Source organism: Sabethes cyaneus, chromosome 3 (assembly GCF_943734655.1).
Source record: "Sabethes cyaneus chromosome 3, idSabCyanKW18_F2, whole genome shotgun sequence".
NCBI lineage: Eukaryota > Metazoa > Arthropoda > Insecta > Diptera > Culicidae > Sabethes > Sabethes cyaneus.
In genome coordinates, this window is record NC_071355.1 from 226,192,142 (window position 1) to 226,263,422 (window position 71,281).

The 71,281-nt window shown below is 40.3% G+C and overlaps 6 protein-coding genes across 6 annotated transcripts; 2 read left to right on the forward strand and 4 right to left on the reverse strand.

Moving 5' to 3' along the window:
* Positions 1–2,265: 2,265 nt before the first annotated feature.
* On the reverse strand, positions 2,266–13,462 carry LOC128740812 (plasmanylethanolamine desaturase). The gene is made up of 6 exons (XM_053836377.1): positions 13,319–13,462; positions 12,987–13,206; positions 3,177–3,388; positions 2,853–3,071; positions 2,612–2,781; positions 2,266–2,356 (listed from the first exon to the last, which is right to left on the reverse strand). The coding sequence occupies exons 1-6, from the start codon at positions 13,460–13,462 to the stop codon at positions 2,266–2,268; spliced, it is 1,056 nt and encodes a 351-aa protein (XP_053692352.1).
* Positions 13,463–33,079: 19,617 nt separating this feature from the next.
* On the reverse strand, positions 33,080–34,427 carry LOC128742563 (mitochondrial ribosome-associated GTPase 2). The gene is made up of 2 exons (XM_053838962.1): positions 34,160–34,427; positions 33,080–34,092 (listed from the first exon to the last, which is right to left on the reverse strand). The coding sequence occupies exons 1-2, from the start codon at positions 34,301–34,303 to the stop codon at positions 33,082–33,084; spliced, it is 1,155 nt and encodes a 384-aa protein (XP_053694937.1). The 5' UTR covers positions 34,304–34,427; the 3' UTR covers positions 33,080–33,081.
* A 2,708-nt stretch (positions 34,428–37,135) lies between these two features.
* Positions 37,136–38,377, forward strand: LOC128742564 (WD repeat-containing protein 82). The gene is made up of 2 exons (XM_053838964.1): positions 37,136–37,949; positions 38,017–38,377. The coding sequence occupies exons 1-2, from the start codon at positions 37,250–37,252 to the stop codon at positions 38,259–38,261; spliced, it is 945 nt and encodes a 314-aa protein (XP_053694939.1). The 5' UTR covers positions 37,136–37,249; the 3' UTR covers positions 38,262–38,377.
* An 84-nt stretch (positions 38,378–38,461) lies between these two features.
* Positions 38,462–41,944, reverse strand: LOC128742562 (alanine--tRNA ligase, cytoplasmic). The gene is made up of 3 exons (XM_053838961.1): positions 41,794–41,944; positions 39,941–41,624; positions 38,462–39,881 (listed from the first exon to the last, which is right to left on the reverse strand). Exons 2-3 carry the CDS (start codon positions 41,597–41,599, stop codon positions 38,637–38,639), a joined length of 2,904 nt encoding a protein of 967 aa, XP_053694936.1. The 5' UTR covers positions 41,600–41,624; positions 41,794–41,944; the 3' UTR covers positions 38,462–38,636.
* Positions 41,945–47,649: 5,705 nt separating this feature from the next.
* LOC128741924 (aspartate--tRNA ligase, mitochondrial) lies at positions 47,650–51,148 on the forward strand. The gene is made up of 6 exons (XM_053838049.1): positions 47,650–47,807; positions 47,867–48,331; positions 48,491–49,585; positions 49,649–50,197; positions 50,254–50,376; positions 50,451–51,148. The coding sequence occupies exons 1-6, from the start codon at positions 47,667–47,669 to the stop codon at positions 51,030–51,032; spliced, it is 2,955 nt and encodes a 984-aa protein (XP_053694024.1). The 5' UTR covers positions 47,650–47,666; the 3' UTR covers positions 51,033–51,148.
* Positions 51,149–55,741: 4,593 nt separating this feature from the next.
* LOC128741799 (diacylglycerol O-acyltransferase 1) lies at positions 55,742–66,935 on the reverse strand. The gene is made up of 9 exons (XM_053837852.1): positions 66,387–66,935; positions 64,423–64,615; positions 57,758–57,886; positions 57,600–57,691; positions 57,370–57,531; positions 57,037–57,183; positions 56,597–56,943; positions 56,370–56,536; positions 55,742–56,303 (listed from the first exon to the last, which is right to left on the reverse strand). The coding sequence occupies exons 2-9, from the start codon at positions 64,536–64,538 to the stop codon at positions 55,982–55,984; spliced, it is 1,482 nt and encodes a 493-aa protein (XP_053693827.1). The 5' UTR covers positions 64,539–64,615; positions 66,387–66,935; the 3' UTR covers positions 55,742–55,981.
* Between the last annotated feature and the right edge of the window lie 4,346 nt (positions 66,936–71,281).

Here is a 71,281-nt window from a genome sequence, read left to right on the forward strand (position 1 = left end):
TCGTTTTTGTCGGTTATTCCTGCGTATGAATAATGATATTTTGATTCCCTGGTCCTTAGAGTGTTTCGATTGAAAGAATGGTTGAAAAATTCGTTTTCGAAAGTACCCCTCTTCTTAATGGCTTAAGGTTTATAATCGGAGCAACTCTTTAATACATTTACCAGGTTTACCAAATTATCAGATGCAGAGTAAAATTTAGAATTACGCATATATCAGAAATGAAAATCTTTTGGGTTTTCCAGGAAGCATCTTTCTATATTCTACATCGATTAAGGGATTTAAATGAAACACACAAAAATCGCTCTGAATCGGTAAATTTATTTCGTTTGCTCCTGTGCCTATTTATGACAAAAATCACAACTTTCCTCGTCTGTCTATCGTTTAATATGCGTATAATCAGTTTTCTGCACGCGTATGCAAAAAGTGTGGAAATTGATGCTCTTCCTAACTTCCTAGCAATGTTGTGATTGCTAGGTGATAGGTGAATTGCTAGTGACGAAAAAAATATTCTTATCTGCTAGCTTACAAGTACAGTATGCAGCTGTGCCCTTTTTAGTTCGTCTTTATCCTACATATATATGTATATCGCTTCAGCAAGCTTTTCGCAAGTCGAAAGTAAAGCTGAAACTAACCACTGCACTGGTGATTGTACAATTTACAGCTTCATATGTTGTGTATTGTGTTGTTTGTTCGGTTGAAAATAAATCCTATTCGTTTGGTGTGTTCAGCTAGTTCGACTAGTACAATAATGCAAAATATGAACACTTTTTTGTGTGAAAAGGTTTATATAAAAGCTTGAACATAAAATAAATGCAACTTTTAACAATTTACAATGGCTCTCTAGGCTTCTACTTTTTTCGAACAAAATGCCCTAAAGCCAGCTGTGTTAAATAATTTATTCATCTCTCATTTAACTTATTTGACTAGAAAAAAGTATATGCTTCTTATTTCTGATTTTTTTTGTTTTGTTTTGTCTGCATTAGTTAGCTCGTGTGTACAAAGTTGCTTCATTTGCACAGTGAGATTATGCTCTAACAATATGGTACAAAATAGCTATAAAAATATGAAAACTTCATTTACAGTTTTTTTTTGTTTTTGTTACAGGATGTTCAACTACCCAGATTTCCGAATGAGATAATATATTTAAATGCATGATCGTTCGAGCAAACGTCTGTTACAAAATTAGGCTCACTTATTCATTACGCATATTTCAGTTTAATCACAACAACTTTCCGTTCATGCAATGAAATTCAAATTTAAGATTGTACTTGCGTTCCGAAGCAAAACTATCGCTAAAGCTTTCAGATGATAAATGCACTTGTGAGTTTACTACTAGAGGTAGGTGGTGCAATTTTACGTCTGTCATGTCTGTTAGCTGTCTCAGTCCCTCTTCAGAGAATAGCAATGGATAAATGACTCGTTAGGCGGTTCGAAAACCTCGTCTCATTGACCGCAATGCTACCACCTACCTTAGATAGTGCTTACTTTGCTATTTTGCTATGACTTACTTTGCTAGCATCTGCCTAAGCACTACAGATAAAATTTATCAAAATCGTTTATCCTTATTTCGTTTGTTCTGCTTTATTGAACATTTGTGTGAATTTTCAAGGTGTAGTTCCTTCAGTGATTCTCTGATACTTTTTGATTCTTTTTTTTTTTTGGTCCGTTTTTCAAGACGTCTCAAATATTCTTACTAATGTGAATGTTTTACTGATGGGTTGCGAGCGTATCATAATACTTTATATTCCAAATCAAGTTTATTTTTAACTTAACTCTTATAGTGTCATCACCAATCTATCTCAAATGCTTCAAAAAAAGTTTGAGAAATTCTACTGTTTTATTCATTTTTCTGAAGGATACATATTTTTAAACGTTATCGGTGTTTGTTTGGACCTAAAACTGTATCGAAGTTTGAAAAAAAAACAAGAGGAACCCTTCTAGTCGGAGCACAAACAAGTGTCTACCAGTATTATTAATAAAATAGGTAGCAAATTGAATGGAAAAGTGTCCTCTACTCAGTTGATAAATTCCACAAAGATGTTCAACAAATGCTCCGATTTCGTTCAAAACTTTTGTGCTTGTTATTTTGCGGATCATTATTTCTATAGATCTTTATTTCATCGAATCGCTGCTATTCTGTGTCCACTTGAGATTCTAAAAAATGAAATACACCCTAAAATTCATCACATCGCACGGATTTCTCGTACTAGTCTAGACAATGGAATGAAGAACGCATACAGCTAGTATCCTGGTCCAGCTCTCCGATCATGTCCGCTTCTGTGCCCACTTCAAGTCATCATCTCGTGGTTTATGACCGGTGCAGGTTTCGATGATAGCCTCCAGAGCAGACCAGAACCTACAAAAAGTTTAAGTAAGGTGAAGCTGGTCATTCGTGATTCTATCGAATTCATTCTAGAATTTTTCAAAATGCTATTATGAACAGAATGCAAACATATCATAATCAAAATAAATAGTTTCAATCGTCCTCAGCTGATGCAGTTATTGCATGGTAAAAACAGAACTTAAACCAATTGAACAAAATGCGTTTGAAACTAATAAAACAGTGTGCACGACAAAATTAAACTAATGAATTTCAATTTCCGAATCATACCTAATCTTTTCCAGCGGCCAATTGAGCCAACCCGTGGTGATACAGAAGTACGTTTCATGCGGGGCAACATGATGAATCCGATGATGTCGCCTAGGCAGGATGATGTGATGGTTTTGCAGAAACAACACCCACCCGGGCAGACCCCAGTAGGTGTGGGACCATTTATGTATCTGCAACAATTCCGAACATTAGTCATTAGTTTCTACCACCACATATATGTACTACGGAAAGTTGTTAGTACCTGATTTGTCATCGCAATGAAGATGGAGCAAAGAAACAGATACGCACTCAGTGCGTACTCCTGCTGGATCTCCGAATTGGAACGGGTGAAAAAGTTCCACGCCAGCTTGCCGAGAATGGGCAGCGCCACCATGAAGTTATCACCGTTGGTTTCGATGAAATCATGCCTCGTTATGGACGTCGGGTCGATGTGATGTTCTCGGAATGGTCGCAGAAAGTTCTGAATAGGAAAATGAACCAAATTAACCACATCAATTGCTTTTATGGAGACGCATACACAGTGAATCACCGTGCGTCTCCATTAATTCGCTACATGCTAACTTACCTTTCCCACGATCGGAAGATCTACCGATCCCCAGGTGTCGGCTCCCCAGTGCACCAGACCAGAACCAAAGTCAGCGGTAAGAATCCCGAACGCAGCCGCCACCACTACTTTGCTCACCCTTTCCAGGCGAAAATGTTTAACGATGAGAAACAAATTAATCAGCATCAGCGTTATGCAGATGTAGACACAGATGATTTCCTGAGTACGTTTGCCTGAGAGAAATAAAAATAAAACTTTTGAATTTGTAATTATTTTCTATGGTGCATTTAAGTTCAAATCGTCGTGGGATTGCAATTTTGAATATTGTCGTAAATCGTTCAAACATTTTTTCAATAGCTCCGTAGTTCGTACTCGTTAAACCATTATTGTATTCAATTTCACACAATGAATAAATGGATACAAAAAAGCGTTTATTATTCCATTTTAATAGGACATCGAACCATTTTAATTATGAACACTCACGCAATCAGATTGGTGAAACCACTCGTGTGACATGTCACATTATAATAAATTGCCATTGATAGCGCGGTCACCTTTCCGACAAAAATAAAAATTCACAACGTCCATCAAATCAAATTTGATTGAGTCTGATTGAGTTCTACATTTATTGTATTGGTATAATTGCTGCTCCAACCGGAACCAAATAACTCCATAATTCCACCGTACAGGTCAATAAACATGGTCGAGGGCAAAGTGCTCGCGGTAAACAAGTCACCCTACCACAACATCGCCTGCAAGCATGCCGAGGATTGCGGCTGACCCCGCGCAACGAACAAGTCAAGCTGATGTTGATGAATGGTGACGATAATGATTCGACCATTTGTGGTTCCATTTTCCTCCGTCATGCCGTCAACCCCCCCAAAGGGTGGCTAATGTAATTGGTAACTAAATCACCTAATTGCTAGCTACGGTTCGTGTTCTTTGTTTCCACCACTTTGGGGACGATCCGCTAGAGCACGAGGCTCGTCGATCAAACTCTATCATTTGACGGTGAAAGTTTGCACTGTACGTCTAAATAAAGCACTGAAATCAGGCCGTAGCGTGGTTCGCTCCGTCCGCCACAATGGCGTCATACAAAGACGCCAACTTAATCCCACCGGTCTACGCCGTGATAGGTATGCAAATTGATTTCAAGCGACTGTTGATATTTAACTACAGCGGTCAGCTAGAGTGGTTGTGATCGGTGGCGATGGCTACCTGCTACAATATTTGTATTCACCAGTAGAATGACTTTGTTTTGGTAGGCAAAATGGTGAAACGAGCGCCAAGCGCTGGCTGTCGTGATGGGATTATATATCAATTTTCGTGCAACACGGGAGAGGAAGTGACCAGAGATAAAAAAGCGACCTACATTTTTTTCAAACCTGCCCTGGCCGTGAATGAGCACACCTCTCCAAACGGAACTGCTATTTTTGGGGCGATTTCATCACATTCAAAAAAAATATTTTTCATACTGCAATTTATGTACTATAAATTTCGCTGCACGCAAACAAACACAAAGGTGTGAACAAATACGCCAATCTGAACAAACAATAAGGAACCACCTTTCACAAATCAATTTGTAATTTTAGCCTGTTTTTATATTCTGTTTTTTAAACGTACAAAGGGGTAACCAAAACACACACAACATGTGTTATCAGTATTGGACTCCGATATTAATTTCATTGGCTTTAATATGTCTAACATTTATCTCGATGCTACATTTTCATTGAAATCATTCATATCCAAATTGGTAAAAACACGTTTTGTATTTTTATGTAACTGAAATTGTATATATGGATCGATGTTTTTAGAAGACTTGTTACTATGTATACGATGTGCTGTATGTGCCAAAGCTACAGCTGTTGTTTGTAAGTCAATCACTGTGACGCGTCGAACTAAAATAAACAACTTTCACGGTCCACGTTAAGGGTTGTTCAACTGATGGCGATCGATAACAAATAAAAAAACAGCGAGCGCAGAGCCAAAAGTGATAAAAACGTTTACTTTGTTTTGTACAATACTGGGATAGAAGATTAGGCATTCGAACAAGATACCGGTCGTGCACTGCTTCTCCAGAGACGATAAAAATTTCAATATAATCTTTGGCAATAACATGTTCGGGTGTTGAATTAATATCGGAAAACTGCACGAACTCATACATCACGCATAGCATACTAGATCACCGCGTGCGACGAACACGGTCTCACGCATATGGAAAACAATAACGAAACAGACTTCTCGGGTTTCTCTGGGGCATTTCTGAAAACGATTGCAGTATTTAAATGTATTCTCCGGTAGAACTCGCGGATATTAACTTTTGTTATGGCTTCGCTAATTATGTAGCACCGACAGCCCTGCAGGAGTATGGTTGTAGATTTTCTGATTGCCGGTTACCTAATGCCGGCTTTGTTACACAATGATTTAACCCTCTAACGGGTAAGGCCATCTGTAGACGGCCTTCGCTTTTGGAGCTCCAGAGCCGCATACGAAATTTGTTTTAAATTGACAATATGCTAAATGTGTTCAGAACAGATTTCTTGACATTTTGATATTAATATCACAACATTCTGACTATACATTCAAAAGTTATCATTTTTCAAAAACAAAAATTCCGAAAAATTTCGAAAATAATTAATGCACGAATATTTCCTTTTTTACTTTTGATGAAAAAGCACATCTAGAACGAAATGGTTGACCTTAAAATTTTTCTATGAGTAAATTTCATGCTTTATATCAATTTTGCAATGTATTTGAATTGAAAAAATATCTGGGTAGAGCGTTAGACATGAAAAACGAAAAAGAGAAATTGGACTTTTTATAATCTGGCGCTCCTCCAGATAATTATTTTTGCGTGAAAATCAGAACTTAAGGTTCTTTTGAGTGTACTTTCATGATAAAACAGTCTTTAGCTTGATCGCATCGTTTTTACGATGTTGCCCGTTAGAGGGTTAATTCAGGGACGTCTACGACAACGGACCGTCGCTTCCAAGAAGGGAAGTTGTCTTCAACAAGTCTTCGAGGGAAGCATCATCAGCAAGTGGCGTCATTGATTGACTAGAAAATTTTGTGGATCATGAGAAATGATCTCAATACAAGCACAAGGCAAATTGCGGCACAGCTTCATGTCACCCTGGACGTGTGAACCGTACTGAACAGGATAATGCATCCTTTCCACATTACAGGTTCAAGAACTGCTGTCGGCGAATAAACCTAAGCGGATTAAAATTTGCAGGATTATGCAAGCAAAATTGAAGGCGAATCCTAAATTTATGAAAAACATTGTTGTTGTGGTTGTTGTTTTTCATACGTGTCAGATTGTGTTCGTCGCATGCGGTAATCTAGTGTGCTATGCGTGACGTATGAGTTCGAGCAATTTTCAGATACTAGTTCAACACCCAACACGATACGTTTAAAATGAAATTGCAATGAAACTAAAAGAGAAAGGTGCTTCACGTCAATGAACGAATTGTAGTACTGTACCACAGCTTCAAATAGGTAATAAAAGCAATCAGGTTTATCACACCTTTTTAGGAGAAATTTGATGGAAACACTTTGAGAAACACTTATTTTAAAATTTTTTGCTTCTTAAAAGATACTAAACTTCATGAAGTGGAGGTTTAAGAGCAATTTTCAGTACAACTCTTTTCAGCTTTCGAATACAGACATTGATGAAGCCTGCAAGTCGTAGGCGAAATACGTAAAAGCAAAGCAAAGCCTAGGTGCTACATTCCATTATCGAAACTTGACCTTCTGTTTTTTATGCGACAGACTTCGCAGCCAGCTGTTAGAGTGCAGGACAATTGCAGGGCCAGTAGCTACGATCCTATTGACTCAAACAGCCTCTCCAAGGCGAAATACGTCTGTCTGTTACGAATAAATATAAATATGCAGTAGAATTGAATTGTAAAGTTTTCTTTTTTTTTAATTTCAGGTTTCGTATTCTACTAAGACGCTTCAAAAATTTCAGTCAGCTTTCGAATGAAAGTAACAGAATCAAGCTAGCTAGCATAGTTTTTGTACCAGAGCTAATCTAAGTCAAACAGAACCGAAAACTAAGAATGTTCAATAACTCTGTAACGATTGAGATTTTACCACATGCACAAAAGGATTTTTTGGGCAAATGTGATCCTCTATCACCGGCTGAAATATCCGCACTAAGCTACCTAATACCCCGTATATGTATGTGCAGACTATTTGTATCTGAATAACTGAATACCAATGCCAAACAACTATGTGCTAATCAGGAAAAAAAATATCTTCTGAATCTCAGTACATATCTCCAAATGCCGCTGGGCTAGATATAATCTTTTGATCATATCTCGAATAATCTTTTGATCATATCTCGAATAATCTTTTGATGTTGAAAAAATATTTCCATTGCAGTTACAATGCTATGGTTTTTGTTTACGGCACGCATCTGTTTCTAGCAACAAGGGATACTGAGGTATTTGTTTAAGGTACGTAATTATTTCTTAATTCTTAGATCAAATGAGTGGCATTTTAGCGAAAACCCCGTTATTAACAAGACTGGCAACTCTGTTATTTTTCCATATAAACATCATGCGTCACCATTAGCGGTGCCTTTTTTGGCGGAGGTGGTAAATTTTGCACGAGTATTAGTATCGGATAAAATCGATCAGCGGATTTTAGAGATATTGTTTCGGGAAAACTAGATGCCCTTCATTTGGCCAAAACTAGCGGCGAGTCAAACGGTGTCAAATAACAAAACTAACAAGCGTACTAGAAAATTTAGATAGCTGGTTAGACAATTTTCGCATATGGTTGAAATTCGAACCAGTTAAAAGTTGTATATAGGGCATTTTTAGAGCTAATTATTATAAAGCACAAATAAAGTGCACAAAGAACGCTCTTCGCCATGCGACGATATTATTTGTATGACTGTTCATTGTTTCTTCCACCGAGCAGATAGACTGTTATCTACTCGGTCAATGTGATAGAAGCAAAACAGTACGTTGCCGACGTCCACACGGCAAGTCTCGGATTAAATCCACCACCGGGTCTGTTTTTTTTCTTTCTTACACACTTGTATATGACTATACACGGTCATGACGTCTGATCCGAAGAATATCGATGGTCGGTACTCGACTACTCGCTAACTCCTACCACACTGCACTTGATAACCATCTATCTTCTCGGTGGTAGAAGCAAACGGCAATCATACAACAACAATAATTACCATCGGCCAGGGAGCATATGCGGGAGGGAGCGTGTATGGAATGGTTAAGATTGGAGGGACCAAATTAGCTATGAGACTATCTAATAGAAGGGTGCGGCGGTAGTTTAATTGCCTAAAACACTTGGGTACCAACCAAGAGAGTATGGGTGGGAGTCCCACCTACCTCTGAACGACCCAATATGTTTTTAGCCATAAATTCACATGAATTACGTCGTTAGTCAAAAGTACTTTGGACGCGAGTGTTGTCGGCGACCTACTGTCGGACCACTACAGAAGCAGTCCCCGCCGTAGATATCAGATCTGTCTAGATTCCCAGGCCTATCAATTCTTGTTAGGTTTCCCCTCGCAGCTCCCCAAAGAAATCATCTCAATAACTTATTCACACAAGATTTTTTTTTACAGAATCGTCTCCGCGGCGATATTTCACAGTTGGCCTGGCCTGTTTAACATTTATAATATATCTCAAACAGAGATGGAAAATCAATGATTTTTATCAAATTTGTGAGTAATTGACATACGCACAAATCGTGAATTTTTTTTGATCTGTTTTGATCAACGTGCACTTTTCTTATCAAATTTAAATTGACTCTTTTCGGTGAATTATTAAATTAACTTTTTGCTATTGTTAACGTTTTTGCTTACTTTATTCAGCCATCCTCAGAACTAATATATTAAAGAAGAAAGTACCTACATTAAATAATTTTTTTTTGAAACGATGGTTCTGCGATTGATTAAGGGACGGTAAGGGAAAGTAATGAAGAAGGATTTTTTGGGAATGGAGGATGGGTCGAATCAAGCAATAATTGAGATTATAACCGGATTCGAACCCACAACACCCGCCAGGGCATGTGGCTCGCTGGTACCCGCAGTGCGTACAATGGACTGGTAAATCAAATTAGATCACTACAGACAAGGAAATAGTATAACGATAGCGGCGACAAGTTTAAATTTAAATTATAAGTTGTTTGTCATAAATGTGAGTGAATATTTATGTTTAAAATTTGTAAAAAATTATTTCTATAATATATTAGTTCTGAGGATGGCTGAATAAAGTAAGCAGAAACGTTAGCAATACTAAGTTAATTTAATAATTCACCGAAAAGAGTCAATTTAAATCTGATGAGGAGATCGTGATATGTACAGTTCATGACACATAGCGAATCTTTAGCTTTAGTGACAAGATTTTGTTTTCTTACCAATTCACAGTATTCAATCACAATGTTTGATTTTACCTTACTGCTAGAAAAAAGTTTACACATGTTGTTTGTATTCAAATTCACGCACTGACACAACCGATCTGTTCGAACTGTTATATTTCTCATCGCAGTCAAGCAATGAACATGGTTTAATATGAGATTTGACATAACATGTACAGATCGCGACAAAATATTCGTTACTTACAAGTAGTGATGTCAGTAGTGATATGTTCTTGATCGCTAAAGGGTGTCCCACATCAAATTGCACCACGGAAGAAATGCTGTAGAAAATTATCTAATTGGCCGATCCTTTTCAAACTTTCAGACAACAAAATATAACCCATTAGTAAGCTTTTGGCATATTTGTTACATTCAACTTCAATACCATAACCGTACGCTCACACCTTTCGTTTAACTCCACTCAAAAAGTTTTGTACAACCTAGCTGCAGCTTCATCTGTACGGAAATTCACTTTTTCTTCATATTTTCCTCAGACTTGACCTCCTTGGGATGCTTCCACAGTGCCTGCTTCTTAATAGCCTAGTATTTCTCGATGGGCCAAAGCTCCGGTGCGTTGGAGGCGTTCATGTCCTTGGGTACGAAAGTGACTGCGTTGGCTTCGTACCACTCCAATACATCCTTTGAATATTGGCTCGAACGTAGATCCGGCCAGAAGATCGCAGGACCCTCGTGTTGCAGAGAACAGAGAAGACAGATGCTTCTGTAAACACTCCTCCAAATTTGGTATAATGGGGTTTTAGGATGCAAGATTTTTTTCTTTGGTGGATTATGACCCCTCTCCTTTTTAAGAGGGGGGGGGGGCTCCCATATAAATGAAATATCAATTTCCTCATAACTCGAGAACTAATCAAGAAAATGGAAGCAAATTTGGCATGTGGGTGTTTCAGGAGACAGTAATTTGTTCTATGGCGAATTATGACCCCTCCCGCCTTTAAAACGGGGGGCTCCCTTATAAATAAAATACAAATTTCATCATACCTCAAGAACTAATCAAACAAAGCGAACAAAATTTGGCATGTGAAGGTGTTTGGAGGCAAGATTTTTTTTCTATGGTGAATTATGACCCCTTCCCCTTTAAGAGACAGGGCTCCCATATAAATGAAATACAAATTTCCTCATAACTCGAGAACTAATCAAGCAAATGAAACCATATTTGTCATTTGGAGGACTTTGGAGGCATGAATTTATTTTATGATGGTTTGAGACTCCTCACCCTCGTGAGATAAGGGCACTCATACAAATAAAACAAAAATTTTTGCGTAACTCAAAAACTAACGAGAAATTTTGGACTTTTCCATAAAACATAACAGTCAATAAGAAGACCACCAAAAACTATCTGCAGAAATAACCTCTGTCTAGCATATTTGTTTTTCTAGGTCTACTGATCTCTATTACTTTCCTTCAGTTGGGTCCGAACGAGCGACAGCGCGTAAGGTGAGGATCACCCCTGCGAAATGGTACTTTCTACTAAAAGATTTTCCGTGAAATGGTACATTCCGCATAAGGTTTTCGCGAAATGGTATTCGACGAAATGTTTTACAATCACGGCGAATATTTAAGTGCTATCCGCCTTATTCTATCTGGCTAAGCAACGGAGGGATTGTTTTCTACTTTACTGTGAGAAAGAATTGCAAATTTGTATATTAAACTAGCCATGTTTTCATAGTTACGTAACTGCCCAAATGAATCATCTAAGGCTGAACTACTCACAAACCTGCAAAACTCGAAATTGTGACAAAGATCATCCGAGATTCATGATTTATGTACAACACAGTTTAATTTGTGGCAATACGAAGTTTGTCGGGTCAGCTAGTAAAAAGTAAAAATGGGTGTTTCCTTGGACCTCAACCCCCGATAACTAATATTTATAATAGTTATATATTTTTGCTATTATATAAAAAAGTTTCAAACTAATAAACTTTTTACGTAAAATAACGAGTTTCTCAACAATGAATCTACTTTGGACGTATAGAGATATAAACATATAAAGCTATTTGCTTAATTTGAGAAATTGAATTAGTCACTATATGAGATTACATTCTAATGCTAATTTCTAACCTCACAATGTTCATTAGCCTATATTGGAGCTAGTTGTTGTTAGACAAATTATTACTTTCCTTCAAAGTTTATAGCAATATCGCCCAAAACGGGTAACCCATTTTTCACATACACTGCAGGATGTCTTTTGCCGTGCAGCACTTACAATGTATGCGCGGTTCCACGTTCAACACGTTACCCCGCGCGAAAAATACTACCTACTTTTTGTATCCACCCTTTACCGGGTCATGTGAATATCTCCGAACTGACGGAAATGAATGCTACCCCCACCGGCCGCACTATTGTCGTTCGTTCGTTGCTTTTTCGGAATCTCGCTTTACTACGGTGTAGCACAATTTATGGGAATGTTATTTATGGTTCACTTATTTATGACGACTTCCATTCCAGATTACCCAAATGCTAGATTTCCCGACTGCGGTTGCACGTACATATGTATAGGTACCCAAAGGGAAGTGTGTGCGAAACCACAGCAGACATTACCGGTGCATGGTGGGGGTCAACACGAAAAGCCAAACATTTCTTTGCTGTCTGGACTGGAGCCAGAGCAGACTTCGCAGTGTGGGCGTATTGGTATTAGTGCCTCCGTGTTATTAATACCGTTTTGCGAAGGTGAGCCGAGGAAATTTATTTCCAGCACGTTTCTGATGGCGTCTCTATCAAGATCATAGTTAGGTATATGTAGAATGGCGCGACTTAGAAGGAATTGATTTTCTGGCCTTGAGACGTTGGACTCGGCAAACAATGACGTCATCAGCTTGCCTTACTCGAACAAAGGAGTAATTACAAATATTCAGCAGGAATACAAATCACCTGCTTATGGAAATTCGTGTCAAATCTGTTGGTACCGAAATAGCAGTGCGAACATAAATAGTTTTAACAATCTGAAATTTTAACTTGCTTTGAGGCAACTGCCAACGCCATTAAAATGAATGGAATTAGAGTAAATTAATTTTCACCACATATTCTCGGCAGTCGCTAAAATATAAAACGAATCCCATCGTGCCAACGTTTGGAAAAATGACATGACAAAATTGCGCCATAATTACGGTCTGGCCCCTGGGTCGCCGGAATTCGTGTGTCCTTTAATTTTATTACACCACACCTGCGTTTAGCCAAACTCACATGCCTTCCAGCAATGTCCGTGGGAAGTTTACCACGACAGGCCGTACTAGCGACTGTCGGTGCCCCGCGGTGCACCGATATGTTTGTTCAAACGAGTGAAACTGTAATCGCGACAATTACAAACTTGTAGACTGGTCAGCTGGATACCAGCATTCAGTGCTCACAATGTATGAACATAAATGAAAACCACAATGGTGATAACTGGTCACGAACTGCTGGACCGGATTCACTCACCGCTGCTGTACAGTTTCGCTAATTCCTGAGCACCCCGGTGCTGTGGTCCCCAACGTGGTCGCTTGTGCAGCGTGCTACAGACGTCGACACCGCCGCCGTGGCCATTCGGTTCCGAGAGAACACCATTCATCGCATCCGCACTGGCAGGAATAGTGTTTGAGTTCGGGTCGTCCTCCAGCATGGAGTTTTCCAGGATCTCTCGATCCGTTTTGACGGGTGTCTGGAAGTGGTGACAGAGGAAAACCTAATATGTAGTTGAATTGAATATTGGAACTAACCAGGTCAGTTTAGAAAAATGCTTACAATGATTTGTTATACGCGAAGCAACTTACCTTCAAATAAGTTGTTGAGATTTTAATCGTCGTAGTAGGGGAAAGGCCACTTGTTACTCCCATCGCACATTGGTGATGTTCACTGGTTGTCATTTTCCCGCTTTCCAATCGTCGGGAACACGGCGGCAGCGATATCAGATCCATACTATACTGCCATAAACTTTTGCTTGCTTTAAAAATGGTCTGTAGCAGCAGTGTAATACTTATGTTTGACAAGTTTCCAGAATATTTGTTAAATCCTAACTTATGGTTAATACGAAAGGAATATCGTATCGAAACTGCTCACTTCTCTCTTTGCAAAACAACATCGTCTATCACAATGACGTACTCACTAAAAGCGAAAATTTTCCAAACTAATCTTCTAACGTTCAAAAAGAATCACACGGTATTTCTTATATCACAGTTCTTTTTATATTTTCTTCAATGACCTTGGAACGGCAACCACCTGAAATGAATAAATATCATAAAATTTGATGAGCCATTTTTGTAAACAATCAGACTTTCATATATTCAAGCGCTTAGCATATAGTGCCCCCAAGTTCAAACAAACGTTAAATAACACAGTACGTAACACCTTCTGGATCATTGAACGTATTTTTTTTTATGGAAATCATCCATAGTTTGATATACAGTTCACTTGCACATAGTTTTCATTTCCACCCAATTACGTCCCAATTAGCTTTTCAACCTTGCTTTGGCTCTATACCCACTGTTTAACTGAGCATGGTTAATGATACTAGCAAGCATAAAATATTTCATTGCCAACCAACACTAGGGGGCGAATTTTATAGTCGTTAAAGCCGGTTGTTCCTGGAAAAATTTCACAGCCCGCCCAGCTAAACCTACCTACAACTAAATGCAAACGAACGAAGCGTAACACTAAATATTTCATGAATCATCCCTGAATCCCCCACGGAACCACACTGTAAACCGGAACCGACCAGACACCGGATTTGATACAATATGTATGACATATCAAGCAACCACAACACTGCTGGTGATAAACAGTTTCTTTTGATTCTGCACCTCCACGCCACGTGGCAAACACACAGGTGCTAAATTTCTCAGGGGATTGAAAGTAGTCTCGTCTGGTAATGGTATGGTCTGGTAATGGGCACAAGCACAAGATGTCGGTAGAAAAACAATCTATGATAATACCAATCATGTTAGTCGAATTTGATCACTGTAAATGCTTTCTGTGAATGAATTACCTATTGCAAATGGAATGCATCACGTTAAAAGTGGAAAAATCTAAATGGTTCAGTAATTCTTATAGACAATAACACTTAGCTAGTTTACTCTATCAAACAGTCAGCAAATCAAATGTAAAACAGAATAGCAAATTGGTGAAGAAAAATTCTCACACATCTTACCAGTGCAGGTGTGATGTAATTATTAACTACACGGACATCCTCTCGTACCACGTGCATGTGGTAAATGAATAAATTATGTGGGACCGCGCCGCTTTGTAGTATACCAACTTTTAGTTTTCCTTTGTTTCATTAATTATTTATATATTAAAGCTGCTGCTGTATCTGTCTACCATATCTACATAAATTAAACGAACTGAAATCATTTAACCTTTGTGCCTAATACTAGCTTTGGAATAGTAAAACTCCAAAAATTGCAGGTTCTAATAAACAGAATATAACGCTTATGCACTCATTTCGATTGTGAACGATTCATCTGAAATCCGGACAAAGAAATTTTGTGCTTCATTGAGCACTTAAGGAGAATCCAATTAATTTACCAAAATTTTACTGATGAAAATTATTCTGGCTCATTTTACCAGGAGTTAACATACTCAGTAGCGTGCAACGATTTCGGCAACTAATTCAACTTCAAGCTTTAAATTATAATTGAGATAACGCTTCGAAGAATTGCTTTCCTTTGAATTCATCGTTAGATTTTATGCAACTTGGACATTCTTCCATTTTTGATTTATCTTATATCTTTTTGCTTCTCAAAGCAAAGTGGCTCAGTTCAGTTTGAATATTCAGTATAAATGAGTATAAAAATTCAGTATGAATATGCAATTTTTACTCAGATTAGAGTGATTTATGTCGAGTTTTTCGCACTTCAAGAGTCGGTGTGCCGGTAAGTAGAAGTGGACCAAATTATTCAGCTGACCATGAACGCATCACTTTGGACACCGGACACGATCTTTCAGTCAAATTTCGCATGAGCCGGGTTACGGTATTTCGGCATCAGTTCACGTTATTTTCAAAATATTTTCAATTCCTCGACAATCAACTTTACTTAGATTTGTGTACTGGATAATCTGTTTCTTCAATTTTACCTGTAGTTTTCAATGCAATCACCTTTTAATTTAGATTTAAGTTGACCGAAAAAAGCAGAGCTAAAATGTTAAAAAGTCAGAAGAAGAAAAGCTGAAACATTTGGAAGACCAAAAGATGAGCAATTTAATAACTGAAAACTTAAAAAGTCTACAATCAATTACTCGCACAGTCAAAATTTCGTACTTTTTAGAGAAATTAATTGTAGTCAAAAAATCAGAAATGGTACCAAGTTGAAAAATTAAATATTTGAAGCAGCGAAAAGACAAATGGTCGAAAATTCGAAGAGATTTATTACAAAAATAAACATTGAATTTTACAAAATTAGTATGTGGTACAAAATGTGTGGTGCGTATGTGGGATGATAGAGTCGAGAGAATGGTAAGAAAATTAGATATTAGACTAACAAATACAACGGGGATGGTAGTTTAGTTAGGAAAATAGTCGAGCGCCATTCGAAAAACCGTGAATGCGAATCCCACCCAGCATTGCAATGCCTTTTTATATCTTTTTGGTCTATATCGAAATTTTCCAGTTCACTCAATTAATCTCCGCATCAGACATTCGTCCCTTCCTAAAAATAAAATAAATAAGGTCAAAAAGTCAAATAAGTAAGAATTTAGATACGAGATGAATCAGCCCACGGCTGAGAATCTCGAAAATAAAGAGAGAAAAAAAGTAAGAATTTAAAAGAATGTGGACAACCAGCTAAAATATCAATTATTTAACGTTCTCTGCATCTTACTAGTTGCTTTAGACACTCTACTACTGGTATATCAATGTACGAAAATTATCGTAAATATCTCTTAACAAATTCAAAATCGTAACTAAAGCTTGTTAAAGTGGGCCCAAATTGATTTTCTATCGTATATAACTGACATACCTACTATTTTCAGCACAAAATTGTATATAATTACAAAGCGAGTCACGCTTAATCGGATTTTATCATATATAAATACTTATATAGGCGAAACTGCGATAATTATTCCTAATCACGTATATCGGCTCCAAATAGTACAAATATGCCAATTTTGCGCATCAAATACTATTTATTAGCATGTATATCTGTACGTAAGGCTTATTTCTATCTTTTATCTTATATATAAAAATGGAAGTGAAAAGGTTCGACCGCGCATCACTTGAGAACGGAGCGTCCGATTTGAGTCGTCTTTTCTTTATTGTGTTCGTTTCCACCGCTGCTATGTTTTTACGGCGAGAAAAGTTGAAAAATTTACTCGGAAGATAGGAAAACTCGAAAAATTAGTTTTCCATATAAAACCCGCTAAGCATTGTATGCGCCATGTCGTTGGCTGCTATGATCATCGTACGATTTTTTGCAGCACCGTTGTCGTATTCAAACAAACACGTGGTTACCTTCATTGGAATCGCCACATCTAACAATGCTATTAAACATTTTGGGGGTTTACAATTTCAGAAAATAACCAATCAATAGGTCCAACTTATTAATCAACCTAAACTCAAGCCTAAAGTGTCAGCAATAAAATTCGTTGATTTCATTCATTCGTTCATTCATTTATCAAATTTATGAAACAAACACGAATCATTTTTATTCCTTTTTACATCGGATGCGTAGCCAGAAGATGCAGGTTAATAAAAGGTTTAAGCACTAAATTCACTGAATTGCCACTTCCCAATCGTCAAATGAAGAATTCATTTTGCATATGTTAACGGATTATGAGCATATTCGGTTTAACTGAATATCAAGCTAATAAATCAACAGTAGGAGCATATGATTTAGAATTTAAAAAAAATAGTGAACGAAGCAACTATTATACATCGTATTTAAGGGATCAGTCCCGGCGTAGTGGTTGTCATTCACGCCTTTCACGCCGAGGACCCGGGTTCAAATCCCAACCCTGCAGAAGTCACGAATGACCCAAGCTGGTTAAAGTGACTATAATCAAAACAAAAAACAATCGTATTTAACTTTCAGTCGATTTCATTTCGTATTAGACTCTTTAGAAGTGTAAAAAGGTTTATAAAATGACACTTTTATGTTAAATTGTTTTAGTGCGTGAATTACCAAAGGAACAATACAGCGATCAATTGATTTTGTGGAATAATAAAATTTAGTTTGTTTTGAGAATTGAGAATAACAGTTATCGAGATTCAGCGATGCAATTCCTTTGGGTAATTCTTATCAATAGATTTATGAATCAAAAAAAAATAATAATAAAAATCTGATGACTATTGATATTGAATACATATCAGAATACAAAATTGGCCCTTAAATTATCGAGAAATTCCAAAGTTGCAGCCGACGATATTAGCCGTCGTTCCAAATTTTACAACAAATATATTAACATCCAGTATTACTATTTTTAACCAGCAGAGTTTATAAAACAAGACTCAATGCAACTACCACAAACACGACTGTTGATATTGCTGGGATTGGCAAACCAACTTTTACACCGATATGCATTTCTTACTAATGACTTAATACAGTTGTTAAATTTAGACATTCTCTGAAATCCCACCGTTTAATAAACCAAACGCAGAACTCCTTAGACAACGGCAAAACTTGACTTATACCTAGAAAATATCCCTTTTTCTAAAACGCAGCAGGAGTTCATCTGAAGTTTACATATCGTATATTTAGCCCAATTTGTGGCAGTACGAAGTTTGCCGGGTCTTCTAGTATACATATGAAAATGCTAGCTGGGAAAGCAGCAAATGAAACGCTCAAAAACTATTCTCGGATAAGACAGTCGCTGATTTTCCTCAATTTGAGAATTGCTGCGTCACGTCACATGCAGAAATATCCCTTCAGTACTGTTTTCGTACAAGACAATAGTTTCGAACAAATTCTCGCAGTATATGAATGCAATCTGGCAAAAAGAAAGAATGGCCGCTTACTTTTCTATGATGTTTCACTTTCAGAACATCAAATTGGACTAGATCCAATGTTTAAAGGTAAAATCGTTTCAAGAAAAGGGGTGGTTTTGCAATTCGGTGTACTTCCCAAGCACAGACATTAAATTGATATGGGTTTAAACGTCGTAAAAAAATCTTCGATCTGTTGGGACGTTTTGTTAGTTTTTTTGTAAAAAACTGTGTTTAACTGTCGTCCCTACCTGTGAAACAAGGTAATCCCGAAGAAAATGCATGGGAAAATTTGACCTTGAAACTTTTCATTAATATTCACTACTAATCGTATAAAAGATTGTTATAAATATGTTACTACAAAATTGCTGGACCTTTTATCTATCCAACGACATATGTATTACCATTTATGTTTCATTCAGTCGTAAAGTAGCAATTAGTATTTGAAATCTGTCATTCAAACGTTACACTTCTATTTTCGTTTTCACCAAGTGCTACCTGGTATACTAAACAAAGACGTAGTCCTACGTCAACAGTCATAGTCAAAATTCCAATAGTAAAACTTTTCAAAAACTCAAAAATTATAAAAATCTAAGGGTCAAAAAATGAAAAAGTTTGACAGTAAAAAAAGTGGAAAAGAAATAGTAAAACTAAAAAAACCAGAACAGCAAAATGACCATTCAAAATGGTCATAAAGACAAAAAAACAATAATTCAAAGGCAAAATGTGAAAAAGTAAGTCCAATTCAAAACGACAAAGTCAAATAATCAAAAAATTGAAGTCAAAAAAATCAAATTTCGATACATCGAAATATCAAAAAGTGAAAACTCAGAAGATAAAAAACAAAAAAAGTGACAAAGTTAGAAAGTCGAAATGTCAAGATCTATAAATAAAAATGACAAAAACTCAAAAAGTCGAAATGACGTTATTGTGAAAAGTCAAAACTCCAAACAAGCCTGTAATTTTGGTTAGTCAAAATGTCGAAAAATAAACAGGTCAAACAAATCGAAGGAAGAAAAAAGCAAAAAATTCAGAAATTTTAAACAGGCTGAAGTTTATTAACTAAAAATCAGAAATCTCACAAGGTTACAAAAATGTCAAAAGTTATAAAAAGGTCAAAAATCTAATGGCCAATAGGTCGAAATGATAAAAAGCCGAAAACCCAAAAATCAGAATAATGGAAAAGTTCAAGAGCCAAATAGACGAAATGTTGGAATGAGGAAAAGTAAAGCAAATCGGTAAACTCGGAAACTTGACAAGCAAAAAGATCTAAAGGTTCAAATGTAAAAATCAGAGGGGTTGTGTACAAGACACGACCGCATATATAAGTGACGCAGGACTACGTAAGTCTCTTTGTAGTGATAGTAGCATGTATTCATGCTTGTAATCATTCGATTCTTCATGTATACATTATAGTTACTATATATATAGTTCGGCGGATAGAAAACCAGGCGAATTGGCAATTCTGATTTTTGAAATTAAATTTGAAATGTGCAGGTTTTTACGGAAAATAATCGCTAGTGGGTGTTGAAAATGACTAGTTCTATTAAAATAAAGTGTGTTTATTAACATTAGTCCCACAATTCGAATTTTGAAAAACGTTTGGCTCCGCTTTTGACGTTTATTTGGCTCCCGATTTTTGTATCCGCCGAACTATATATAGTAACTATAGCATACATGCCATATGCAACATATATACATGCTACATGCGTTGTATGTAACATTTATCAAAGTAGTAACATTGCATACGTTCAATTCTCAAAAGATTGTGCATTTGAAAACAATTTAACAAAATCAAGAACACAAACTATTACTTTCCTGCTACCTTACTAAAATAGAGATAGTTTTTATCATCCATGGTTTCCCGCGTTGAAGGGATTTTACCAATTCAATCCTATTTTATCAACAGCACATCTTTTCACTACACTTCTAATGAAACGTCAAGCATGCGTATTCATACAGAGCCGTATTATAACCGAACATTACAGCTGTAGCACATTTTTCCAACACAGATATCAAATTTGCCGAGGTTTAATCGTCTCGCAGTAAAGAATTTGCGATCTGTTGGGACAACGAACTTGTGTCATTTTTTCTGGCACACTTCCCTAACACAGACATCAGATTGGACTAGGTTTAATCGCGTTCGTAAGAAATCTGTTGGCACGAGGGGACTTTGTCACTCTCTCTGGCGTACTTCCCACGCAAGGACATCAAAATGGTCTAGGTTGAACCGCGTTGTTAAGAAATCTTGTTGGAATGAGGGAACTTTGTCACTTGTTTTGGTTTACTTCCCAAGCACAGATATCAAATTGGTATAGGTTTAGATCATCGTAAAGAGTCTTCCAACCAATCACTAAGCGAGAATTCTGGTAAAACATAGGTTCGTTATTTTCAATTTTTCAATAGTTCAACATCAAGAATCCATACTTTTCTTCATTTGGGTCAATTTTTAGAAGATTTTCCGATCGATTGATGTAAGAATATTGAAAATCGATTGGAAAACCGCTGAGCTATTAGCGCTAAAAACCTTTCAATTTTCGTGACGCTCGCATTTTTCGATTTTTTGGAATGACTCCCTATCTCAAAACTTGCCGTAAGACGTAGTCCTACGTCAAAAAATCAAAAAGTCTTAAAGCCGAATATCTGTAAAGAAGAAGATTCAAATATTCTAAAAGTTAAATTAAAATTAAAAAGTTAAAAAACCGGAAAGAAAAATAGCAAAATGTCTAGAGGAATCGGAAAGATGAACAGCGGTGACGTCCCGAATCAAATCACCAAAGAATGGGGTAATTCTAATGGCGAATAGTTGGATCATCAAAAATCTGAAAATTCGAAAAGTCTAAAAATCCAAACTCAAAACGACAAAAAATCAAAAATGTAAAAATCAAAAGTTGAAAAAGCAAGCTAATGAAAAGTCAAAATATTTCTCAAAGTTCTTCAAAGTAAAAATGTTAAAAAGTCAAAAAGTGGCAACGTCTAGAAAGTCAAAAAGTTGAAAAGTAGAAAAATCCAAAGTCAAAATCGAAGTCAAGTCGAAAAGTTGAAAAATTAAAAAATTTAGTATTTGTTTGCTGGAAAGGCAGAAAATGCAAAAATTCTGAAATTTACAGAGTAGAAAGGATAATTCGGATAATATAGAATTTAGAACTAAGAAATATACAAAATTGAAAAACCCCAAAATATAAGAACTCAAATAAAATCGAAACGATATAAGCCGTTAAAGTTGAGAAGTCTGAAAAAACTGAAAATTCCAAATTTACCAATGGAAAACCCGAGAGGTGTAAAAGTTAAACTGAAACGAAGAAAGTTTAAAAATTCCAAAAAATGGAAAGTCATACGAATCATTGCTTTGCTTCTATCACATTAACCGAGTAGATAACAGTCTATCTTCTCGGCAGTAGAAACAAAGAGTACCCACGCAACAATGTGAGTTTTATTGTACTCTTATGCTGGTCTTCAAGACCAATTTTGGTCTTAAATGCCATCATAAAAATGCAATAAAACCCAAATTGTTACTTGGGTAGTCATACAAATCATCTCATGTCACCATCGTCACATGGGGAAGTGTGTGATGCGTATACGGGAGCGATAGAATTGGGAGAATAAAACAAAACTTATGGTACTACCTGATATAGCGGGTGCCGGTAGTTTAGTTAGTAAAACATTCGGGTACCAACCAGAGCACCGCCCACCTGCTGTTGCCCCGATACATTTTGGTCTATATCGAAATTTTACAGCTCATGCAATTAATCATTCTTTGCATCAGACACTCTTTCCAAAGCTTCAAAAAGTCAGTAAAAAAAAGAAACGAAAAGTCGAAAGTATATATAGCTATGGGGGAGCTCATTTGACATAAAACCATTTGGCATAATGCAGTTTGACATGACGCCATTCGCATAATCATAATGGACCATTTATATATATGGACCATAGATTCATCTCAGGCAAACAACAATGCGGCGTAAATTTATGCTAAATAGAGTTATGCCAAAAAGTCTCAGGCCCATATAACCTAATGGCATACAGGTTAGCCCCATAATCATATAATCCTTCATAGCATATAATCCGAATAATCGAAGTAAAAAATCATAAGATCAATTAGACTAAAGAGCAAAACCACTGAAGTCAAAAGTTTTAAAATCAATCTGTTGTAAAATCAATATGTCAAAAAATAAAAAATCTAAAAATTGAAAAGTGGTAAAGCCCACCAGTCAAAAAGTCGAAGGAACTAAAAGCAGATAAGTTAAAAAATTTAATAGGTGAAAAATTAAAAAGTAGAAATGGTCAAAGTGATGAGTCGAAAATATACTTTTCGTTGAAATTTTGCCCAGTTAAAAAAAAGACTGTAAAATTCAAAAAGTTGAAAAGTTTAAAGTCGACTAATCAAGAAAAACGAAGAAACTTTCATACCAAAACTTTGATGTCAAAAAGTAAAAAAAATCAAAGTTAAGAAGCAGAAATGATAAAAAATTGAAAAGTGACCCTAAAAAAATCAAAAAACAGAGAAATTTAGCAATTGAAAAGTTAAAAAAATCGAAAATTTGGAAAGAAGAAGTTATTTGGAAAGCAGGAAAATGAAAAGTTATAAAGCCTAAATAAGTCCAAAAGCCGAAAAATCATAAAAATCCGCAAAGTTTAACATTACAACAGTCGAAAAGGTAAAAAAGTAGAAGGCTTGAAAAGTCGTAATGTGGAAAATCGGCAAGTCGAATAATCGGAAAGCTTAAAAATTTAAAAATACGGAAATTGAAAATGCCGCAAAATAGGCAATTCGGAAAGTGGAGCAGACTACTATACAAACCAAATCGAAAAACGCTGCTATTCTCCAGATGCTATTCTTTATTCCTGCCCTGTATGTTCCTAGATAGAATGAATCATCAAAAGCAACGATCGTTAATTGTAAAATAAAACCAAGAAACAAAAAAGTCCCCCAAATTGATCACCACCGCAAACAAAACTAATTTGTTGCTTCTGTCTAGTGTTGCCTATTACGTCCTTGGGTGGCACGCAATCTGGTACCACGTGCTGATCCTAATAGGTTAGCAGCATGCGTGACCAGCACCAGGCACCACCGAGTCACCAGCAATTAATCTTACTTTCCGGAGAACACTGACCTTCCCATACCCCGTACCCGATACGCAGCTAATTTCATTGTATTATCGATTTCGAATAAAGAACATTGTCTCCAGTTTGACAACTTAATGCACCAGTCTGACATCAATTACCGTCTACTGCACAGCAGTAGCAATTGGTATGGACACTAACTGCCAAATGGAAGTACGCCCTCTAAAATAGTTTATAGCCATTCACTTCTCTTAATCGCAACTTGAAAATGTCTCAGTTTGTCTCGAAAGCTGCTTTGACTATTGATTTATCCGACTTGTGACGATGGAATCAAATGACCAATGTGCGTGCCAGTCGAAGAATTTTACGGCTGAGTAATAACCGCCGTTTCTGATATTTCTTAAAGATTGGCAATATGTACATGGCAGTGCTGGTCCTTGAGGACGGTAAGCACGCATGCGATGATTTTGTTTCTGGTTTCGTAAAGCAAACTGTTTCAGTACGATAGCAGTTTGATGTAATGAACTTTGCACCACTCTTCCACATTGTTTGCGTGATAATGGAGGCGCATGATTGATTATAACATGGCAAACACATCATGCAGATTGTACACACGGGCAAGATAACGATAGCGACTGGATAAATTATGAACTGTCAAGGGAATACTACAGTCCGAATTTGAACGTTTGACATCATTGTTTCAAGAATATCTACCGAATGGGAACCACTTTTGATGCCACTTGAACTGAGATGATAAATATTGAATCCGAACGAACCAACTTCACCAACATGTCGCCATGTGAAAGTACTGTAAATCAGCCAACTTCATAGGTTGTATCCAAAAAATGTAAAACACAATTTATGGTGAAATCCTTACAACCAGCAAAACACCACCGCACTTATTTTGTAAATGAATCACTCAAACTTGATTTGCATTCGTTCGTAAATCTTCCACCCAAACGAATCCTAATCCGATTCCATTTTTTGTTTGCGCCCAATCCAATAAATCCGAATCACCTGCTGCTGTCTGTAACACATGCTCCTCCTTACTGGAAGGAATATAGGTCAAACCCATAAACTACCAATTTCGCTACCGAGCGTAATATTCGACACAGATACAGTTACGTTTTTCATTCACAGTGGCTAGATATCCGTCTTCACACCTTAACCGTTGTCGCTTGCCGCGCCGGTTCGCTTCCCCCGACATTCATTTTCCATTTGTATTACATCGCTTCACTATCGCGCACTATATCAGAAACAAATATTAACCAACCAACCCGCCTCAAAGGAGCCGCTTACCGCTCTGCTATATTTCCTCGCTGCTGTGGCTGTGTCCGGACGTGAAAAAACTTTCTACCATTCACAAGGACTTCCTTCACCAGCGAAGGCCACACCACGAATGAAATGCCTTGCTCCGTGTAAGTCCAAACTTCCCCGATGGATGGTGCGCTATCGATTCCGACCGAGTGTCACCTAGAAGAGCGGACCGTCGTCGTGACCACACACGCCGTGCCGTGCCGTGCTGACGCAAGGTCCTGTTGACTTGTCGCGTTGACTTGTGCCTGCCTTACATTTGCCTCGGTTAGTCGCTAACGCTGCATATTGTGTGCGTGTTATATAGACATGCTGTAGTACCTACCTGTTCGGGACGGAACCGGCATCGGGGGAAAAAAAGGACCTCACGTCAGCAGAAATCGAGCGCAAAGCGACGATGACGATGAAATCGTTAATAAATAATTCAGCTATATAAGTTTTTCCGCTACGGCAAAAGTTTGTTTTTGGCTTTGGCCAGGTTCTCGGCAAAAGTGCGAGATATGCTTTGGAAATATAACAAGTATATTGATGGAAACCAGAGCGGTCAAAAGTTTTTCCCAAGGAAAAGTTTGACTTTAAATTGGGCCAACGACAATCATAACACTGACTGTCGAAGGAAATATTTTTAGCAAGGAGTAACTCACGCTGTTCACAGCTAGCTTTGAGTCATAAAAAAACTTTTCATAAATCATATCCTTTGATTTTCTTTCCTTCAGTTAACAAAATTTAGCGAAGTGCATCATTCAAAAAAATTAGTTTACTGCTTCAGTTTATTACTCGTTTCAATAGAAGTAAAGCCAATAATGTCGGCCTGGTTAGTTACACGATTCCGATAGCTAGGATAATGTTTTCAAAGGTTAGGTTTACTGTCATTAGAACTATCTTGTTCGTCTTGGCGAGAAAGCAGAACTTAATAAATCATCTTTAATCTTGTACCTTATCATGGTACCTTACAAGAAAGGTTTCCGGCGATACAAACCAGTTAAAATAATTTTATAAACTCGTTAAAGGTTACCAGAGGTAAACTTTGGAACATGTTAAGTTGTCACTTTTCCTAAGCAATTAGAAGTATGAGGTGATTCCATAATTGTTAAAATCTGTATCCCACTAGCAGATTTCTCACGAGTAAGCCTCGTAGAAAGACTATATGAGGCTGGGCTTTCGTGAGAGTGTAGGTAGCAGAATGTCTGCACATAGCAACGGCTCTCCGCATCACATCTTCATTGAATAACAGCCCTGCAAACATTTTAATTAAATAGTTGCTTTTTCAATCATTGTATAGCCAACTACCGGGTAACAAGCGCTTGCTAAGCTATTATTTAATAAAAATGTTTGTTGAGAGGACAGTCCATCCCCTTGCCGCAACCCTCTGCGCGATTCGAAAGGACTCGAGAATGTCCCCGAAACGCGCACGTAGCACATCATTCGCTCCAGGGTAGCTTTGATCAGCCGTCTCAGTTTGTCCGGAAAACCGTGATGATAACTGATCTCCAGTTCCGCCGGAATCCAGTGCTCGCCAGATCTCGCCCCGCCTGGTCTTGCCACCTCGCTCGCTGTGCCCCTCTTCGTCATGTTCCTACCGGATTTGATACGAAAACCATTTTTGCACGATAGTTGTCCGGCATTCTAGCAACATGTCCTGCCCAACGTATCCATCCAGCTTTAACCACTTTCTGAATATTTGGTTCGCCGTCGAGACGCGCGAGCTCGTGGTTCATTCTTCGTCTCCATACACCGTTCGTTTGCAGCCGTTCGAAAACTCCGAGTGCTCGAAGGTCCTCTTCTAGTAGTGTCCACGTTTCGTGCCCGTAGAGGACAACCGGTCTAATTAGCGTTTTGTACAGTGTGCAATTTGTACAGGGGCTCAAATTGTTCGACCGCAAGTGTTTGTGGAGTCCGTAATAGGCCCGACTTCCGCTGATAATACGTCTTTTGATCTCACGGCTGGTATTGTTGTCCTCTGTTGCCAGTGACTACCTCGAACTCATCGCCGTCGATTACCACGGTATTGCCCAAGCGGGCCCTGTCGCGCTCGGTCCCGGCCGCCAGCATACACTTCGTTTTAGACGTATCTATCTTCAACCCAATATTCTCTGCTTCGCGTTTTAGTCTGGTGTACTGGTCTTCCACCGCCTCAAATGTTCTGCCGACAGCATCCACGTCGTCAGCATAGCAGATAAATTGACTGGATTTATTGAAAATCGTGCCCCGCATTTCGATTGCCGCTCGTCTTATAACACCTTCAAGCGCAATGTTGAATAGCAGGCAGGAAAGGCCATCTCCTTGTCGAAGTCCCCTGCGAGATTCGAATGGATCCGACAATCCACCTGAGATTCTCACTCAGCACTGGATCCCATCCATCGTAGCCATGATAAGTCTAGTAAGATTACCCGGAAAGCCGTTTTCGTCCAAAATTTTCCATAGCTCTTGTCGGTTTACGCTATCATATGCGGCTTTGAAATCGATGAACAGGTGGTGCGTGGGGACTCGGAATTCGCGGCACTTCTGGAGGATCTGCGGCTGGGTGAAGATTTGGTCCGTTGTAGACCAACCCTCCGTGAAGCCGGCCTGGTAACTTGCCACAAATCTATTGGCTATTGGCGATAGTCGATGAAAGATGACTTGGGACAGCACTTTGTAGGCGGCATTCAGGATAGTGATTGCTCGGTAGTTCTCACAATCCAGCTTATCACCTTTCTTGTAGATAAGGCAGATAACCCCGTCTTTCCACTCCTCCGGTAATCGTTCCGTATCCCAAATCTTGACAATCAGTTGATACAGACAGCCGGCCAACTTGTCCAGGCCTATTTTAATAAGTTCCGCTCCAATGCCATCATTTCCCACTGCTTTGTTGTTCTTCAGCCGCTGGATGGCTTCTTTAACTTCCCTTATCCATGGGGGTGGCACATCTTCGTTACTTGCTACCAAGTCTCCATTCCGTGTCCTTATTTCGTCGCCTTTATCCATGCCGTATGCCGAATGTTCCGAGTGGAATTTTCTTGACGCTTTTTAGTTTTAGTTTAGTTAGTTTAGATAGGTAGCCCTACTAGGGGAATGAAATGGGGAAGGCAACTAGGAAATAGCGCCCAACATAGCTCTAGCCATCCCAAGCCCCTACCTAGCGCCTACACGTGACCATACCTGATTACCTGGAAATACTTCAATTTGTATGATTGAGTAGTCAAGCTAGGAGGTGCGGGGTTATACGGTTTTCAGTGCCTACCTTAACTTTAGAAATGTAGTTTTAGGTAACCATTAAACCACACGATTTTATTTTCAAGTATTCACCTTTATTCTTGTTTACGGCCGTATCCTGCATTCGTACGAATAGTTTGCTTCGAACGAATCGGGAAGCACTATTCTCATATTCGAATGAACAAAAGGAAGGGGCCTTCGAACGTTCGAATTGATTCGAACGAAAACAAGAATACGAATCGGCTCAACTTTCGAACGAATATCATTCGAGCGAAAACAAGAATAAGGGTGATTATATGATTTAAACTAATATTTTTGACAAACTAATCTATTTTCAGAGAGCGAAATAAGGCGCTATATCCTTGGCCAATTGCAGCATGGCTTCTGGTCTAAATGCCATTAGGTCATCCCTGAGGGTCCGAAGTATCACTTAACCAATCAGTCCAATAGCAGTTTAAAACCCACATTAGAGTTAATACAATTTGTTGACGATAGTGTGAGTCTTGGCATAACCATCCAATCCAATTTTAACTTCGATAAATTTATATTTAAGCAGTACGGAAAAGTGTATGTAAGCGTTCGTACGTTGTACGTCACTACTCATTTCCTTAATACCGACACTAAACTAAGACTCTTTAAAAGTCTAATATTACCTCACTTCATTCCTTGTGATTTCCTCCTTTTGGAAGCATCAGTGTACGCGCAATCCCGACTATAAATAGCATTAAATGTATGTGTACGATACGTATTCGATTTAAATAGGTTCTCCAGAGTCTCCCACCTTCAATATCGTCTGATAGGCTGTCCATTCAATGAATTCGCACCTATGCGAGGTTGTTTGTTTATATTCAAGAACAAAACTTCCAGGCTATTTACACGAAAAATTAATTATTTCGCGAAGTTCTCGTTCTAGAAAATATGTAATTCCACGACACTTCACTTCCAGTTACAGTTGCTCTTTCTTCGTGAGAGGCATTTCGATTTGGAATTCATTACCAAATAATCTTACGTTAAAAAATTCAAAATTAGAATTTAAGAGGAAAGGTTTAGAGCACTTTAATTAGTTAATTTGATAAGTACTCATTTGGAGATAGATAGCTTCAGTGATGTACTATTCTGCGTAAACTCAAATGTAACAGTTAAAAGAGACAGAAGTCTCACGTTACTCATTATCTTGAATAAATAAATGAATAAATAAAATAAAATAACCTTTTTTAGCGAAGATACTCCCTACGACTGTAAATAAATCATTATCTATGTATATGGGAAGCGTTTGTTATGGGAGGTCCACGCTTTCTTCCTTCCCCTTGATTCCAAGGAGTTTAATGGAATTTTTTCTACTTGACACTCTCTGCGGTACATGCTGCGCAGATGGCCTGGCCGTTGACAAGAAAAATATTTGATTCAAATAATCGTCATTTTCCAGGATGCCTTCAAGAATTGGCTGCGTTAGTGTGAGATTAGAGATTAGATTAGATTTGAATAGGTAGCCGTACTAGGGCTTACGCTACCGAGTCTCGTGATGGGGCTACTATTTTACACTGTGCCTCCTTCTCTGTTGGTATACGACCTTTGTACCCACCGGGGTTAGTTACCCGATCTCCGCTAAGGTTACTCGTATTCCGGCTGGTACCACGTGGAGGTAGGGACAGGACTTTTTAAATAAGACGCTAAAGACCACTATGGGGTCTGTTTTACGCATTATCCAACCATCCACAAAAGAAGCAAAACCGTGGGATTAAACGTCCTTTCTAAAACTTGACTCTTCTTTATCGACAGGCTACGCAGCCGGTTATTAGAGTACAGGAAAGATACGGGGCTAGTGCAAAAATCCTACTGACTCTATGTAGGAGCACCGCCCAGCCGAGATTCCAACCTACGACGAATGGTTTGTTAGACCAGCATCGTACCTCAAAACCGACTAACCATTTACCAGGCGTATGAAACTGAAGGGTAAAGAAGTAGCTAGCATCTTTTTACGCTTCCTACACGTCCGACACAAAAAGAAAAAAAGCAAAAAAGTAACTTTGTTCGGGAGCTTACCAATACAGATTCATCCGAGGCTGAAGTTAGAGCGGGCTACTCACAAATACATTTTGTCCGAGGCAAAGTTTGTTGTGGGCTAGATGAGATGTTGGCTACACGAAAAATGTATGGGAATGACATTTGTGACAGCGGGGTGGTTTTCTACGTCATTACTCACTTTTACGAATCAAGTGTTATCGGTATAGTCTGTAATAGTTTTACGCTCAAGTAAAGCACCGATTACTTCCGATATTCACCGGACATTGCGATACTGTACAACTGTCTTCTAATAGAAAGCACACTAAACCAACCGAGATATAAATTTTGGGTTCATTAACGAATTCCTTTTTGGACTTGAACTGCTTTGAACTGGATTCATATAGTTCAACTTTGCAACTACGTAACACTTATGCCTGGAAACGAAAAAAAATTAACCGACAAGGTCAAAATATGAAACAGGCGCGCACGCGCGGATGTTCAGAGACAATCGATGGTAAACCTGCTTAAGCCAGAATCTTGCCGGCTAATATCTCATCTCTGAGGCTGATTATCGTTCGAGTTTCTCTTAAACTACTGTTATGCAGGAACTAAATGGCTTCATTTGTTCCTACATAACAGTAGTTTAACAGAAATCGAACGATTTTCGAGAAACAATAATTTGAAACGCCTCCGTTTATTAATCATGCTACTTACCAAGACTGTCAACAAGTTTTGCTATTATTATCTTATTTTATCCGAACTACAAATGGTGAGTTCGAATTACACTTTAGATAGCTATATAGAACCGAGTTGCGAAAGGTTGGCCGAGCTACAGGTTTTCCCAAGCACTAGATATTCTAGACAGGAAATCAGCTTCCCCTTTTTATGTCATTGCGCGACAGCGATAAACCCACTTGTCCGAGTAACAACTTGAAACTAACTGAAGAAGCTGCGAAAATGTGAAGCGAGAAATGTGAAACGAATGCACGATTTTATTTGTCTTTTTTTTTTTCGCCAGACTCTATGTTTCAGTAACAATCGAACTACCACAACAAACTCGAACAGGCCCATCCCGGTTACTACCAGACATACCGCATAGCAATTTCCGTCGGTTTTTCCTGTCGGCTCCATCACTGACGACAGGACTGCATGCACTAACGAGCGCCGAGAACCGGGGAAGCAGCGCCGCAGTAGAGAGGAATCGGTGAACGTTTTTTGTGGTGTTTTCCTTATGCTCCACCACAGTCGCACATCATCATATGACAGTACACATAACCAGCGGAACATCTGAGAGGAGGAGAGCTCCAGCTGATATCCGTGCCGGTAGTATGGGATCGTCTGTTGTTGTTTTTGGGCAAAGCAAAGGGTGGTTAGCTTTGTTAGATGTTCATATTTAGACACTCCTATATAAAGTTAAAGTGCCAAGGATTTGCCAAGGTAAAACTTAATCAAAAGACTCGCAAATACAAATTAAAATATGCGTCAATGTCTCACATTAGGCAATCAAATATGGTAACGATTTTATTAATCACCTTTTCCCCAATCCTACAAGAAGTAGTCAGTAAAGGGGCTTTTTTATGTTTTTCAATCACACGCATGTCAAAACATGCGCGGTCAGAATGATTAATGGCATTTTTACCCTACAATGGAGACGGATGTATTTTGCTAATTTGTTGAGCCAACTATTTTTAGCTACCTATCCAAATTTAGCCCGTCTGCCAGATTATAATCGACTTTTACACAAAAAAATAGTAGCATAAATTAGACAAAAATCAAATCAAAAGCAAAAATGTTTAGCAAAGTAAAGCGAGAGCTTTCCCATTTCTGCATCAACAGCATGTTAATCATATTATTCATTCCGTGCTTATTTTTGGCCCGGGGCGCCATATAGAAAATAAACGGAAAGCCTTCGCAGCCACATTTCTTATTTATTTTTGCTGGCGCTGTGCCACCGAAAGGCTACGATGACCTTTCCCATTCCCGTTGCCGCTGGGCAAGTCCTGGCAAAGGCACAGAATTTCTATTAGAACGATTCATAATTAAACAAATGAAACTGCGGAAAGACCCTCTTTCCCGAAAGAGGACAATAAGAAAGATTAAGATGGGGAGCAAAGTATAACTCATAAATTTTCGTATTTTAATTTGCACAGGATGATTCACCCTAGTATGCATTGTTCAAAGCAGTAAATCAGTAATACGAAACCTTATTCATCTATGGTGGAGCCCTTTGCGGACGCGGTAAAAAATCTATATTCATGAGCTAGTCGCCAGTATAATATAAATGAAAGTGACGAAAAAAACCGTCTCGGTAGAATCTATAGCTATAGATACCTGTATATTGTAAGTATGGGTACTTTTCACTCAATCGAAATATGTATAAAAAACAAGAAAACTTTCATTCTTATGTTGTGGCTCAGAAAACTTCCTATATTGGTAATGAAAGTTGTCTGAACTAAAACGGAAGAGTAAACTTTTTGTCCTATCTGCATCTCGAAGTATTATAGGAAGCAAAATAAACTCCACATTCACGTTTCATTCTGGCTGCGATATTGCCAACTACTGTTTAAAGGAATTTCCACTTATGTCTGGGTTGTGAAATTTCGACAAAAAAAAATCTGAAAGCTTTCCAAGCCTGAATAAATTCGAAACAATCGCGATAAATCTGGAAAAAACTGGAAAATCCAGATAAAATAAAAGGATTAGCATCTGGCTTGTCAGGTCCTAGCCGGATTTAGTTAGCAATTGATGTAACCGCATGAATGAATCAGCAGTTGCTTAGTTGCTCCCTATCTGACAAATTAAGAGCATCGTTTACCGCACTGTTCGTCCGTCCGCTGTTTCGTAAGTCGTATAAGACCACGAATATCGTGTACGAAATTTCTCCATCAAGTTGTGAAGTGGAGCACATGGTTAATTACTTTTAACACCACTAGAGAAGTGACAGGCTTTATACATGATTACATCATCGTAATTAATAAATTAAATCATTTAGGGAGAACACGAAATTTATACTACAGCCAACTTATTCAGCTAATTTCAGCGGTTTCATGTTCCACCATCCTTCGCTTCCGGTTTCTTTTCTAAACTATCATAAATTGTCCTTATCTCTTTCAGCAACTCGGCCACATTTGTTCCCATTTTAGCACTAATCGAAATAACAGGAACATCAACATGGTGCTCCAGGAGCTGCAAATTACGTTCCGACTCCGGCAGGTCAATTTTGTTAGCGATAATAACTTTTGGCCGATTAGCCAACTCCTCGCTGAACATACTTATCTCATGCATCAAAGTATGAAAATGATTCCAGGGCTCTTCTGCGGACACATCAACAACAAACAGCAATATACTACAACGTTCCGCATGCTTCAAAAACTGGATTCCCAATCCTTTGTTCTTGTGTGAATCTGGAATCAGCCCAGGCAGATCTGCGACGGCAATCTGTTCGTAATCGTCATACTGAACCATCCCTAGGTGAGGTTTCAAAGTAGTGAACGGATAAGATGCCACCTTCGGTCGGGCTCTCGAAATCGCTCTCAACAAAGTGCTTTTCCCCGCATTTGGAAGCCCGATAAATCCAACGTGTGCCATACTTCTCAACTCCAAAATGTAAGCCTTTTGCTCTCCTTCCCCGCCAAATTCCGCAACTTGTGGGGCTTGTTCCATATCGCTGGCAAAGAAATGGTTACCCTTACCACCGGCACCACCCCTCGCGGCAACGAACATCTTTCCCTCGGTGTCCAGGTCCCCGACCACCTTTCCAGAGTTATCCTTCACGATTGTCCCCAACGGAACTTTCACCATCGTATGACTGGCATTTTTTCCATGGCAATCCTTGTTTCCTCCTTTGTCGCCACTGTCCGCACTTAATATCGCCGTAACATGATTCAAGTCGCGAACATCACAAGTGGCCTGCAGCACTACATGCCCCCCATTACCACCGTCTCCTCCATCGGGGCCAGCGTTTTCATTGCACCACAACCTTAGAAAAGAAATGCAACCATCTCCACCCTTACCACCCACCGCACGGATGTGCTTACTATCCACAAAGTAGTTTATCTGTCAAGTGCAAAACAAAATTTAAGATGCTGGTAAGCATTTCAAACCTGTTAAACGAGGCACTTACCGTGGGTTTATCCGATTTTGGCTTTTTACTGCGTAAGGCGATCGCCACACGTTGAGAGGAGAAATTAGCGTTTGCGGGTGGAAGAATTGACCGCTGCCGGGTAACCAAGCGGCAAGAAATGCGTCCTACCAGCGATGACCACATTTGCGAGCGGGACGAAAAGCAATTGCCTGTCTTACCGTTGAACTTCAAAAGTTATAGAGTCTTTTGCAGTCTTTTTACGTGTTTAACTGTACCGAGGCCGTACCGTAAAAATCTGAGAGTAAAAATGATCCGGTTTGTTTTGGTTTGATAAGGATAATGTGCGCGTTCACGGTGTTTCAACTCACCATTCTTGAGCACGTTCACTGTATTTGTTAGAATGGTTAGAAAGAATACATCATTTCGCTCGTTCTTGTTTCCTATCCCCGCTGATAGTACGCAATTCAAAGAATATCTGACCAAGGTACGTAAGTTAGAAATCTGGCGTAACTTTTTATTAAGCCTAGTATCCAACTGAAAAGAAAATAGCTCAAGAAAAAATCCTGGTATTTACCGAAGAAATTTTGACAACTGCAAGGCAAGCAATTATCTGTCATTTTTTCTTGTGGTAATAATTGCGCCGGATATTATTCCGTACGGAAAAGTGACGTTTCAATTCACTGGCATGTAAAACTGCGCCATCTGAAAGTAAAACAATATTTCTTGTGAGGTGCATACTGGTAAAGAAATCGCAAACGGAAAATATTTTCTTCAGCATTTCTTGGCCTATCTTTTTGCCCATTTCTTTTCAGGTCGATACTAGGCTTTAGCTATGACGGAGCCGAAAAAAATTTTGAGGCCTGTTCGCTCTTACATGAAATCCACCCCATCGACATCTCTATAACGAGCTGTATGTTGTATAGTGAACGTCAGCGACAGCATGTCCTGGGCTCAAAATTTGACAGCGAGCCTAAATCAGACTGCTGGCAGTTGAGTGAAACACAGTGCTGACATGCTATCTCATTTTCGCACACACGAGATGTTGGCAGGAAAACATGGTTGCCTACCGATGGGGTGATGAAATCCCATGACGAACTGTCAACGTGTGGGTGAAAACAAAAGCAAAAATATTTCTCTCTCTCTCCCTCCCAAAAACCAGAAAAATATCCACAGCTCCGTCATAGCGAATTCCCGGTTAGGCGCGTCCGGCAGAAATCGAACAAAAATCTGGCAGCGAAAAACTTTTTCAGGCACCCACTTAGGCGCGTCCGGCAGAAATCGAAGAAAAATCTAGCAGCGAAAAACTTTTTCTGCCAGACATACTGCTGGATTTCTGGCCGCCGTCACCCGTGAAAACTAGCAGAAATGACACATCCGATTCGGGCAGAAATTTTGCCTCGGTTTTTCTGCCGGATTTCTGTTCGATTTCTGCCAGAGGTTTCGAATAAAAACCGGTTTTGTACCAATTCAGCTTTCCCTCCTTTTTTGGAGGGTAGTAGCAGCGGACTGTAGTAGCACGAAGCGTGCAATATACAGGTTAACAATTTAATTATACCTGCTTTGTCATGTTCCATATTATTCTCTTACCTTTTGCCCGGAACTGCAAAACTGATGAACCGCTTTTCTCCTGCCTCAAAGTGTCACATTTGACATAAAGAGAATCGGGTGAAAAATAAAGACTGGTTCTGTTCGATTTCTGCCAGGCGTCCGAAATTTTCGTAAGTGGGCAGTTTTAATCTGCGCTTCAAACTGAATGCTGTCAGTTTAACCGAAACGCAATCTCGGTTAATTTATGAACGTTTTGACAGCACTTCGATTAAAACTGAGAGCTAATCGACCTGAGCCAGGTTAATTTATGAATTCGCTATAATTTGGATCACCCCATTGGCAGGCAACCATGTTTTCGCTGCCAACATCTCGTGTGTGCGAAAATGAGATAGCATGTCAGCACTGCGTTTCACTCAACTGCCAGCAGTCTAATTTGGGCCCGCTGTCAAATTTTGAGCCCAGGACATGCTGTCGCTGACGTTTACTGCAGTTCGATATAGAGATGTCGATGGGGTGATGTGGATGAAAAGGATTAAAAAAAACCAACCCGGTAACAATGTGACAGCTCCCATACTAATCAAACGTGCCTAAAACTGCTGGTTCATGGTTCACGACAGATGTTTGAAAGCAGCGTAAATATCGAAGAAAGAGTTTATTATCATTTGTTTTGGCAAAAAATCCCTTGTGCATATAAGATCTGAATTGATTTATTATGTCAATAGAGTATTTTACGAACTGACAACATTATGCCAAGTACCAAAACGTTTCCGGGGTAATAACAATAGCAGCATAAGTGGTTCTTGCTCTATTTGGTTCTGTCATGTAACAGATTTTTTTTGTACAAGTGCAACGATCTCTATTGCTTGAATTAACTCTTGAATTTTGCTTAACTTGTTCTGTTAATGACAAAATCGATCCAGCAATCATGAAAGAGCATTTCATTTTAAATTGCGCAGCGGATAGCTTTCAATGAAACACGCAATATTTAAATACTTTAGAGCAGACAACTCGTACACAAGAGTGACAATCTTGTAATAAATACCGCTTTTTATCTTGTAAACAAATCAATCAAACAACCCACCAACAATTCAAACAGTTTTACCGAAAACATGAAACAATGCTGAAATAATCAATACGCACTTTTCAAATCGTTGTCCAGACAGCTTTTTGCGTTCACATTTGACGAAACAAAAATTAACATTTCCTTTGGAAATCGAAAATGCGTCAATTTTGATCGGCACGTAAAAATGATCGTCGCGACATTTTTGACACTGGCGGGTGTTATGGGAAACTATTAATAACTGTCACTTTGTTACAGGGTAGAAAAAAACAAATTCGCCATAAGTCACCTTGGCTAGATATACTTTGTAAATATGCCGCGATTCGCCACTTCGCCCGAATCAATATGGCGCTTCGCTTTTGACAATGTGAGACGGAAAAGAGAACGCCGACTGGAAAACAAAACGTTTTAGCATTTTGTACTTTCGCATTTTGTTGAAAAACTCCAAAAGTATCCTGTATTTCATTGCCAAACGGACCTGTGTCTTTTTCTACCCCATCAAGCTGTCTACCGTAATAAAAATGAAGCTGATCGACTCGGTCGTTCGAAGCTTCAAGGTCGCTAAAGTGTTCCGCGAAAACACGGACAAGATCAACGCGATTGACTTTTCCTCCAATGGGGAAATGCTAATTAGCTGCAGCGAGGATGATCAAATTGTGCTGTACGATTGCGAAAAGGGAACTCAGATTCGAACGGTGAACTCGAAAAAGTACGGCGTTGATTTGATTCATTTCACCCACGCAAACAACACGGCCATTCACAGCTCTACCAAGGTAGACGACACAATCCGGTACCTTAGCCTGCACGACAACAAATATCTGCGCTACTTTCCGGGTCACACGAAAAAAGTTATTTCCCTGAACATATCACCCGTGGAGGACACTTTCCTATCCGGTTCGCTAGATAAAACGTTGCGCCTGTGGGATCTACGGTCGCCGAATTGCCAAGGCGTGATGCACCTGAATGGGCGGCCAGTGGCCGCATATGATCCAGAGGGGCTTATTTTTGCTGCCGGTGTGAATTCGGAAAGCATTAAACTGTACGATCTGCGATCGTTCGATAAGGGACCATTTGTGACGTTTAAACTGAATCAGGAAAAGGAGTGTGACTGGACGGGTTTAAAATTCTCTCGGGACGGAAAGACTATCTTGATCAGTACGAACGGCTCTATTATTCGACTGATTGACGCCTTCCACGGAACACCACTGCAGACTTTTACCGGTGAGTAGGATAAGTTATCAGTTTGGACTATTGTTTTTCATTGACCGCCATGTGCTTCCTTCCGCAGGGCATTTAAACAACAAAGGTGTACCGATAGAGGCTTCCTTCAGCCCTGATTCACAATTCATCTTTTCGGGAAGCACCGACGGACGGGTGCACGTGTGGAATGCCGATACCGGGTACAAAATTTGCGTCCTCAACGGTGACCACCCGGGCCCGATTCAATGTGTGCAGTTCAATCCGAAATACATGATGCTAGCTTCGGCCTGCACCAACATGGCATTCTGGCTACCAACGTCCGAGGATGCCTAGTGTAGCAAGCTTCTTTTGTAATAATCCCATTGGGAGAAGATAATTAACGTGGAAATCAACTATTTTTAGTTAAATGGTTAATTTATAGCTATTGATAAGGAAAAATAAACGTTTCTAGAAAGGAACTACCACATTTTTGTCTGTTAATTTAATTATTTAATTGCATTGGTTCTTTCAATTTAACAAATTTCACATTTTAGGCTAGAAAAGCTTTTATTCGTTTTATCAAATTTCGTTATAAAGCCGAACATAATTGATACGAATGAAAGAGATGAATAATTTAAAACTGGACGAAATAATCAACAATCTAATCATGGTGGTGTCGAGCAAAATGATTGAAACTGTAAATGCACTTTCGGTACCACATTGTGTATTTTATGATAATTTTGAGGCAGCAAACTGACGGGCCAATTGCAGAATTTCATCCACCTTGTCGAAATTGCCTCCCGAAGCCTGAGCCGACTCGGGTTTGCCACCACCCTTTCCGCCCATACTGGGGGAAAGGTGCGATATCCACTCGTTTGCCTTGAGACCTTTCTCCACGGCGGACTTGGGAACCGAAGCTAGGCAAAAGATTTTCTTACTGTCCGGGTCGGACGAAACAAACAGTGCCGATTGTTCGGCGTTAATTTTGCGCACCTCCTTCAGAGCGGAATCGAGTGCCTTCGTATTGTTGAAAGCCTCCAACCGGTGGACTAGGAAGGGAGCGTCCTTGTTTGCCAACGACAGTTCTTTGGCCTTTTCTACGACTGTTACAGCAACAGCGGCCTTGGCAGCACGTTCCTTGTCGTCCAATGCCTTTTTCAGTGCTTTAAGTACGTTACGAATCTCGTCCTTCTTGACGTACGGAATGGTGGCTTGCGAGACGTCTTCGTTCAATTCTACTATCTTCTTGACGTGCTCCTTCGCTTCCGAAGCGGATTTGTCGGCATCAATCGTGGCCTTAAGAGCATTCAATTCCTGTTCCAAGAGTTCGGTCTTTTTCAGTGCCTTCAATGCTTCCGGGCCAGTTAAAGCAACAATTCGTCGAATTCCTTTGGCAATTGCCTCTTCGGTAGTTATGACGAAATCAACGATGTGACCCGACTGATGGAGATGGGTTCCACCACAAAATTCTACCGAAGTTTCGGTACCAGCAACACCTTCGGGGTTTGCTTCCAGATCGTCAACCGGAACGCCAAACGAAATTACGCGAACGGGATCCGGATAAACTTCATCAAAAACTGACCGAAGGCCTTTAATGGTTTTGGCGACTGCTAACTTGGATTCTTTAGCGTAAACCGGCACATTTTTTCGCACCACCTCACGAGTGATACGTTCCGCTTCAGCAACCTGCTCGATGGTCATGGCAGATTTATTGGTAAAATCGAAACGCAACTTTTCCGGTACAACCAGCGAACCACGCTGATCGGTGTCCTGGCCAAGAACTTTCAACAATGAATGGTTCAAAGCATGCGTAGCCGAATGATTCTTCATCGTTAGTTGACGTCTAACCGTGTCCATATGGCAAGTGACTTCATCACCGACACGCAACGTCCCTTCCACCACACCAATGTGCAGAATGTAACCGCCACGGTTATACACAAGATTCACGTTGAACTCAGTACTTTCGTCGTTAACCTAAAAGAGCGAAATATTGTAAATAATTCTGTTGATTAACGCCATAACATTTCGCTTACCTTCACTAGATAGCCTTGATCATAAATCTGACCACCGCTCTCGGCGTAGTAGTTTGTCTTGTCCAGAATAACTCCACACTCCTGGCCAGCCTGTACTTCATCCACAAAAGCGTTATTGAACCGAAGGGCAAGCACCTTTCCGTTGCACGACTCAAACCGATACTCTGCCAACGGATCGGTACTGTCTGCCTTGTAACGATATTTGAACGAATCGTCCGTCGTGGGAATCTTCTTCTCTTGCAGCTCAGAAATGGCATGCACATCCAGATCGACGGTGGCCGCTTTCGATTTTTCCTTACCCTGCGACAAAATGTATGAATGGTGTTTGGCCTTTTCGTAACCCTCCATATCGATCGTCATGTTTTTCTCTTCAGCCATCAGCTGCGTCAGATCGATTGGAAATCCATACGTGTCATACAAACGCCAAGCTACATCACCCGGAATCACCTTGCAATCACCCAATTTCGCAATGGTACGATTTAGTAAATTACGCCCGCGCGACAATGTCTTAAGGAACTGTTGCTCTTCCTCGTTGATGATATTCTTAATATGCTGAGGATCTTTCCTAACTTCCGGGAAGGTATCACCGAGTAGCGATACGACTGTATCAACCAGCGTGGCAAAAAATCCAGGCTTAGCGTTCAGCTTTTCAGTTCCGTAGCGAACGGCGCGACGAAGAATTCTCCGCAGCACATAGCCACGTCCAGTGTTATCCGGAAAGCCACCGTCGGCCAAAGCGATTGTTATTGTACGAGCGTGATCAGCCAACACCCGGTAAGCCATGTCAATACCGTCGGCGTCATCCGATCCGACGCGACCCTGGTAAGAGGGAGCTCCAGTACCTTTCTGAATGGCATCGAACAGTGGAACGAAAACATCAGTATCATAGTTCGATCGCTTATTCTGAATCACCGACACCAATCGTTCAAAGCCCAACCCACAATCAATATGCTTTTTCGGCAGCAGTCTCAAAGAACCGTCCGCTTCTCGGTTGAATTGAATAAACACCAAATTCCAAATCTCCAACACATCCGGATCATCCATATTGACCAACTCCGGAACACTGCGACCACCAATGCGATCAAAATGCAACTCCGAACAAGGCCCACACGGACCGGTCTCACCCATTTCCCAGAAGTTATCCTTCATACTACCCGGTAAAATATGCTCCTCTTTAACACCCAACTTCAGCCAAATTTCCCGACACTCCAAATCCGGTTCCAGCCCCGACTCCGGGTGTCCGCCAAAGTAGGTCACGTACAGTCGCTCCTTTGGCAGCTTCAACCGTTCCGTCAGCAGCTCCCACGCCCAGGTGCAGATCTCCTTCTTAAAATAATCACCGAACGACCAATTTCCCAACATCTCGAAAAATGTATGATGATAAACGTCCTTTCCTACATCATCCAAATCGTTGTGCTTACCACCGGCACGGATGCACTTCTGCGTGTTGGTCGTACGGACCCACTTGGACATTTCGCTGTTTGGATCAGCTGTACCCAAGAAAATGGGCTTGAACTGGTTCATGCCAGCATTTGCGAACAGCAACGTTGGATCATCCAGCGGAATTGTCGACGACGAATGCACATAAAGATGTTTCTTTTCTTTGAAAAAATCCAGAAAAATACTCCGGATTTGCTTGGCAGTCAGCGAGTTATCCATCTTGTCTCAGACGATCACGATTAGACTGCAGAGAAAAAAAAACGGGTTTAGTTATCGATTTACTTTCACTTTAGTCTGCCAAATGCAATATGTGGCAATCCAACAGCTATAGTCACTCGCGACTTGCATTGCATGATAATTTCATCAGCTAGATTGTACTACAAGAGGGTGTAAAGGTTAATTCCTTCGCTTACCCGGAAAGTTTACACTGATTATCTAATAATTACACTAGTTCCAATAAGGGAAAATTAAACAGGAAAAGCTTTGATTCGCAGTTTTCAAGAAAACCGTGAACAATCAAAGCCCTGGCTACAAGAACACTGTCCACGTTTTTATGCACACCCGAGAAAACACCTAAGCTTTTAAATACGAGGCGGAGTGGAAGGCACTGTTTTTTTTTCTTTTTTATTTGTATTGTCAAAGCTCAAAGCGAGTAGTTCGAAGAACCAGGGATGCCAGCCAGATTGAATATTTTGAAGTATTGTCAATTGCAAGGAAAATTGTACCATCCAAAGTGCGATATCGCTCATAAAAGTGCTATTTTGCATTAAATCGCTTCGGTATCTTCGGCACACTTTTTCGTTAGCTTCCAAGCAATAAGTGCGCCGAAGATACCGAAACCACAGAAAACAGACATCCTAGCAGACATCCATCTTAACCGCGCAGGATGTGTAAAAGCTCAACCGCCATTTGGGAAGTATGTAGTAATGCTCCCGTTAGGCGGCGCTCATATCACTAACACAACAAGCTTTCATTGTCTTGGTCAGTCTATAGACCAAATCATCATACCGTCAATTGACAGATACTGGCGCCCTTGTTTACATTTTGGAAAAGTTTCCTTTCCGCTTATAGCGAATGTAGCGTGTTTTTGAACATTTTACAGGCATAATGGCTTTTAAATTTAGTCCTAATGCCCTTTAAACTCGGTTTAAACAACAAATTTGCCGTTTAAACAGCTGAAACTTTTTTGGACTCTGCGGTCTGTTTGTAAACAAGGGCGCCAGTATCTGTCAGATGACGTCACCTTGATTTGGTCTATACCAACCGTATGAAACTGAAGGGTAAAGATGCGGCTAACATCTTTTTACGCTTCCTACACTCAAAATATTCTGCACATAACTAATAGTAAATTTCCATATAAAAATCCATATGATTATCATGAGCCGCATATAAACACGATCCTTCCAGAAATACACATAAAAATTATACGCGTATGAATAGTATGTGCAATTATACACATAAAAATTATATGAATATGAATAGTATGTGCTAATTTTTCGCTTGCACATAAATGATAACTGTTTGGCACATAAAGATCATTTACTGGGCACATTGCAAAAATCTATATGTGGGACACATAGAAACTACACGAAAAGTTTTCTCAGTGTACACGTCCGACACAAAAAGATAAAAAGCAAAGAAGTAATTTGGTTCGAGCGCTTACCAATACACATTCATCCGAGGCTGAAGTTAGAGCGGGCTACTCACAAATACATTTGGTCCGAGGCAAAGTTTGTTATGGGCTAGATGAGATGTTGGCTACACGAAAAATGTATGGGAATGACATTTGTGACAGTGGGGTGGTTTATACTTGCAAAACTCTCGTCACATGCTCATCAAAGCTTTTCACAGTTGCTACAGTAACTACCATATTGTTTATACATGTGAATGAGAAAAGTAAACAACATTTTCCGGAGCAGATTTTTATTGAATTATTCGTTTTTGATCGTCCCGGTAAATTATGTTTCTCTAAATTAATAAAAAATTACTGCAATGAATTAAATGAACGTAAAATGAATGACGCCATGGTGAAGTCAGTCCTAGAGTCTACCAATGTTTAACTAAATAATAGAACAATCGAAGGTGGAATCAGTAAGAAAAGGATGACCAAAGGAAAAATAAAAATTCGGAATACTGCATCTTTTAAGATTTTTGCAATTTATCGATATATATTTATTACACGCTTAAAAAATTTGACCCACTTTCACGAAAAGTGGAACAGCTCAAAACATGCGTATATTTTACACACTATTTTGAGTAACTCTTACTCCTTTTATGAGTTCCACCGTAGAAGCTCATTAATGAGCAATATTTACTCATAAATGATTGCCATTTCACCCAAAACTGAGTAGTACTTACACAAATCACGACTAAATTTAACTCAGTTATGAGGTCGACCTAAACTACTCAGAATTGAGAAATTGCCATTACTCATATTTTTGGGCTGTTCCACTTTTTGTCAAAGTGAGTCGGTTTTTACTCATTTTTGAGTTGAAAGTCACTCATTTCTGAGTTAATCTTATTCATTCGCGGGTTAAATTTTTTAAGCGTGTAGAAACTTCCTTTTTACTTCGACAATGTTTACTAATAACCAGTAGGTATATTATCCTTGCTGTTAAAATGTTCGATAAAATTGTGAGACTTGGCTGTCCTTAGCGTGCGATTGATGGAGAGATTGAAGTCCGTCCTATGTACTTCCTGTATGTATGTTGAAATAGTACCTGGTAGTAACGCTTGATAGATTATTCCAATTTTTATTTCAAATTGTACATACCTCAACAAAATAATTCGATTCTAGATTCGATTTATACTCCTCACCAAGTAATTTTTGAAATAGGCAGTTGAATGTTTATATGCAACGTTGATTATTACCGTGGACCCCCGTTCGTTTGACCGTTTTTAATCTGAACACTTTTTAATTTGAACCCCGTTGGTTTGCACGATGTGCAAATTAAAAATGGTTCAAACGTCATACTCAATATGACATCATTTGCTTATGCAGACAATGCACATAAACACGATTTATTTGTGCTGATCTAGTGTGTTTAATCTGTTTCACATTGCGTTTTCCCAACGATTATGGTAGAAATCTGATCGGAGAATGAATATTCGCTGCTTGCAACTGCCAACTGAATCAAATCACCAAAACAATAACAAAGAGCAGGGCAGCCAGTTCACACAAGTTCCAGCATATTTAGGGTTACCAGTTGTTCAAATTAAAAACTAACCCCGTTAGTTTGAATGAGGAATCGTTCAAACGAATGGGGTCCACTGTATTGAAATTCAATAAACAGATTCGAGCCAACGTCGTTGCTACAGTAACTGGCTTAAGGCCCCCATACACGTACGTACATGTTGGGCGAAAATGTTGGTGAATTCATGCTCGTCCAACATGCTCGCCGGTGTGTGAGTGCCACGAACCGAGCTGACAGAAGAAAATGTTCGGCTCGCCGCTCGACCAGAATGACCCTCCAACATTTTGTTCATTACCAACCCAACATATGCGTACGTGTATGGGGGCCTTTATAGTTGCTAGTAACTCGAATATGCAGAACATAGCAGAAAAATGAATTGATTCTGGCAACTTGGATGTAGTTTATTTGGAGCACGCTAAGAGAGATGTCGCTAGTGTTTTGTTTAAAGCTTTACACATCATTTGAACGATATTTTATATGAACATAAATGTCTGTTCTCTGTGACTTCACCCCGTAGCAAAATACCTCATATACCTCGTCACAATTAGAGTGACTATATACAGAGTGGCGCCAAGTCATCCCAAATGTATGCAATGCGGTTTATCCTAGGTTTTTCTTTCTCTTTCCTGCATACGCGTTGGATAGGTTGTCTGCTCGATTGGAATGACACTGACAGATAATTATCATTCCAATTTTGACATTGTCGCCACTCTGTATATAGTCACTCTAGTCACAATTAGAGAGCCTTAGACTAGAGGCTCTCTAGTCACAATCATCGCTGATCTCACTGACAGTTAATCCAGCTTTCCACGAGCGATAATGGCGGATATTGAGCACAAGTGGGCACAATCTTTTGACATTCCTTGGAGGAGCGTCGAGTTCGCCCTGACGGAGTTACTATGGAATGGATACATTCATGATTGTTTGTTGTTCGAGTGTAAAAGTGTAAACATTGTTTAATTTTGCAGATCAGCTGAAGTGGAACATAACCACACAGAGAACAGACATTCATCTTAATCTCGTGCCACGTGTAAAAACTTAAAAGTATGTGGTAATGCTCCCACTAGACGGCGCTCACGTCACAAAACAGAACAGTTGTATCAAAGCATTTGGGAGTCGCTAGTTGCTACGGTAACAGATGAATTATTTGCTCAATTTGCCAAAAACAAAATAAGCAAGAAATCGATGCGATAAGATATCTCTCGGATAGTATATTTTATCTAGCATTTATTCCACTGTTCCGTATTTTTTAGCTGCATTAAAGTGGCATTCGATTTCCAGACAATCACGTCGCCATCCACCAACATTGGGATGCAATGTTGCGGGCTCCGCGCTTGAAAAGCTGGATTTGTTGATCGCGTTTCAGCACATCAGTTTCCAATAGATTCAGTTCAATTCCGAGGGCATCATCACTGATCGACGAACGGGTGCAACTACGTGACAATACAGATCCATTTTTATGATGGCAAAAGGAAACACCTCACTAACTTTCGTTTTTAAACGCAGTGGACAACGAACTGACGAGAGCGAATCCTGCACCGGCAATGGCTGCACTGGCTCTGTTCGTACTCTATCCAGCTTTCCACGAGCGATAATGGCGGATATTGAGCACAAATGGGCACAATCTTTTGACATTCATTGGAGGAGCGTCGAATTCGCCCTGACGGAGTTACTATGGATACATTCATGATTGTTTGTTGTCCGAATGTAAAAATGTAAACATTGTTCAATTTTGCAGATCAGCTAAAGAGGAATATAATTGAACGGACAACAAGTTTTATGGATTGTGGCTTTGCAGTTTTCGCAAATTTCAAGGAGAATGTCCAAATACGCAACGGAAAGTTTCTTATCAAGTCGAGACGCTGTTCGAGAGCAAACTTGACAACGGCTCGACCAACATGGAGTTGAATGTTTGCGTTAATGTGTAAGAATTGTGAAAAAGTATTCTGATCCAGTGTCGCCAGCAAATTATGGCCGCAAACCACTATAAAAGTTTGAATCTGTTTAGTTATGTTCCATTTCAGCTGATCTGCAAAATTAAACAATGTTTACATTTTTACACTCGAACAACAAACAATCATGAATGTATCCATAGTAACTCCGTCAGGGCGAACTCGACGCTCCTCCAATGCGTGTCAAAAGATTGTGCCCACTTGTGCTCAATATCCGCCATTATCGCTCGTGGAAATCTGGATAAAGAAGAATTAAAAAGCATTATTATTCAAAGAGAGTATAAAATGTTTATGTTAACTTACCTTACACCACATGCTTTTTACCAGAAACAAATTGTATAAAAATATATACATGTTGTCCTTTAATAAACAAGCACAGCCGTTGCTAAAGTAACTGACACTGGAGTTGCCGGTTATTCAAATATGCAGAACATCGCAAAAAAATATATTGAATATGGCAACATGGCACAAGCGTAACGGGTGCACTCTGAGATAGATGTCGCTAGTGTTTTGTTCAAAATTTTACACACCTTTTGAATGAAATTTTATATGAACATAAATGTCTGTTCTCTGTGATAACCATACGGATTCAAAATTTTATAGTGGTTTGCGGCCATAATTTGCTGAAGGCACTGGCTCAGAATACTTTTTTACAATCGTGCGAATTAAACATTCGAAACATTACACATTAACGCAAACATTAACTTCATGTTGGTCGAGCCGTTGTCAGTTTGCTCTCGAACAGCGTCTCGACTTGATAAGAAACTTTCCGTTGCGTATTTGGACATTCTCCCTGAAATTGCCGAAAACTGTGAAGCCACAATCCATAAAACTTGTCCGCCAGGGCGAACTCGACGCTCCTCCAATGAATGTCAAAAGATTGTGCCCACTTGTGCTCAATATCCGCCATTATCGCTCGTGGAAAGCTGGATATCGTTTTTACTGGCATCCCTGATAAATGTACTCCACTACTGTCAATCTTTCCGAGAAAGTACTTTTTTACTTTTTTCATCTCCGGTAAGTAGTATGAGTGTGTGAATTTGTTTTACGGTTTTTAAAGATTTCTTACGAAATTGACCGATATTATTAAAAGTACGAGTTGTTCTAGTTAAGTTTAATGTTAAAATTACATCATCTGCAATGTTAGCTTCTGTATACTTATCGCACTTGTCTGCAAAATGCTGTTTTCCTTTTCGACGCTTGTATCTAGTTAAACCTGAAGTACTATCGTATCAATCTCTCTACGCACCGGTATCCGGACATTTTACAAAACTTCATTCGGTTAGTATATTATTGTCATTTATCGATTTGTGGATTAAACCATTGAACCCTATTCACAGCAATCGTATAGCAGCTCATCAATTATTGGCTACAAAATGGACGAGTTCAAGCGCAGGCGTCTGAACAACAGTGCGGTTCCCGGCATCTGGGATACGCCCGTGGAAAACATGGTAGGCGCACTAACAGGCTTACAGCGTGAGCTCCAGAGGGAGGGCCAAAGGGAACTCCAGCAGCAGCGCGACTTTCATCGGGACGCACATCGTCACAGCAGAACCGGCGCTCGTAAAGTGAATTGCGGCGAACTGCGAGAGTGGAACCACGGCGAAATGGTCGAACTTAGCGGAAAGGTGACCGAAAACCGGATGGGAAAGTTCTTGGACGTACGCGACGTTACCGGTTCGGTGCAAGTTGTGTCCAACAATGTTCCCGCTCAGCTGCACAAACGGGTTACGTCTATTGGAAAGGATAGTTATGTGACCATTGTGGGACGCGTTCAGGAGCGTCCGTCCCGTTTAAAGAATTCTGTAAGCATATCTAGTTTATATCGTTATTCCTGAATAGTTATCAATATTGCCTATATTGATGACTCATAAAAGCTTGTCCAACTTATAAAACCAAATCATAAAGCTTATCTTAGCACATGTGACGCAATGCAAATAATAATATAAAATTTCATTTCTCAGAGTATCCCCACCGGTGGCATTGATGTTATGATTGAAGAGATATTGCACATCGAAGGTGAGCAGCAGATGGGTAGAAATGCTAATTTCAACAAACGAAACTATTCGACGGTGGCTTCGCTAGCACAGGCTTTTACACGTGCTGTTACCAGCCAAGAAATCGAAAAATCACCGTCAGATAATATTTTAAAGTACTTTAAAAATCGAAAGGCCATTTGTAGTGAATTTCGGCTGAAGGACGTCGGCAAAAAGGTTCAGTTGGTCGGATGGGTCGATAGTAAGAACAAACACGACCGGTTTTTGTTTCTTCGTGATGGTCATGGGGCAGTCCAGTTGATGGTGGAAAATGTGTCCTCTCAGGTGAAAAACAATATCCAAGCCGCTTTGGCAACCTCAATCGTACTGGTTAAAGGAACTGTACTTGCTCGACCGGCAAATTGTGTAAATACCAGTCTCGACACCGGTTCAATCGAGATCGTCGTTGATGAATTTGAAATTTTGAATCCGGATGACCCGTACAAAGGTCCAGAAGCGATAGAAACAGCTGATACTTCGATTGATGAGTTCAGCACTAGCCGGTTTACCAACCGAACGCACAATTGCGGTGAATTGCGTCTAAGCCACGTCGATCAGAACGTAGTGCTGTGTGGCTGGTTGGAGTTCAGCCGAATGAATAAGTTCATCACCTTGCGAGATGGATATGGAACAACACAAGTTGTCGTTCCAGATGATATGGTTTCCGACGTTAATCTGGGTAACGTTTCGTTTGAAAGCATTCTCCGTGTCGAAGGCAGTGTCAAGGCCCGTCCAGCGGGACATGATAATCCACGACAATCCACCGGGCAGATTGAAGTTGTTCTTCAAAAAGTGGATGTTCTCAATGAAGCCAGGAAACGACTGCCGATTGACTCGAAGGAGTTCAACAAAGCAAAGGAGAATCTTAGAATAGAGTATCGATACATTGATCTCAGAGGGCCACAGATGCAGAGGAATTTGCGGCTTCGTTCACAGATTATCATGAAAATGAGAGAGTACATGATTAACAAGTGTGGATTTGTAGAAGTTGAAACGCCAACCTTGTTCCGAAGAACACCAGGAGTAAGTATATCATATTATTACTAAAGAAATATGATTGATTATTATTTGTTTCGCATTCTGCAGGGAGCGCAGGAGTTCGTAGTTCCAACGCGCAAGCCCGGTCATTTTTATTCGCTGGTTCAAAGTCCCCAGCAGTTTAAACAGATGCTGATGGCCGGTGCAATAGATCGCTATTTCCAGATCGCTCGTTGCTACCGAGATGAAGCAACTCGTCCGGATCGTCAACCGGAATTCACGCAACTTGATCTCGAGCTGTCGTTTACCGATCGCGACAAGATAATACAGCTGGTAGAAGGTGTATTGGCCAATTCCTGGCCCGAGGACGATGACCCTCTGAAAGTGCCATTCCAACGAATCACCTACGACGAAGCAATGAGTCGGTTCGGAAGCGATAAACCGGACACTCGCTTCGGTTACGAGCTGCGAGATGTTACGGCGAAAATGAACACCAACGAGAAGGTTATGTTGGGACTTGACCCTTCCGTTTACCGGGCTTATGCCATCGTAGTTAAAGAACCACACAGTGGAACGCCGACAGCATTTAAGAAAAGTTTGGATGCTCTTTCCAAAGAACACCCGAAATGCAAACTTGTGTTCAATAATGTCAACAATGTAAGTTAATTTGAGTTATGCCTGCAATTTTTATGATAGCGTGTTTTTTTTTATAGGACTGGTTGAACAGCTCTATTGTCAAACTATTGGATCATGATGTAGCGAAGACGTTAAATAGTCATTTGGCATTAAAAGCTGGAGATCTTTTACTGCTTGGTTATGGACGAGCTCCAGAAGTGGTGAGTATTTTGAATGTCAATCTTTTTTTTTTGTTTTGTGAATCTAATAATCAAAATGTTCATTTTCGTTACAGCAAGAAATGATGGGAAAAGTGCGTTCAGCTTTTTACGAAAACCTTGAAGCTAGAGGTCTTGTTGAGAAGCGCTCATCGATCTCGCAAAACTTTATTTGGTTGTATGACTTTCCATTGTTTGCCCAGAATGACGAAACTGGAGGACTAGATAGCGTGCATCATCCTTTCACAGCTCCGCATCCGGATGACGTGGCTAAGCTGAAACAAAAAGAAAGCCTGACCAAGCTTCGCTCGCAGTCGTTTGATTTGGTGTGGAATGGCGTGGAAATTGGCGGGGGATCCGTTCGGATTCATAATGGCACGCTGCAGAAGATGGTCTTGGAAGACATTCTGAAGGTCGATCATGGTCATCTGCAGCATTTGTTGGACGCACTGGAATGCGGGTGTCCCCCGCATGGTGGTTTTGCAATCGGGCTCGACCGATATATTTCACTGCTCTGCAATGCCCATTCCATACGGGACGTGATTGCCTTCCCGAAAACGCTGGAAGGAAAGGATCCTCTTTCGAAGGCACCAGTGCCAATCAGCGAGGAGGAGAAAAAAATATACCACCTTTCAACGGTGGAGTCTACGAAGAGCTAAGGTTTTTCTTTTGCCCGTGGTTTGCGTGCTGATCGCTGTGTAAGTGTGGTAATTATCTATGACTATCAATACCGATTATTCGGTATTATTCGATGTAATAAATCATCCGTTGTGTGGAGAAAGCTTGTTTTAGCTCATCAGTTTGACGAAAGATTTGTATCATGTTCTTTTTAAAGACATTTCTGCACATTTTCCTATAAAGAATTACAGTTGCTCATCGCCGTCATCATCATTACAGGTAAATAGTAGGATAATAAAAAATTTAAGTTAAATTCCTATGATATATCTATGCGCAAATATATAAAATTTCTCGACTGCGCTCATTGCAATCCAGTTGTGAGTATGATGTACTTGTCTTCACGGAAACATGGCTTAGAGCTGATAAAAGTACAAGAAACATAAAAAATTACTTTCAGTTAACAGGCGACATATAATGGTGGAAACGGCAAAGCTTTTAAACTATATCAACGACTTTTTGGAGCTAGTTTAATCATCGAAACTTTATTTTGCCGATGATCTACAATTTTTTCGTGTGATTGTCACTGGTATCAATTACTTCGCATTACCTACAATCAGATATCAACCTATTGCTAATTTGGTGCGGTGACAATGATATGCGTGTTGACTGCAAAAAATTTAAGGTAATTTCCCATGATCCAGTTAATCTTCCATGTTATCCAGACTGTTGTCAGTTGATTGCACTGTAGCCCAGAGAGGCAGAACCAGAGACTCATGACGACGAGGCTTAGCCAACAACATGGGGGCTGTAGACGAGAACGTGTCCTGGCAACAGGTGAAAGTCATAGCGGGTAACTGTCGGTAGTGGAATTCTCTGATTTCATCCCTTTGTTTTGCCGGACCGGCGAACAAGCACAGATAGGTGAAAAAGTAAGTAAACAGACAACGCCGCCTACAAAGTGCACCCCAAGATTTTGTTATGTCGTCTATCCTCAATAGCAAGAGAATTCGTAGGGCAGTATCAGTCGGGCTTTATGGGGCCCATTTTTCGAATTTTCACTTCAATGAATCCTCTAGAAGTATCGGAAGTATAACGTACCCACGCTTCATATTTTCGTGGATTCTCAATAGCAGATAATAAACGAGAACAGTTTTCCGGACAAGCTAACGCGGCTGAACAAAGCTACCCTTGACCCAGTGATGATGTGCTATATACGAATCACGCAGAGGGTTGTGGCACGGAATCAGCGGAACGATTGGTTTGACGTTGAATGTACATATGAGGGTGATGGATGAGGAGAACGCTGCGCGGGTGGCCAAAATGCGCGATGCCACACGTCAGAACGTGGAAAGATACAAACAGAAGATGTAGCGAAACAAAATCTTTCGGGAATAAAAGCGCTACCGCTACGGAAGAGCAGGAATCTGTAGAGTTGGAGCGGCTGCATCTTTCTCAGGAAACGCGAAAGCTATACCAGAAACTGAACGGATCCCGCAATGGCTTTGTGCCGCGAGTCGAAATGTGTCGGGATCCGGCAGTATTCTGACGGACGATCGTAAGGTGACCGATAGGTGGAAGCAGCACTTCCACGAACATCTGAATGTGGCCCAGGAGCTATTTCGACCGTGCAACAAATGGGGAAGAGGTGCCAGCCCCAACGATAGGCGAAGTTAAAAAGACCATCATGCAGCAAAAGACAATACAAATACAAATCAGCCGGGAAAGATGGTATCGGAGCGGAGCTTATTAAAATGGGACCAGAAAAGCTGGCTGTTTGTATGCACCGGCTAATTGTTAGAATTTGGTGTACGGAACAGCTATTGTGTAGGAAAAGAAAGATGGGGTTACCGTTTTGATTCAAACTTCGAACACTTAAGCCATGCTAAAACTTTCTTCAAAGTAAAATGTTCGAAAAGAGCTTATTTCTACCCCCATGAATGGTTCAATAGCATGACAATTTATTTATTTTCATGGAAAAATTTTAAAAATGAGGATAAAATGTTATTTTATAATGAAAAACACTAAAAAACTGCTGTTCGGTTTTGATTCAAACTTCGAACACTTACATGGTCGACTTTCAAAGCTCGAATATTTCAGTCTCAGACATCGAATACTTGTATTACTTTGCAAAGTATTAATGCTTTTAGTGTCATTCAACTTAAATAAGTGAAATTACATCCTTTTTTTAAACACTGTCCTTTTAAATCCACCTAACAGTGTAATTTAAATTTTTCACACAATAATTAGTTTCAATCCATATTTCTGAAGTCAATTGCTAATATTCTCGAACTCCATGAACCACATCTAAAGGAAGTTTACTTTCTACAGCTTTATCAACGCAGACAATTAATTTTCCCTAAGGAAAACCCGGAAAAACCGGATATTATTCGTGGGTGTTCGAAGTTTGAATCACACCTCAAAACGTGATTCAAACTTCGAACACTTTTTATTTATCTAATATCTTTAAAATAATGCATGAAATATTGTATTTTAACCATGCTTTAGTACATATATATCTTGCACTTACCTAATAATCGCGCAATGGGAAGGTAAACGTTCTAAAATTGGTAAAATAATGCAAACGAAAAAACAGCTACTTTTGCACGAAACGCTAAGAGTATGCGAACGAAGTTAAAATCTGAGTTCTCACTGTTTTCCAGCGCCTGCTGATTTCTTACAACGAGTGCTACAGTTCAATGCCATACCTCACCGGATAGAGGACATTCTAACGAACACGGTGGTGTACAATAAGCTTAATATTTTATCATATTAGCGATACTAACGAGCATTTTATTCTGAAGTGTTCGAAGTTTGAGACTGTTCTAAGTTTGAATCAGAACGGTATCTGCTCGATCTATAAAAAAGGCGACAAGTTGGAATGTGAGAACTATCGAGCGATCACCGTTCTCAATGCCGTTTAAATATAAAATGCTGTCTCAAATCACTTACCGCCGGCTATCACCAACTGCGAACAGATTTGTGGGAACTTATCAAGCCAGATTCGTCGAAGGTCGGTGTAAAATGAATCAAATATTTACACTGTGGCAGATCCTCCAAAAGGGCCGTGAATATCCGAGTTCCCACACACCGTTTGTTCGTTGACTTCAAAGCCGCATATGATACCATCGATCGAAAAGAGCTATTGAAAAAACATGGACGAGCACAGCTTCCCCAGGAAGCTCATAAAACAGCTTCAATCTACGATAGTTGGTACACAGTGCTGTGTTCAGTTTCCAGGTGTTTCGTCAAGGTGATGGTTTCTCATGCCTGTTGTTAAACAATGCGCTACAAGGTGTTATGGACCGACCGGATGTCAACCCGCGGGGCACGATCTTCAACAAATCTAGTCAATTCGCCTGCTTTGCCGATGACATGGATATTATCGGCAGAACATCTGTGGCGGTGGCTGAACAGTACACCAGACTAAAGCGCGAAGCAGAAAAGATTGGGTTAAAGATAAATGCGTCTAAAACAAAGTACATAGTAGCCACCGGAACCGAGGCCAACCGCCGCTTAGGCAGTAGCATAATGATCGGCGGCAATGAGTTTGAAGTAGTCGATGCATTTATCTACCTTGGCTTACTGATAATAGCGGACAATGATACCATCTGTGAGATTCGGAGGCGTATTATCAGCGGAAGTCGTGCTTACTTTTGGCTTCGCAAGCAATTGTGGTCGAGCAGACTAAGCCTCCGTACAAAGTGCATCCTGTACAAGACGCTTATTAGACCGGTTGTTCTCTACGGGCATGAAACATGGACAATGCTCGAGGAGGACCTGCGAGTGCTCTGAGTTTTCGAAAGACGAGTGCTGAGAATAATCTTCGGCGGCGTACAGGAGAACGAAGTATGGAGGCGAAGTATGAACCACGACCTCGTACAGCTCTATGGCGGACCCAGTATCCAGCAGGTGGCTAAAGCTGGGCGGATACGATAGGCAGGTCATGCTACAAGAATGCCAGACAACTACCCGGCAAAGCTGGTGTTTGCCAAAAATCCGGTAGGGACAAGACGACCGGGAACGAAGCGAGCAAGATGGTTAGACCAGGTGGAGCGAGACCTGGCGAGAGTACTCGGTTGCCGAAGAATTGAAAAGCGGTAACCCACAACCGAGTTAATTGGAGAAACTTTGTTCAACAGGCTTTATCATAGGATGGCAAGCCACCTAAGTAAGAGGGTTGTGGCAAGGGTTGAATATGTGATCCGGCGAGAGGACATCGAAACGAGAGAAACAATATTCGGCAAAAGTAGTCAACTCTTAGCCGTATTTGAACGAAGACGTTGTGAACTATTTTTGCCGGAGTTCAAACGCAAAGAGGGGAGTGAGGGAGTTGTATAAACTACGAGCTGCAGGTGTTACTTAGAAAAATTCCCATTGCTCACCTGGCGAAAGGCGGAAGGCTACGGTGAGCCGGCCACGTCGCAAAAATGCCGGACAACTGTGCCGTCAAATCTGTTCTCTTCAAGAATCCCACCAGTATTAGGAATAGAGGGATCCAACGTGCTAGATGGCTCTACCAGATTAAATTTGACTTGCGTGTGTCGATTTGGGGATGAGTAGCCCAGAACCAAGTACAATAGAACGAAATTCTTGATGCAGCAAGAACCACCCCGGCTCTAAGTTGTTAGAAGTAAGTAAGTAAGTCAGTGTATAAAGTAAGGCTGTTATTATTTTGCAAAGGGACATTGTGAAAGGAAAGGAAGTGCAATGGGACATTGTGAAAGGAACAATACTTTAATATTTATCCATTTTCCGCGAAAAAACTATATTCAAAAAGTAGTAAACATGCAGGTAATAGCTTATCTTTTATCAAAATGCATAACATAACATGTGATGTGTATGGCTTGAAAAACACGTGTGATGCTCTCCGATCGTCGGTGTTAGGTACATGTTTTTCACTATTCGATATGTGATCAGTAGGTTTGGCAAATCTGTCAAATTTTGTATTTATTACCGCACAGGTCCCACGCACGCAGTCTCATGATCCACTCTATGCCACTACATCACTGTAATTGGTGATCATGTAATCGTGGTAGTACATCATAATGGCAAGCGGTTGACCGAGAATTATAGATGTCCACACCACAATGTTACCCCACCGCTGCCCGTAGTTAACTTCCATGAACTTCGATACGGAAGAGAGCGGTAGCTGCGCCATCATGCCCATAAAGGCCCAAATCTTAAATGTTTTCAAAGGCACGCTGACGAGGTACTCGTGGAAGAAGGCACTGATGAAGAATACAATCACCGATGCGGAAATCTTGGAGTAACCTAGGTCTACCACCGGAATGTACAGATGTCGGACGCACCACCTGGAATGGCAGAGTGAGGCATTATTATCAAATCAAATCAAATTTGTGCCATGACTTAAAACCTACTTGTGAACAGGCATGTTCCAAGTTCTCCAAAAGGTGTCAATGTTGTTGGCATTCCACCAGTCACTGTAGAAGTTTCGATCGGAAAAGTGCAGTAATTCACCCATTAAATTCAAAAACGAGTGAAATGTCAAATAGAAGAAGCAGAGCCACATAAGATGATTTGGAATCTATGAAATAGAACGAAACGATTAAATAAAATTTTAAGTGTATCACCTTTAAACCATTACCGCCAATTTTAGCAACCGCTCTGCGGTTTTGGTCAAGTCCATATTCGAGAACGGAACCAAAGAGTTCCGCACCGAAGGGATCATCCACTGCTGGAACAGACCCATAACGATATGCACTCCGATGACAACCTCCAGGATACGTTTGATAAGGAAGCGCTTACGAATTCGGGAAGTACGGGGAAAGTTTAGCTCATAGCACAGAGTCGGAGCTAGCAGGAAGTAGAAGAAATCCTTCAAATGCAAGTTGTCCGGATAGTGTATCAACTGTGGCATTTTGTCTTTGTTTTTCTTCGGGATTGTTCCGTTTCCGGTACTGTTGCGTTCTTGCTCATGTTCACGTTCGTTCTCTAACCGACGCACGAGAGAACGGTTCCGCCAATAAGATGGAAATAATTAAATTCAATTAGTACGCCTTTCCGTAAACGTAGTTCTATACTTACGAAGCTGTGCAATTGATATACTTTGCCGGCGACCGGATCGGCTACCTCGGTGCTTGTACTGCGTTCGACACCACAAATTAACTTGAACGTAGCTCCACATTTTTAGGAAGAGGATACAATAGGTGAAACAAACTGTCATGGCACCAACTGAAATTGAATCGAAATTTTAATACCAAGTTTAAAAAAACTTATTGCTGTGATTATTTTTCTATTGCACATTTAACCCCGTTTAACTTCGGCAATGTGAGAGAATTGCAAAGTCAATATTCTTGTTGTGCCTTGCTGTAAAAAAAAGCACGACGTCACCAAACTGCATCTAATCTTCGAGCTTACCTAGGCTGAAAGTTTGCCCCTTGACGTGTATCACAACCATCGGTATCAGCACAAGCACCACGATGTTTACAACGTGCACTATCATGCCGGCGCTTTCCATCAGAATATCGGCTGCAAGGCCTTTTTCCACGATCAGACAGATCATTATAGGAACTATTGAATCTGCAACGAGAAATGGTGGCGTTTATTGTTGGTACTGGATGGTTCCAATAACTTTTCGATTCACTTACAGACAATCAGCAACAGCGACGGATAACCTTCGCCTTCGTTTCTACCCGTTAGGACCACGAACCACTGAACCGGGTCGACCCGGATACCGTATCTAACGCAATCAAAAATAGCGGTTAACACTTCAGGGTACTCGGGAGGAAATAAAGTTATAACATACTTGATAAAATTTTCTAACACCAAACGAAAACCTCCCATCGTGAGCAGCAGAAAACCCCAATTGACCAGACCGGTGAAATTGTTGAATCCGGAGCTCCAGGAGAATAGCGAGTCCCGCGGCCGGTGACATCTGTAAATGGGAAGAAAACGAAATTTGGATAACGCAAATGATAATGTGTTTAGTTCCTGGAAGGAAAAATCATTACAATGGAACTTGTTGGCTTAATAATTTGGTAATGCGCAGAAAGAGGTGGGAACGATTGTTCGTGGGTCCGGGCAGAAAAGGGTGATGACATTCTGTGTTGTGCCATGGTCGAAGGTCAAACATAAAAAACTATGGAACATGTTTGGTCTTACATTATATGCATGGTTAATTCTTCAGCGGGGGACATCGTAAATACCAAACCAAGTAGTAATTTTGTAAACTCAACTTCGTAGTTTTGTGTTGACAAAATAAAGATAGTCTTGACAATAGGAGAAGGAAATTGAAGAAGAATGTAATATAATTAAAGCTTTGAATAGTATCCTTAGGGTAGGATAAAGTGGAAAAAGAAGTCGGACTTGATTACCGGTAGGATCGATCATCAGAAGACCCGATTATCCGAAGTTCGAATATGCGAGAGTTTAGACTCGGTATCTTTTATTAAAGCCTCCCAGTTGCCCTTGAGGCATGATGCTGGTCAAACAAACCAGTCGTCGTATGTTCGAATCTCGGCTTCGAGATACCATACTGGTTCTTAGCCTCTTATCCAGCAACTCCTATTTCTACCTCCTCGTGGTACCAGCTGGGATACGAGCAACCTTAGCGGAGATAGGGTAACCAACCGCGGTGGAAACTAAGGTCGTATGCTGACAGGGAAGGAGGAATCATCGTCGTCGACAGTACTGTTACGATGGTCTTCCGGCGACACAGGGGGTTGGTGCAGGCCCTACAACCCAACCGTAAAACCTACTAGTACAGTCAGCAAATAATGTAAATAGGAACCGGAACAATCGGCATAGACCAAGGCAAAGAAAAAGGACTAATGATTGGAAGCTTGGATCATGGAACTGCAAGTCTCTCAATTTTCTGGGAAGTACCCGCATTTATTGAGGGCCCGCAAGTTCGACATTGTAGCGCTGCAGGAGGTATGCAGGAAGGGGTCTACGGTACATTCGTATAGAGATGGATACACCATCTACCAGAGCTGCGGCAATACACACGAGCTGGATACAGCTTTTAACGTGAAAAGCGCATGATTGGGTGGTGGACAATCGACAGCCGTATGTGCAACTTGAAGATTAGAGGCCGTTTCTTTAACATCATTAGCATTATCAACGTGCATAGCCCACACCTAGAAAGTGACGAGGACGATAAGGACGCTTTTTACGTGCAGCTTGAACGTGAATACGACAACTGCCCAAGACATGACGTCAAAATCGTCATCGGAGACCTCAACGCTCAGATTGGCCAAGAGGAAGAATTCAGACCGGTTATTGGTCTGTTCAGCGCACACTCGCTTACGAACGAAAACGGCCATCGACTTCGCCGCCTCCAAAAAGATGCTGCTCGAGCCAAAGATGCTGATACCTGATACCAACATTCGGTACCATCGCCCGCCACGGTACAATATCGAACGACTCAAGTTATTTGAGGTCGCTACTGACTACGCACAACGCCTTGAGACTGCGCTGCCGGGTGGGGGAGAGCTAACCGAAGCACCTCTCGAGGACTGCTGGGATAGCGTCAAAGCAGCCATCAACAGCGCAGTAGAAGATGCCATTGGGTTCGCTGACAGGAGTCGACGTAACGACTGATTCGACGAGGAATGCCAGAGGATGATAGATGAGAAGAATGCAGCGCGGGCGTCGATGCTGCAGCAGGGATCCCGTCTAAACGTAGAACGGTATAGACAGAAACGAAGACAGCAAACCCACTTTTTCTGGGATAAGAAGCGCCACCTGGAAGAAATGGAGTGCAAGGCCATGGAACAGCTGTATCGTTCTCAGGAAACGCGTAAATTGTACAAGAAACTGAACGTATCTCGCAGAGGCTTTGTGCCGCAAGCCGAAACATGTCGAGATAAAGACGGAGGGATCTTGTCGGATGAACGTGAGGTGATTGATAGGTGGAAGCAGCACTACAATGAGCACCTGAATGACGCGGATACGGAATATCACGACAGCAGGGAGAATGACTACATCAGTACGGCGGATGATGATGATGTGCCGACACCCACGGTAGGTGAAGTGATCGAAGCCATTAAGCAGCTCAAGAACAACAACGCCGTCGATAAAGTGCTTTCTTAGATCATCTTTAGCCGTCTATCGCCGCTAGCAAGTAGATTCGTGGGAAGTTATCAAGCCGGGCGATCGACAACGGACCAAATCTTTATGCTGCGACAGATCCTCCAAAAGAGTGGCGAATATCAAGTCCCTACGCACCATCTATTCATAGATTTCAAGGCCGCCTACGATACTATCGACCGTGAAGAGCTATGGAAAATTATGGACGAAAACGGCTTTTCCGGGAAGCTTATCAAGCCCGTTTGAAACATGCAGGGGACTTCTACAAGGCAATGGTATTTCCTGTCTCCTATTCAACATCGCGCTAGAAGGTGTTATAAATCGTGCGGGTTTTAACGGCAGAAGGAACCGAGCGTAATCGAACTCGCATTGGCAATAGTGTGGTAGTCGACAGGGACGAGCTCGAGGTGATATATGAATTTGTATACCTCGGGTCTTTGATGACGTTGGATAACAACTGCAGCAGAGAAATACGCAGACGCATTCTTACCGGAAGTCATGCTTACTACGGACTCTACAAAACCCTAAGGTCTGGTAAGCTTCACCCCCGTACCAAATGTACCATATACAAAACTCTAATAAGACCGGTAGTCCTCTACGGGTACGAAACATGGCCAATGTTCGATGGGGACTTGAAAGCACTGGCCGTTTTTGAACGTCGTGTGCTTAGGACTATCTTTGGTGGTGTATGTGAGAACGGTGCATGGTATGGAGGAGAAGAATGAATCGTGAGCTGACGCAGCTCTTCGGCGAACCCAGTATTCAGAAAGTTGCTAAAGTTGCAAGGTTACAATGGGCGGGACATGTTGTGAGAATGCCGGACAACAACCCCGCAAAAATGGTTTTCGCCTCGAATCCGGTTGGTACCAGACGCAGAGGTACGCAGCGTGCTCGATGGTTAGACCAAGTGGAGCAGGACCTGGATAGTGTGGGACAGTCGAGAAATTGGAGACGCACAGCCATGGACCGAGTTAGTTAGCCGCGAAACAGTATTTTGCAGGTCAAATCCTGAGGGACAGCGAGCCAGGATAAGTAAGTAAGTAAGTCATTCTTCTCACGCTACGCAGGTGAGAACGGTGCGCCATGGCCATTCGGTGTATTCGCGTGGCCACGAAAATTCGTGAAAAAGTCATCTATCGGTTGCTGCTTGAGTACGTCGAGAGGGTTGTCCTTGGCGGTTTTCGGTACAACGTTTTTCTTCAGCCGGTCTATGCTCTCCGGTGATGTCTCGGGGCGAGGCCAGCACTGGCCAAAAGATTACTTCCTCCTTCGTGTGATACTTCTTGATGAAGCCAGCAACATCCGGAAAGCACTTTGTGCTGTAAATCTTCTCGTTAACCGCAAACTCCGAAGGAAAAAACAGTTCCCGTTCTTCGGGAACTTGGTATGGGAGATATATTTGGCGTCATCGCTTACCTCCTTGGTGTAGGACGTACAATTTTCGGTCCTGTAGGTCTCATCATTCATTGTGACCACGACGTCGCGCGTCGCATGAAATGTAATTTTAACGAGACCTTCAGCCGCTCTATCTGGGTTTACTGATCCGACATAATCGGCCTCGAATGATGCTTCTGCATATAAATGTCCATTTTGTCCAGGTGCGTTTTCACCATTTAGCCGATTGGTTCGATTTCGCGGCTTAAGGCGAAAAACGATGAGACCACTTTGCTCTCGGCCTTCCTCCTCAGCTTCTGCTGCGCTTTAAGTCGCGCAGCACTGTTGGATGGACGAAGTCAGGCTTTCGTTCGACGTGCTCGCTTTTCTCTAGAAGAAAGAGGATGTCGTAAATGCTGGATCTACTATATCCGGCCGGTTTTACGATTTCTAACTACTTTACTCCGCGCTGGAGCTGCAGTATGAACAAAGCATCGAGCGTAATTGTTTGACTGTTTTCGCCATGGTTACACAACAGTCGGAGCCAGTCTGGCCAACCGCACGCTACTGCGCTGTATGTATCTACTATTAAAAATCAGTTTTTCAATGTACATACAAGAAATATTATAACGGAAATAAGCCTGTTAAAACTGATTAATAACCGATGTGTGGCCGATGATTGTGGGAGGACTGTATGTTGTATAACATTCAAGAATTATTTTTGTAGTTATAACGACTGCTCATACGTCAAACTAGCATTTAGATATGTTATTTTTTTGCTTAAAAGTCAAATGATGCAGAAAATAAGTAAAACAATGTGGAATAGTTTACGAAATCAAAGTTTCCGTGAAATTTTTTGTATAACTTACAACCTATCATGAAACTAAATATTGAATAATTCTATGTGTTCAGAAGACTAGTAACTTATTTTACAAGTATGAAGTATGCAATACGTATATTTATAGAAGAAATATTTAAGGAAAACTGAAAAAAGTGAATAATATTACCCCAATTGACGGTATCTACTACTCGATTAACAGATAAAAGATGCAAAAATGTTTCGAAGACTGACAACTGCGAGCACCTCATTGCTCCATACCATTGCAATGCAACTTAGAACATGTATAAAGTTTGTGCATCACGTTTGTCTTGCGCACAGGAAACATTACGGAATGCTTTAGAGACAAAGATACACCATCGAAGTGATAAATTACATAGCCAAGCGGAGGGATCATGACAGCAGCGGCATGCCTTTTTAAAACAATGATAGAATGTCATCTGCACCAGTAGCGTTAAAAGACAGCCTTAACCGGACAATACATTTAAACTGAAGTTGATAGTATTGCTAGGGATACTACCTAGTTAAAACTGCATTAGTGATTTCCACATTCGAAGCAGGAACGTGGGCAAACAATTTTACTCAAATAGAATGCACTTTTTATATAATTTTTTTTTTTGGAGTCGATCACCTACGAACGTCACCTGTCTATCATTTGACATTCTTGAACAACTACTACCAGAATAACCTTGGCTTATAGTTTCGAAAGGACTATTGTTCGTAGAGGAATTGATTGTATTTCCTGCAATCATTACTGATATGGTTGAATTGATTGTTTGACATAGAACATTGCAATAAAATATGCAATTTATGGGTTAGTTTTGATTACTATCCAGAGCCTCTAAAGAGATTCTAAAATGTATCGGTCGATTTTAAGAATAGCAACGTTTAATTTAAAATCGGGTATGTCGCTCTGCGAGAATCAAATTGAGTGAATCTAAATTGAACCTAAATGAAATCTAGATTAGATACATATGAATCACTATTGAATTGTACAGGATGTAAAAACTTCGTATATGGTTGCGTGGTTAGCGAGTATCAAATAAGCGATTCAGTTCAATTGTGGGAAGTGAATATTGCCTGAAGAGCATGGTTGTGAAAATATTTGACTGTAGAGATTTATTTAGAGGAGCACCTACATCCATGTTACTTCACACTACACGTTGATATCAGACCGTACACAAAGTTTGCCACGAAAGGTCGTCACGGTTTAAGCGAAAAAAAACATCCCAACGAAGGCAGAGTTATATGTTTATAGGTACCTATCTAGCGTTCATTATTCTCGACCAGTTAGGTTTTGTATGTCAAAATCGGTCTCCATAGCGACCAAGATTGATGATTCCCACTCTCCAGGGTGCCCAAGGACCTACGAAAATAACGCAAAACAAAAATCAAGTCACGCATACCAAATTCTTCTCGTATACGAAGGAATGCGGCGCTCTGGATTTAATTTTGAATTACATATTTCTTTTATTCCGAATTCAACATTTTATATCGGTTAATCTATATCGTATCTACATAAACATATTGTTCAATAAAATACGGATAAAAAACGAAGCAAAGTCTCAATGTTACGCTCTGTTTTCTGAACTTGACGTTCTATTATTTATTTTTCTATTTTCCTAGTCTACTGTTAGTGTACGGGACGGGGTAATTGCAGGGCTAGTGCTTTGGTCCTATTAACTGCAGCAGTCTCTGCTTTGATCACACAACTGAACTGAATAATTAGACCAGTGTCACTGAGAGGCTAACATATGGACACAAAAATACGGAAAAACTCTCTAGCCGTTTGATTAGAACACAAAACCTAATTGTAGGTCACGTGAACGTCTCGGTAATTGAAAAATCGCCCATAAACTTGCGTTAGAACACTACGTAGAAAAATCTTGGTATATGTCATTTTTAAATGAAGAAAATAATTCAATAAAATTCGATAACCTAGCCCACGAAAGAAAGCCGTACAAAAACTAACACCATCCTTCATGCGAAAGAAGCGTTTCAGAGGAAATTGAGATGAGTGAAGGCTCTTATGCCCTTATTCTAGTTCATGCAATTTGATGATACTTCCGAACGAATGATCATTTAGTACGAATTAAGTGTTTACAGCCTTTATTCAACTTGAACTTGCTGTTTCGTAGGGGCGTAAAACTGGAAAGATTACTACTTACGGCTTATCTGGCTGTGATCTTCGTTGTTTGGTTTCTTTTTTGGTAATCTCTTCGGCCCTGGTGACGCTTTGTGTCCGCCGGTAACGCACCTTGTTTTCTTCGGTTTCGTTGGACATTGTTACCTGTTTTTTTGCGGTTATTCTTTGGTTACTTTTGATTTCGTTGAATTTGACTGATCACCGTTCGTTCGAATCTGTGGATGAAAACATCGAAAATTTACTACATTATTTGATATCATCAAACATTCTTTTTTAGTTTCTCAACTAGAACTAAAATTTCGGCTAGGAAAGAGCAAAACTTAATGTAGTGTTTTAAAATAAGGATAGCATTTTTTAATAAAAGATTTTTTTTAGTTTTCCATATTTAAGTTTACGTGCTCAAGAGCAACTACTTGCTATAGAATAGTTATTGGTAATATAAACGCTCAGATTGGAAAGCAAGTCGAGAGAATGCGAAAGCCTACCAAAGCAACCGAAGAAACAACAGTCATGGCCTCTGTATTTTGGGGCACGCATTTACTCATGAACTTTAATGAATGAACGGACGTTAAGCGGTAATTACACGTATCAATACTAAGATAAACAAGTCGATGAAAGCCACGATAGGTCATGGTATGGCGAAAGGATGCTCCAGGAAGAAAGAACATAGGACGAAAATGCTTAGCGTGGTCATTTTACCACAATTCCCCCTGCTGTGTTTAGAATGCATTGAGAGAAATTTGACCAAAAAGCTGTTGCCATAGGAGATTGCTTATCTTTATTGTAATCCAATTTCAAAGGTGGTTATCGCTGGAAATAACACGTTGTTTACATGCGTATTGATAAAGCATTGCTTTCGGACAGTAAACTAAATGTTATCGAAATTTTCATTTATACTGCAAGCTGGCCGATTTGATAAAAACATTTACCGATGTTTTGTTTCAATTATTGTCGGCATTTCTTTGATTGTTGATCCAAATATATAACTAATAATAGTTGCAGAAGTAAAGTGATACATTACTCGCCAATAAAACCTTATTATTATAAGAACCTAGATGCGTTTAATAAGGTCAACTATAACGAAAACATTCCCAGTGCGCTTACTCATTCATGGTCACTGCCAAGGTTAGTCAAGAGAGGTTTTCTGATGTTCGAATTTGTTTTTCACCCCCGCTGGGTTACCCTTGACGATCACCGAAATTTTCAAAGCGGAAACTGTTGAATGTATTAACAACGTCGATGGTTGCTAACCAATCGTACCGCGCACTTCTGTTCTACAAACTGTGAAAACTAGATCACCTATTTTAACTCACCTTGGTCACTGCTTTGATTATGCTATGTCATGCAAGAGTTCAAGCGCTAGTCGATGATGATCTTGTTTCCTCCACAAAGAAGTCAATACGAGCACATATTATCGTTCGGTTCAGACGAGTGAGTTAAAAATGGGTCAGAATTTTTATTCTTGAAAGACATTGTAGTTTGTACGATAATACGAAACAAATATTTTTTCGTTGGACAAGTGTATTTTCTAATATCATATCTAGTTTTATAAAAAAAAATCTACTAAAAAAAGGTTATACCTAATATTTGACTTTCTTAGCAGTCGGAGGCATATCAAATGCAATGTTTCGTTTGTCGTTTGGTTAATACGCTCTATCTTGGAAAGCATTCAATGCACAATCTCATGAACCTACTCATGCATTGTAATGTAGGTTCAGCGCGTGTGTGACCCTCAGTATCAACGGAGTGGTTCTATGTTCTGTGATTGACAGACCTACCTCAACAAAAGAATATCATGTTTTAATAATTGATTAACCGAATTATTGTTGGCTTTTTGCATGATCATGAACGAAGCATCGAACGAAAATTCATATGCTGCTTCTCCCCATACTGAGTATGTTGATTGCAACGACGAAAATCCAATAACGACTAGACTATAATGTAATGTATTCAAGCAATTACTAGCGGTTCATGTTTCAAACTGACCTTGGAGCGTAGTGCGGCTACTAAATCTAATTGCTGATCGTACGACCCAGTTCAAGGCACCTCCTTGATGCGGAAACCGGTTTTGAGGGTTTGACATTCAAAAGTGCAACTTCTGGTTCATTGCGTTTACAATACACTAATTCTTCTTCGAACGTAGAACACTTAGTTATCTACACACTAGATACCGGTTCTACCGGAGACTCGGATTATTGTTATCCGACGTTACACTCAATGAAATTATATAACAAACACAAGCACTTTCTTTAATCAATAGTAATTCCGAAATTGTGCTTATCAACTGAAACGCGTGCAACTTGCTCAGCAACTACAATCGGACTAAAACATAAGCGTTTTTTTGGACAGTCGACAATCAACACAGAACAGCTTATCAGCGCATCACTATCATCACTTGTCATTATCAGTACACAGACAGCACATGGAATAAAACACGAGAAATGCACAAATGTTTATCGCTTGATCAAACCGGGGCCGGAATTAACCACCGAATTCAACTGCAAAGCCAGTCGATTGGATTGGAATGATGTAAATTTTTCATCATCGCACTACGCCTGCTAACACTACACTACTGGTTGTGTTGTGTATATTGTGACTTCTGAGTCAGTCATATAGATGTGTCCGGTCAGAAAGTAATCAAGCCGTCGTCGTTTACTTATAACAGCATTGAGAGAGTATGGCTGTGGGAAAAAAACTGTAGACACACTGCCCGTATCGGTTCTCTGTTTACAGCGATTGTACCACTACTCAGACAACCGGCTTCTCGGTTATTATTACCGGAGCCGGAGTGACTTAGTGCATTTTTGTTTACAATTTTAAATCCTAAGTTTTGTTTCTTCTTTATTAAGTAATAGACTTTCTGCGAAGGGACATTCTTGCATGTGGTAGGCAGCTGCGTATTTGATGTGATTTCAGGTAGCTTCAGATGGATATGTATGATGTAGGAATAACAAAAAGCGAACAGGCGAAATGCATGTTTTATGCTATCAATGCATCAGGCTCAGCTACAGCATAATCAAGAATAACATACACTAGCATACACGTGCGTGGCTGTTCATCATGGATCATGGAAACGTGTATAGTACATAATTGAAACAAACATAATCTGGTGCGTTCGGCATTCTTGTAGGTGAAGCTTTCAGCTGCGGGAAAAAGCTCCAAAGTTATTCAAAAGCTTGAACATTTATTTTACTTGACGCTAGGCGTTAAAGCTCGAAAGCTAGCTATGCATGCGAAATATTTGCTTGATTGCAGATGTAGCTTCAATAGCGCATCAGAAATTTAAACTTCGAGCACGTGGACCAGTAATTTTGAACTATCCCACGTGTAATTTTGCAAAAGCAGTAAAAAACAAATCTTTTTGATGTGCGAAAAGTTTACAAAAATATTCCATTAAATTCAATTTGAATTCTATTTCAAACCCAGTCTAATACAGGTATACCTCGATAGCGCGTATACCTTTGCATCGTTTAGCATGCGTATTACCGAAATGTACGTACTATCGAATCACAATTTTTGGCTTTGAAGCATTGTTATATTACGCTTAATACTGCATGAAATTTGCAATTTTGCATACACTTTTGAATAAATATATATTTTAGTGGTATTGATTTGATAAAGCAGTTAATTTTAAATTTTTAAATTAATGATTTGCTCTTCGTGAAGCTTGGAATGGAACAAATAAAGTGTTGCTGGAAAATGTACGTAATATCAAAGCAAAATGCACTCATGTCTCATTTCAATGCGAATTGGAAGTCCAATTTTGAGCTCCATTCAAAGTCTAATTCCCAGTGTAATTTGCAGCAATGTGTAATTTAATTTCAGTCCATTTCCATACCAATTTGAGTCCAATGGGAAGCCCAACCTAGAGCACGTATCTATTAATGAAATTTAATGCAAGAAAATTTTTATGGTGCAACCTGGAATTCCAGAGTTTTTGACCCTAAATTGATCAACCAATAAAACAACGCAATCTGATCGACTGAAAACAGGTATACTCACTTTGTAATTCCATGATTTTTTTTAGTTAATTCATAATTTTTGAATCCGCAAGTTTGACGTCGTGTCATAGCGCTGCATGAGGTGTGATAGAAAGGAGATAGAACATATCATCTACCGGAGCTACGGCAACACACACGAGCTGGGTACAGCTTTCATAGTGATGGGCGAAATATGGAAACGGGTGATTGGGTGGTGGCCAATCAATCCTCGAATATAGCAGGTTAAGAATCAAGGGCCTGTTCTTCAATATAGGGATCCCCAACAAACATTCTTGTTGAATAACAGCTTCTCAAGCGCTTGTTAGTTAGTAATAAGCTGTACAATGGTTGAACAAGCTACTATTCAAAAAAATTGTTTGTTGGGTCATCAACATGTACAGCCCTCACGTTAGAAGTATTACTGACGACAAGGAGGAATTCTACGAGCAGTTGGAGCGTTGATACGACCGCTACCCAAAACATGATTTCAAGATCGTCATCGACGATTTCAATGCTCTGGTCGGCCAGGAGGAGAAAAACAAACCAGTGTAAAATAAGTCTGAGACTTATTGACTCTGGCATCTCCAGGAACATGGCCGTATATAGCACCAGGTTCCAGCATAGACTCCTACACAATTTCATCTGGAAGTCACTCAAATCGAACAGAATCGCAGGTCGACCACGTTTTGATCGACTGTTGGCACTTCTCAGACATTATTGAAACCGGATCATGTTGAAACGCTAACCTTGACTCTGACCACTACCGCGCTCCCTAAAACTCCTGGGAATCATGGTCGACGACAAGCTCAAGTTCGGGAGTCACGTCGACTATGCCTGCAAGAAGGCTTCCACAGCTGTTTCGGCATCGTCTAGCGTGATGTCTAATAGCTCTGCGGTATATGGCAGCAAGCGAAGGCTATTAGCCAACGTGGTCCAGTCCATACTCAGGTATGCCAGGCCGGTATGGTCATCGGCGTTAGGTACCAAAAGCTATCTAGCCAAGCCTATCTGGAAAGCACCTATCGTCTCATGTGCTTGAGAGTGGCGAGTGCGTGAGAGGACGTAGAGTGCTTCAACCAACGTGGAACTAGAAGCATACGGAGTACCACAAGATCGGCCTCGATGACCACATGGCAGCGGGCATGGTCTAATTCCACAAAAGGTCGGTGGGCACATCGACGTATCCTGGAACTATCCGGGTGGGTCAAAAGGCGCCACGGCGAAGTCAACTTCCACCTGACACAGCTTCTGTCAGGGCATGGTTGTTTTAGACAGTATCTGCACAAGTTTGGGCATGCGGAGTCCCCCGCGTGTCCCGAATGCGTGGATGTTGAGGAAACTGCAGAACATGCTTTCTTCATATGCCCTCGTTTCCTGGGCGCTAGAAGCAACATGATGGCAGAGAGCGGACAGGACACTACTGCGGAAAACTTAGTTCAAAGGATGTGTTCCAGCTCGGACGTCTGGGGAGCGGTCAATGCGGCTGCTACCCAGATTGTACTTGAGCTACAAAACCGCTGGAGAGCCGATCAACGGCGAATAATCAGCCTAACTACCATAGTCCAGTAGTTATCTAAGAGGGTGCGTTAAGTACGATAGCCCTTGCCTGAAGTAATACCGATAAGGTGGTGCCAGGGGAGATGGAGGCTGGAGACTCGAGTAGGGTTTTAGGGGGTCCGGATCCTCACGCCCCATTAGGGTGTCGAGATACCAAACCCCACTCCCTGAGTTGTCTTCTCAGGTGTCTGATAGTACCGTATCTTCTAAGGTGCTCAGCAGATTTCCCTACTCGTAAAAAAAGGCCACTACCTAGTGATGATCAGGATGCACCCAAAACTCTCCGTTGTGAACAATATTCGGTAACGACGCCACATTTACTCGAAACTGCGCTACCAGAAGAGGACGAGCTAAACGAAGCCCTTGTCGAGGACTATTGGGACTCCATAAAAATGGCCATTAGCAGTGTAACGGAGAGCTCCATCGGACATGTGGCACGGAATGGACGGAACAATTCGTTTGACGACGAACGTAGGAGGGTGAAAACTATGGTGGCAGGGAAGTAGTTCGACGGTAATTTCGATGTAGAAGAGGGGGCAGCCTCAGCGATAAGTGAAGTTAAGAGGCGATCAGGCAACTAAAGAACATTAAATCGGCTGAGAAAGATGGTATCAGAGCGGAGCTTAGTAAAATGGGACCAGAAAAGCTGGTCGCTTATTAGAATTTGAGACACAGAACAGCTACCGGACGATTTGGAAAGCTGGGGTTATCTACCCGATATACAAGAAGGGCGACAAGTTGGCCTGTGAGAGTTACCGTGCGATCACCGTTGTCAATGCCGCCTACAAAGTGCTGTCCCAAATGATTTTCCGCTTACTAACTACCAATTGCGAACAGATGGATGGGAATTTATCAAGCCGGTTTCGTTTACGGACGGTTGACAACAGTTCAAATATTTACACTGCGGCAGATCCTCCAGAAAGGCTGTAAATACAGAATTTTTATGCACCATTTGTTCGTTGACTTCAAAGCTGTATATGATACTATCGACCAAAAAGAGCTATGGAAAATCATGGACGAGAACGGCTTTCCAAAGAAGCTGATCTAACTGATTCAACCTACGATAGATGGTACATAGTGCTGTGTCTCTTATGCTATTCAATACAATGTGAGTTAAGACTAACTTCACTAACCTTGGTTCATCATAGCGTTACAAGGTGTTAAAACCCGAACGGATATCACATGACATGGGTATTATCGGTAAAATATCTGTGACAATGGCTCAGCAATACACCAGACTAAAGTGCAGAAACAGAAAAGATTGAGTTAAAGATAATCTTCCACACGTCTTCTACAAAGTACATACAAGCCGACTGACGCCGTTTGGGCAGTAATGTAAAGATC

What these genes read in the sequence shown, in the direction of transcription:
- LOC128740812 (XM_053836377.1), bottom strand. Translation starts at nt 13,462, where the DNA reads ATGGATCTGATATCGCTGCCGCCGTGTTCCCGACGATTGGAAAGCGGG. An exon ending in ATCTTCCGATCGTGGGAAAG is followed by an intron (nt 3,072 to 3,176) that starts GTAAGTTAGCAT and finishes TTTCCTATTCAG; the next exon opens with AACTTTCTGCGACCATTCCG. An exon ending in TGGCCGCTGGAAAAGATTAG is followed by an intron (nt 2,357 to 2,611) that starts GTATGATTCGGA and finishes AACTTTTTGTAG; the next exon opens with GTTCTGGTCTGCTCTGGAGG.
- LOC128742563 (XM_053838962.1), bottom strand. Translation starts at nt 34,303, where the DNA reads ATGTGGTCATCGCTGGTAGGACGCATTTCTTGCCGCTTGGTTACCCGG. An exon ending in CAAAATCGGATAAACCCACG is followed by an intron (nt 34,093 to 34,159) that starts GTAAGTGCCTCG and finishes TGCACTTGACAG; the next exon opens with ATAAACTACTTTGTGGATAG.
- LOC128742564 (XM_053838964.1), top strand. Translation starts at nt 37,250, where the DNA reads ATGAAGCTGATCGACTCGGTCGTTCGAAGCTTCAAGGTCGCTAAAGTG. An exon ending in ACCACTGCAGACTTTTACCG is followed by an intron (nt 37,950 to 38,016) that starts GTGAGTAGGATA and finishes TTCCTTCCGCAG; the next exon opens with GGCATTTAAACAACAAAGGT.
- LOC128742562 (XM_053838961.1), bottom strand. Translation starts at nt 41,599, where the DNA reads ATGGATAACTCGCTGACTGCCAAGCAAATCCGGAGTATTTTTCTGGAT. An exon ending in ATCAAGGCTATCTAGTGAAG is followed by an intron (nt 39,882 to 39,940) that starts GTAAGCGAAATG and finishes TCGCTCTTTTAG; the next exon opens with GTTAACGACGAAAGTACTGA.
- LOC128741924 (XM_053838049.1), top strand. Translation starts at nt 47,667, where the DNA reads ATGTTAGCTTCTGTATACTTATCGCACTTGTCTGCAAAATGCTGTTTT. An exon ending in CGTCCCGTTTAAAGAATTCT is followed by an intron (nt 48,332 to 48,490) that starts GTAAGCATATCT and finishes TTCATTTCTCAG; the next exon opens with AGTATCCCCACCGGTGGCAT. An exon ending in TGTTCAATAATGTCAACAAT is followed by an intron (nt 50,198 to 50,253) that starts GTAAGTTAATTT and finishes TTTTTTTTATAG; the next exon opens with GACTGGTTGAACAGCTCTAT.
- LOC128741799 (XM_053837852.1), bottom strand. Translation starts at nt 64,538, where the DNA reads ATGTCCAACGAAACCGAAGAAAACAAGGTGCGTTACCGGCGGACACAA. An exon ending in AGATCACAGCCAGATAAGCC is followed by an intron (nt 57,887 to 64,422) that starts GTAAGTAGTAAT and finishes TCCCATTTACAG; the next exon opens with ATGTCACCGGCCGCGGGACT. An exon ending in TATATCAATTGCACAGCTTC is followed by an intron (nt 56,944 to 57,036) that starts GTAAGTATAGAA and finishes TGCGTCGGTTAG; the next exon opens with AGAACGAACGTGAACATGAG.